We start from the raw sequence: 72089 nt of genomic DNA, 5'->3' as shown, positions 1-72089 counted from the left end.
AACAGTCATATACAGTCGGTCGGTTGTCTAAAGATCCTTATCCAAAGATTGGAAAGTTGCAAACATCACACCAACACTCAAGAAGGCAGTAGGAGTAAACCACAAACCTGCATACCCATATCACTAAGGTCGATATGCAGCAGCATTTTGGAACATATATTGTGTTCGAACATTATGAATTACCTCGAAGAGAGTCAACACGGCCTTAGGCAACATTCTTCTCGTGAACACAACTAGCTCTTTACACACACGAAGTTGTTGTTGTTGTGGTCTTCAGTCCTGAGACTGATTTGATGCAGCTCTCCATGCTACTCTATCCTGTGCAAGCTTCTTCATCTCCCAGTACCTACTGCAACCTACATCCTTCTGAATCTGTTTAGTGTATTCATCTCTTGGTCTCCCTCTACGATTTTTTCCCTCCACACTGCCCTCCAATACTAAATTGGTGATTCCTTGATGCCTCAGAACATGTCCTACCAACCGATCCCTTCTTCCGCTCAAGTTGTGCCACAAGATCCTCTTCTCCCCAATCCTATTCAATACTTCCTCATTAGTTATGTGATCTACCCATCTAATCTTCAGCATTCTTCGGTAGCACCACATTTCGAAAGCTTCCATTCTCTTCTTGTCCAAACTATTTATCGTCCATGATTCACTTCCATAAAAATACTTTCAGAGATGACTTCCTGACACTTAAATCTCTTTTTCAGAAAGGCTTTCCTTGCCATTGCCAGTCTACATTTTATATCCTCTCTACTTCGACCATCATCAGTTATTTTGCTCCCCAAATAACAAAACTCCTTTACTACTTTAAGTGTCTCATTTCCTAATCTAATTCCCTCAGCATCACCCGACTTAATTCGACTACATTCCATTATCCTCGTTTCGCTTTTGTTGATGTTCATCTTATATCCTCTTTTCAAGACACTATCCATGCCATTCAACTGCTCTTGCAAGTCCTTTGCTGTCTCTGACAGAATTACGATGTCATCGGCGAACCTCAAAGTTTTTATTTCTTCTCCATGAATTTTAATACCTACTCCGAATTTTTCTTTTGTTTCCTTTACTGCTTGCTCAATATACAGATTGAATAACATCGGGGAGAGGCTACAACCCTGTCTTACTCCCTTCCCAACAACTGCTTCCCTTTCATGTCCCTCGACTCTTATAACTGCCATCTGGTTTCTGTACAAATTGGAAATAGCCTTTCGCTCCCTGTATTTTACCCCTGCCAGCTTCAGAATTTGAAAGAGAGTATTCCAGTCAACATTTACAAAAGCTTTCTCTAAGTCTACAAATGCTAGAAACGTAGGTTTGCCCTTCCTTAATCTAGCTTCTAAGATAAGTCGTAGGGTCAGTATTGCCTCACGTGTTCCAACATTTCTACGGAATCCAAACTGATCTTCCCCGAGGTCGGCTTCTACTAGTTTTTCCATTCGTCTGTAAAGAATTCGCGTTAGTATTTTGCAGCTGTGACTTATGAAACTGAATTGAGTGCTAATGACAAAGGAATTGAAATTGATTCCTTATTTCTAGTTTTCCAGAAGGCTTTCGACACTGTGCCACACAAGCGACTTGTAATGCAATTGTATGCTTATGGAGTATCGTTTCTGTTACGTGATTGGATTCGTGAGTTCCTATCAGAAAGGCCACAGTTCGAAGTGACTGACGAAAAGTCATGGAGTAAAACAAAATGATTTCTGACGTTCCCCGAGGAGGTGTTATAGACCCTCTGCTGTTCCTTATCTATATAGATGATTTAGGAGGCAATCTGAGCAGCCGTCTTAGTCTGTTTGCAGATGAAGCTATCGTTTGTCGTCTAGTAAAGCCATCAGAAGACCAAAACGAATTGCAAAACGGTTTAGAAAAGATGTTGTGCGGTGCGATGATTGGCAATTGACCCTAAATAATGAAAAGTGAGGTCATCCACATGAGTGCTAAAAGGAGTCCGTTTGGTTACACGATAAATCAGACAAATCTAAAGGTCGTAAATTCAACTAAGTACCTAAGAATTACCAGCAGCTTAAACTGGGAGAAACACATAAAAAATGTTGTGGGAAAGGCAAACCAAAATTGCGTTATATTGGAAAAACACTTAGAAAACGTAAGAGATCAACTAAAGACACTGCCTACGCAACGTTTGTCCTCCACGTTTTGAGTACTGCTGCGCGGTCTGGTTTCTTACCAGATGGGATTAACGGAGTACATCGAGAAAGTTCAAAGAAGAGCAGCATGTTCTATATAATCGCAAAATAGGGGAAAGAATGTCACTGATATGATACAGGATTTGAGGCGGACGTCCTTAAAACAAAGACGCTTTTCGTTGCGGCGGTATCTTCTCACGAAATTTCAATCACTAACTTTCCCCTATGAATGCGAAAATAATTGCTGACGCCTACTTACATGGAGAGAAACGATCATCATAATAAAATAAGGGAAATCACAGCTCGCATGAAAAGATCCAGGGTTGGTTTTCTCCTCGCACTGTTTGAGATTGGAGTAATAGAGAATTACTGTGAAGGGGGTTCGACAAAGCCTCTGCCAGACACTTAAGTGAGATTTGCGGAGTATCCATGTAGATGTAGATGTAGATGACTGTGCTGTATCTCTCCCTGCCATTCTAGTACAGTCAGCAAGTACCCTTCAAGAGAAGTATGAGTCCCATGCTAGGTCTTTGTCCGACACAGTCTCTTCAGGGATTAGTGGTTCAACATGTTGTGTCTTTTAGCCTCTAGTGGTTCGCTTTGGAATATTAAATATGGTCCAGTTTCGTCACTCTCACCACATACTTTGCACGTAGGAGCTTCTTTCTTTATTTGCATTCTGTATAGATGTTTCCTGAAGTCCGCTTGGCCAGTAATTAAGCTTACCATAAGATTAATTTGTCTCCTGTCATGGCCAGGGCTGCAGAACTTCTCATTAAACATGTCTTCGACATCATTAGCTTGCATTGTTTCTGTTTTTGGATCTTAGTCCAAAATCTACATGTTATCTTCAAATCACATCAAACGATCACTTAAAAATCAAACAAAGAAAAAGACGTAGACACCAAATCTACATCTTTAAATTTTTAAGGCTTTTTATCTGTTAATGTGCTGTTTTTTTTTTCAGCATACGAATCAGGCCCTGCCATTTTGCTCACAGACCTACTTCCGAAGAACCTACCTGGGAGATAATTTTCCAAAAAGCGGTGCCATGTACCAAGTTTGTTTCTGTGAAAGGGATTCTCCAGGAGGAATACACATAATCGTCATTATATCCTTATTAGTGCTTTTTAGAGGAAACAAAAACAAAAGGTAGGAAGAACCTGTCAGACAGTTTATTTCTGAAGAAAAAGAAACTGAAAAAGTCTTTCCTGTTCCTGCTAATGCTTCCCGTAGTTTTGTGGCATCCAATCAGGGCTAGTTTCTTATGCCAAGAGAAAGAATGATTAAGTGAAACCACAGTAAAAGTAAACTAGTGGTCAAAAGATACGTGAAGGTTTGTCCCATTTGAAGGTGAGCCGCGTGTGACTCAACGAATGTTGTAGCTACATACATAGATAGGCGTGTACGATGCCAGTGTAGACACAATGTTGGAGCAGACAGTTACAGACAAGTGTGTAATTCACATGTCACTAAATCGCAGATTAACCGGTTTCTAACATTGGGTGACAACTGGTGTGTGACGTATGTTTCAAAACACATCGGAGATTATACAAGAATTCGGGTGAAACGAAATCATCGTATGGCATTTTTGGCCGGGAGATTCCATCTGCGGTTGTTCAGCCACCTAGTGCAAGCCATTTTTTTTATTTGACGCCACTTCGGCGGCTTGGGCGTGGATGATGATGATGATGATGATGACGAAATGATGGTGAGGACAACACAATACCCTGTCCGAGTTGAACCCGGCTCCTTTCCAAGACAGGCAGCCGCGCACACTATTCAGCTACAGAGGCGGACAAGACTTCGGATTACCGAGGTCAGCAGTGTCGCAGAGGCAATGTGTCCACAAGCGTAAACAGCCGCGCAAGACGACCACGAAAGTGTTTCAAGAACGGACGTCACATCCAGTCCGCAGCGCCAAACAGGGCGATCGACGATCTCTTGTGCGTCAGACCGCCGCCTACTTGAATGTGGGGTGTTTGGATCCCACATCTAACAGTACTGTAAGGAGACGAATGCGTAGGCTTGAGCAGCGGGCGCTCGACACCACACCTAGTTCCCTTTCTCGATTTGGGCCACCCAGTGTAAATCACACACAATCGACTTACTTGTCTCAAATGACTGCTCGGGCCAAGTGAGTCTACTGCAGCGTCCCTGGTGCTTTATTTCTGTTCTGACCCTAGTCTGTTTCGATTGGTCTTTTCATTTACACGTCAATGCCAAAATTGAACGTGTTGTGAGAGCTGAATTTTGTGCAGTTTGGCATCTGAATGCTGAAAGCGAGGTTAAGGCAGTAGTTTCAAAACGTAGGGAAAAGTAATGATAGTACACTTTGTTAATGAGCACAGCAAAATTCGTAGTCGATGTTCCTCTCAGAGGTCGTCTGTTAAATTCTTTAAATATCTGAGAAGCGGAAGAATAGGGAAAGTATCATCCAACCATTTCAGGATATAAACAGTTATTTCCATCGAGAAAATATATGCTTGCAAACACGTCTAACAAAGTATATAACGCAGTAAAAAGTGCATTTTTCTTTATTCTTTTTATCTTGTTTTTTTCTTTTTTGCTAAGTGCCAATTAACATCTAAAATAATTTTTCTCGTCAAATAACTCTTTTTCACTGTTAAAATAATTTACATTAAAACACGTTTATCTGTTTACGTTCTTATTTATGCACAGTGTAGGCTTGCTCTCTGTAAAATGTAAATAATTGTCTGCAGCTCGTGGTCGTGCGGTAGCGTTCTCGCTTCCCACGCCCGGGTGCCCGGGTTCGATTCCGGGTGGGGTCAGGGATTTTCTCTGCCTCGTGATGACTGGGTGTTGTGTGATGTCCTAAAGTTAATTAGGTTTAAGTACTTCTAAGTTCTAGGGGACTGATGACCATACATGTTAAGTCCCATAGTGCTCAGAGCCATTTTTGTAAATAATTTTTGGTTTCAAATATTTCGTCTCTCTTGTAGGATAACATTACCAAGAAAAACACTTTTCAGTGTTTCACAAACAACTCTATAAAAATTAAGAAGACACGAAAGTGCAAAATCCGTTTTTAGAATAGGACTGAGCTCGACCAGAATGGGTTAATTACCGATGTTAGCAGGCGCCGCCATAGTCTCTTGTTTCTGCACATGCGTAGTAGCTAGCATACTCGAGAATTTAGAACTCTGCACTTGGCATAATCAGTAAACCATTGACGTACAAGGCACAAAATGGTTCAAATGGTTCTGAGCACTATGGGACTTAACATTTGAGGTCATCAGTCGCCTAGAACTTAGAACTACTTAAACCTAACCAACCTAAGGACATTACATACATCCATGTCCGAGGCAGGATTCGAACCTGCGACCGTAGCGGTCACACGGGTCCAGACTGAAGCGCCTAGAACCGCTCGGTCACACTGGACAGCTACAAGGCACATTTGCCTCGTATTGGTTGCTGATTTGCAAATAGCCACGAAAGGCCCACGGATTCCAGTAGTTGATTTTCACCAGAAATTCGTTCGCATAAAAGGGGCGTAAGGCTGATAGGAAACTTGATCATTCCGAAAGAGTCTCTGTATGTCCATCTTTTCAGAGATGACTGTGGGACTGGGCCAAACAGTACAGAATGTCAAATCAAACATCTTTCAGCCGTCTAATTTCCTAACTCTTATTTTATTTCGCTACTGGTTTCGGCGATTTACTACGCCATCTTCAGGCCCTGATGATTATCGCTGAAGTGATTGCCTTATAAGGCAGAAACGTATAGATACCAATCTTTGAATGCTGGCCCCCATTTTGACCGGGACCGAAGTTGAAATCTTCCTACATGTCGATCAAGAGGCCTGAAGATGGTGTAGTAAATCGCCGAAACTGGCAGCCAAATAAAATAACGGTTTTGAAATTAGACGGCTAAAAGGTGTTTGATCTGACATTGTCCAAAATACGCGTCCAGTGTCTCGATCACTGCGCTATCTCGCTCACTTGAAATCACCCCGAGTAAGAAGCCACTCAGACCAGCAGAATCTAAGTGGGTTATTTGCATCTACAACTGTTCCCTGTAGTGATTGTACGGTGCGTGGTAGAGTGATAAACAAAGTATCAGGACCATTTCCCCCTCTCATCTTCATTGTCGGATAGTGGACGAGGAATAAGATTTTTGGGGTCCATTTGCGTAACACCGACTCTCTCTACTTTACCATTGTGGAAGATACACAAGATATAAGTTAAGTTAGAGGGGGGAAGGCGGCAGTCGGGGATCTAGGATACAGACTTCTTATTCGTTGCAGAATTCTTGCGCATTTTTAGAAATGGTTGTTGATGTTGCTACTACACCGTAATGTACGAGGACGTGCTGAAATGTAATGCCTCCGATTTTTTCTCTTTAAACTTTTTCTACAAAGAAAAGTTTATTCCTCGACATAGTCACTCCGGCGACGAATACATTTCTCCCAACGAGAGAACAGTTTGTTGATAAGAGTCACTGTAGAATGTTTGACTTGTTGATGTAGCCACATCTGCTTGCACCGCTTCATCACAATCAAAATGGAGTCCTCTAAAGTGTTCTTTAAAGTTTGTGAACAGAGGAAAATCGGATGGGGCCAAGTCAGGACTGTATGGAGGATGGTCTTTTACACGGCACCCTCTGAATAACATGGCCATGATATCCTGCAGACGTGTTCATCTATACTTCATCTATGGACCCAAATGTGTGAGCCCTAAAGAAGGAACACCATTTTCTACTCTAGAAGAAAGAGGAAAAGGATATAATTCAAGATTGGTAATATGTCATTTCCAAAAGGAAGGACTTTTTCACACTGTATGGGGTGCAACACATCGCAACATCCAGTCACAGAGTCACGCACTTGGCATGGTTGTACTGCAGCGTTTCAAACAGAGACTGTGAGGACCACCTTCGTCCTAGGTTTTCAGGAAAGTTCCTTATATTCGTCTCGTCAGAGAGTAACTCTGGGTTACACTTTACCCAAAGGACCACCCCCTCCGCTCCCCCCCAAAAAGGTGACTCTCAAATTACATTTTGTTCACCTTATTATACCAGTCAAATTAAAAAAAACATAAAATATAAGAAATGCATTAAATCTATTAATAAACCATTTTTATAAGCAAGAAAGTGTTATAGAAGGCGTGAAAATGGAATAACATTATTTTATAGTTCATTTCAAATGTTTCCACTTTGAGGAGTATTAGTCAATTGAAATTATTGCTAGTTATTTTTATTGACATCCAACATAATTTCTTCATTGGATCTGATTCTTTTTTTACTATTTCAAAATTTTAATATTCTGTTTCCAACTAACATTATTGGACTATGAATAAAAATGTCTTTTGTGAATATTTTTCCTAACTAGTTGCGAACGCTAGATTTTACTATATGAAGACGAAGTTTCAGATAACTGAATAAAAAGATGGCGTCTTTATTCATACTGATAATACCAAAAAATATATGTGCATATACTAATGGAATATCCTAAAATCATAAGTATCAAACGTTTGAGGTACAATTAGTTATAATGCCATATGTTCTGAAGCTCATCGAATCAGTTACATAAAAGATATCAGCTATAGAATCTTGCCCCTCTTGGATCAGTTACTACGGACGTCCTTGAGAAGTAGGCTTAGTATGTTTCTTGAGTCATGTCTGAACTTCAGCGCTCGCAGAAATGATTTTGGCTGAGCACCAGACTTCTCCTTGTAACATCTTCCACTGCTGTTTGTTAAGCATTTACATTCCCCCCTCGACGAGGTAATCCATGACGAACAGCGCAGCTCTTCTTTGAATTTTCTAGATCTTTTCCATTAACTCATGATATCACCGACGAATAGTGTTCAAAGACTGTTCGAACAACGGTTTTATATGCAACCTCTTTCCTGAGTGAATTACATTGACATAGAATTCTTCCAATAAATGTAACATCTGCTTTCCTAACAGCTAGATTTAGGCAGGTTAATCGTTTCACTTTATAGCACCTGATAGATGTTCCCAGATACCTGACGTTCCAATAAGTGATCGGCGACATGAAAGTCAGACGGTACCAGGTCGTCTCCTCTATTTTCGTACGTTTCAGTTCCTTTATGCTGAGGGCCCGCTGACAGCCTGTAGCGCAATCGTTCATCATTTCCAAATATTTCTGCATTTAGCAACAACTCTGTAGCAACATGACCTCCCTGCAAATAAACTGCATTGTCTGTTAACAACGTAAGGAAGCTATAAACGCTGTTTGCCAGGAAGGTTTCCGTAACTAATGAAGCTCTGCTGTGCTATGTGTATGACATGTTGCTTTCTAATTTATAAATTTACATATCATACTGCTTGCGTTCTTAGGACCGAGGACAGATGGAATGCTTTCAAGATCTTGCGCCGAAACTGAATGCTACTATTTTCACTGTAAGAATAATCTGCACTGTCTCTTATACTGAAACACGTAGGCTTGTTTACTTTACTTACTTTTACTCTGTTGTCACGTACGTCGTAAAGTTTTAGGGCAACTCGCTGTCTTCACCACGGGGCGGTAAGACTGATGGGTGCTGTGAGTTCGTCAGCCTCGAAATTCCAACTCTTACATCCCTGTATATAAGTATATTCCATTACGGAATTTGTAGCTGACAATATTGACACGTTCAGAAGAAACTGCAACATTCATTTAATGAACACTAGACAGAAAACAGCATACTTTTGCGTAAACTTTCTTAACCATTGAAAAGGAAGTTCTGTTATTCATAAACTTTCACTTCCAATAGCTGAAAAAATTGAGGGATAAACCCCAACATTCAACTCTTAAGTTGAAACGTTTTACTTGAATCACACTGTTTCTGTTCCGTACAGGAGTTGAGTACTTTTCTCTGTAGTGAATTATTTCTTCTTTTTCTCTCATGGTCCCACGGCACTTTATAAATAAACAAATACCGTATAAAAAGATATTACATTCGCTCAGTGAGGACTTCCCACAATTCATCTGTTTGAAAACAGAATGACGTTTCCTGAAGTATTTGAAGTCAACATCTTAGTTAAATCACCCAGTATATAAGAACACGTTGCTGATGCATGTTTGCTAATGTCAGCTTCCCATCTTCCATTATGGCGTTGCCAAGATATTTTCTTATCTCCTGCATTGAGTCAAATTCTAGCTGCACGTTCTACCAATCTCCATTTCATTTTCATTATTGTCTCTTCACTCTAAAACTACACCTATACTATGCAAGACACTGTGAAGTGCATGGCAAATGGTACCTCCCATTGTACCAGTTATTAGGGTTTTTCCCGTTCCATTCACATACGGAGTGCGGGAAGAATGATTGTTTAAACGCCACTGTGCGTTCAGTAATTGACCTAATCTTGTCCCCACGAACCTTACGGAAGGGATACGTAGGGGATCCTAGTACATTTCTAGACTCATAATTTAAAGTCGGTTCTTGAACTTTGTAAGCAGCCTTTTGTCGGGATAGCCTACGTCCGAGCAAACCAGTAAACATTTGTGCTTGTCTTCTCTGTATACATTCGATATTCCTTGTTAGTCCTGTTTGGCCCGGGTCCCACACACTTGAGAAAATTCTAGCATGGGTCGCGCGATTGATTTATAACGAATATGTAGACTGATTGCCTTCCTCAGTATTCTACTGATAAACCAAAGTCTACCACCTGCTTTACCCACGATTGAACCTATATGATAATTCCATTTCAAGTTTGGCATGTCTGTATAAAGTGTAGCACACAAGTATTTGTATGAGTTGGCCGATTACAACTGTGACTCATTGATGTTGTAGTCATAGGTTACTAAGTTTTTTCATTTAGTATAGTGCTCAACTTTACGTTTCTGAACATTTAAAGCAAATTGCCAGTCTTTGCACCACTTTGAAATCTTATCAACTTATGACTGCTTATTTACTCATTTTGTGTCAGACAGTACTTCATTACAGGTAACTGCATCATCTGTGAAAAGTCCAAAATTACTATTACTGTCGTCCACAAAGTTATCAATATTCAATATGAACAGCAAGAGTCCCAACACATTTCTTTGGGGCACACCCGAAGTTACTTCTACATGTCTCGATGACTCCCCATCCAAAATAACTTTATTCTGTTCGCCTGATTCATTTGTTTATTATTCTGTCTTTCCTTGTAATTCCTGTCTTGACTTATCCTGTCATGTCTTGTTTTATGTTTATCGTATAGGTGAGTGTAAATATTATCCGTCTTTTTCAACTGAAAGTTACATCTCGTAACAGAATATTTATACTAAAAAAATTATCTTTTTGTTAGAATGCCGATGACGTCTACTGCTTTTCAAATTTGCACTTCTATTTTTTACCACTAGTCAAACCTATATAACTGTAATTTTGTTAAATGAATACATGGTTCGAGACTGTGGCTTTGTGCGAAATAGATTGTACTTTATTCAAAAATTATCGTTTACTTCATTCAAAAAGTGTCGTTACCGGTTTCAAATTTATACAATCCGTTATCAGACAGCTTTCACGCTTTCGTGAAAGTATACGATGCATTGGTTTAGAAGTGAGTTGCCCTAGGACAAGTAATTATTCACAGTTACAAGCGTATAATAAAGGTAGCTGCACTACTGACTTGTGTTAGAATGGAACTTTCATGAAATCTCATCTGGAGCATTTGTTGTCACAGAGTTCCTTCCCCGAATTATAATCGTAACGCTGGTCATAATGATGCAGACCGACGTGTGTGATTGTGCAAATACAACCATCATTACGAATACGATTCGTTGGAGGTAAACTGTGACAGTATATGTTCCAGAAGGATATTTCCATTGAGTTGCATTCTGACACACGTAGGTCGTGCAACTACCTTTACATGCTTGGAACTGTGAATTATTATTTGTCGCGGTGCAAGCCACCAGAAAACCTATGCATCACATCTTTTGACGAACGCACGAAAGTTGTTTGATGATGAACTGTATAAATTCGAAACCGATAACGGTACTTTTTGAATGAAGTAATCTAAAACCAGTTTGTGGCTAGTTGCTGTGCACCATCAATAAAACATACATAAATATGCTGGAAGTGACTAGCGCCTCCCATAGCGATTTGAGTCTTACAACCCATAAGTCCCCCGCATGTTTTCTTAGCTGTAGACGTGCTTCGCGAATTTCGTCGTGGCTATTCACGGCTGTTCCGCAACCCGTATTGACTCAGCGCCCGGCGAGTACTGCGCAGTTGCCGCCACGCGCACATCGCACTGCATTCTTCTGGTTTCTTCGAGAGCAGTACTTTGATCGTGCATCCGGAAAAGCGATAGAATACGTACACGGCCTGTCACATCTGTAGAGTGTTCCCACAATATTCACAAACTTCTGTTTCGTCTGTGTCTTAGCGAGGTCGTGAATTCTCTGGAAAACGAGGGTGTGGAGAAGATTTCTTTGTTGGTAGGCGCGTTAGGCTGACCTTCGAGCAACCAAAGATTTATTGTTGATGGCTGTTAGAGCATCGTACTAAGTGCACTATAAAGCTCTGCAACGTGAAGCTCTAAGTGCGTAAATAAATAAAAAATTCGCTGGCTACTTTGAAAAACGTTTGCGTTATTCTTTTGATTTTGATTTATCAGTACCCCCTAAACGAACCGGAAGAGTTAGCTACGACAGGTGAGACAAATACTGAACAGATTCCCGCATGGACCACATGGTAATAAGCACCCGTGGCGCAGAAAAACAACTGAAAGAAATGGCTCTGAGCACTATGGGACCTAACTGCTAAGGTCATCAGTCTCCTAGAACGTAGAACTACTTAAACCTAACTAACCTAAGGACATCACACACAGCCATGCCCGAGGCAGGATTCGAACCTGCGACCGTAGTGGTCACACGGTTCTCGACTGTAGCGCCTAGAACCGCACGGCCACCCCGGCCGGCCAACTGAAAGAGGTGAAAACAAGTAAGTTACCAGGTCCGGATGAAATCCCAGTTCGGTGTTTCAAAGAGTACTCTACAGCGTTGGCCCCTTACCTAGCTCTTCATCTATCGCGAATCTCTCGCCTAGCGCAAAGGCCCTAACGACTGGAAAAAGGCGCAGGTGACTCCGATACATAACAAGGGTAAACGAACGGACCCGCAAAATTACAGACCAATGTCCCTAACTTCGGTTTGCTGCGGAATCCTTGAACACATTCTCAGTTCGAATAAAATAAACTTTCTTGAGAACGACAATCTTATATCAACGAATCAGCATGTTTTTAGAAAACATCGCTAATCTGAAACACAGCTTGCCCTTTTCTTACCTGATATACTGCAAACTGTGGGCGAAGGGCAACAGGCAAATTCCATATTTCTAGATTTTCGGAAAGCGTTTGTCACGGTGCCCCACTGCAGGCCGTTGAAGAAGGTACGAGCATATGAAAGAGGTTCACAGATAAGTGAGTGGCTCGAAGACTCCTTAAGTAAAAGGACACAGTATGCTGTCCTCGACGGCGAGTGTTCATCTGAGACAAAGTTATAGTCACGAGTGCACCAGGGAAGTGTTATAGGACCTCTGTTATTCTCTGAATACGTAAATGATTTGACGGTCAGGATGGGCAGCAATATGCGGTTGTCTGCTAATGATGCTGTGGTGTGCGGTAAGGTGTCGAAGTTGAGTGACTGTAGGAGGATATAAGATGACTTACACAAAATTGAAACTTCTTGGCAGGTTCAAACTGTGTGCCGGACCGAGACTCGAACTTGGGACCTTTGTCTTCCACGGGCAAGTGCTCTACCAACTTAGCTGAGTGACTGTAGGAGGATATAAGATGACTTACACAAAATTGAAACTTCTTGGCAGGTTAAAACTGTGTGCCGGACCGAGACTCGAACTTGGGACCTTTGTCTTCCACGGGCAAGTGCTCTACCAACTTAGCTACCCAAGCACGACTCACGCCCCGCACTCACAGCTTTACTTCTGCCAGTATCTCGTCTCCTACCTTCCAAACTTTACAGAAGCTCTCCTGCGAACCTTGCAGAACTAGCACTCCTGAAAGAAAGGATATTGCGGAGACATGGCTTAGCCACAGCTCCGAGTTCGAATCTCGGTCCGGAACACAGTTTTATTCTGCAAGGAAGTTTCATATCAGCGCACACTCCGCTGCAGAGTGAAAATGTCATTCTGTTAAACAAAATTTCTAGATGGTGTGATGAACGGCAGCTAGCTCTAAATGTAGAAAAACGTAAGTTTATTCGGATGAGTAGGAAAAACGAACCCGTAATGTTCGGATGCAGCATTAATAGCGTCCTACTTGACACAGACATGTTGTTTAAATATCTGGGCGTAATGATGAAAAGCGATATGAAATGGAACGAACACGTGAGGATTGTGGTGAGTTTATTGGTGAGTTTTGGAAAAGTGTGGTTCATCTGTAAAGGAGACGGCAAATAGGACGCTAGTACGATCTATTTTTGATTATTGCTCCAGTGTTTGGGATCCGTACCAGGTTGGATTAAAGGAAGACATCGAAGCAGTTCAGACCTGGGCTTTTAGTTTTGTTACTAGAATCTCTTCACGAATTTATTACCAATATGGTTTTATTCCGTTCTTCTGGCCGCTTCTTGACAGTTTTCTTTCTAATCTTCTCTTCTCTCGTTACTAAAGCTCCAAAGGATAGACGATTTGTTATTAGTTCTGCCGTTGTGTCCATGCCTTGCAAATTTTCCTTAGTTTCTCCTAACCAACTGATTTTGACCTTCTTTGAATCAATAATGTTGAGGTGCCTATTGCTGAGTCTGTTGTTGCCAATTCCTTGAATATGGCGGCGAATTTCAAGGGTTTCTAGCGCAAGGTGTTACATGTGTTATCTATTTGCGTGTAGAAGGCAGATTCCTCATCTTCATCCAAATTTCATTTCCTTGTGCGGAGCCACATATTTTTCTAACTATTTCTCGCTTCTGTCTGCTGCAAAACAGTACTTTTCTTTTGCTAGAAAGCATTCGTTGTTAATTTATTAACTCCTCATCAAATCTTCGCAAGTGGTCGTGAATAAAGCACTTAGTAAAACAAAGATTAAGAGAAAAAATATCAAAAGCTGTACCAACACACGTTGACCGCGCTATTAACCACTTTTTATCCAGTGGCTCTACAGTTGTGTGTAGACTACTTGACGTCAGAACATTCTCACAAAGAATTCTTGACGTGGCAGGAAGCTGACATTCTCTACCATTTTGTTTACTTGATGTGAATTCATTTGAAATACATATGCCATATAGAATGTTTTGGCATGTCACCACGCTACTCAAAGTCCGTTGTGGAAGAACCTTACATAATTTTTTTTAAATTAGACGTTTAGAAATTAATAGAGGATTCTGGTGTGCAGTTTGTGCCATTATAAAACTCCAACTAAAATTTGTTCCACCAGCAACATTTCAGCCACTAACTTCTGCTTACAGTGCGATAGTGCTATTAGTGTTTCCACTATTATAAAGAACTCGATTGATATGGATAGCTTCCACCACATAAACATCGCAGCCTGCTTTGCAGAAATTGCGAATGAAATCATTGTTGTCGTCGGCTGATGTGAAGCAGATCTCCTTGCTGGTTGATCCCGCCTATTTATTGCATCCCACATCCACTTAAACCTGTTTATTGGTATCAAGTCTTGGTCTCCCTCTACTTTTTCCCCCGCACTTCGCGCTATTACCACATCAACTGTTCTTTGATACTTCCGGATGAGTCCATCTTTTACTAAAGATGTGCCATAAATTTCGTTTCTTGTTAATACTATACAGAACTTCTATATTCGTTACCTGAGTCGAATCCTGACAGTTCTGTAGAGTGACTGATTCAGTAGTCTGTTGTTTGTAACCACAGGCAACTACTGAAGAATTGTATTAGAATTCAACGTTTTCCCACAGGCCTATTTTGCTTAGACAGGCATGCCAGCATAAATTCGTTTACTTGTTGCAGCTCTCTTAAATGGAAATAGATATTGGGCTACGATTATTTCGAAATTGCTGAACGTTATTCATGCACCGGACCTAGCTGTTTCAAATGGTGTACGTAACTAATTTACAGTCGCACCAGAGTGACACAGCCAGGAACAGTAAACCAGCTGCCTCTGTGTGCATAATCCACCGGTACAAACAGGTATGACATTCATACGTAACCTTCAAGTAGGCATTCCAATGAAGTCACGAGTGTCGTCGTTTATGAAGTTCCTCAAGGCTGCACAGTGATCACATCCCTCTTTCATTTGCGCTGCTTCGTTGTATAGCAGTCCTTCGTACCCAACACATCAAAAGTAGATTTGACATCCGCCCTAAGGACTGTAAGAAAATATAGCGTAAAGAGTAACTAGTCAGATGACCGTTTTGTAGAAGTTTAGTTGGTACTTGTCATCTTGTGTGAAGGTTGATAGCAATAGTTGCAGAAGAAAATACCGACGTAAATGCAGTTACCCCAGTCTCCCCAAATGTCCTATTTTATGTTATGCAGATCAGTAAAGTGTGTTTATTAAATTGTGTGGCATTATCGGTACTTAAGTTAACACTTTGTTCTCCAGGGTATGCTCACTATCTGCGTTCAGTTCTAAAAATGTATTCACTTCCAACTACAGTTTGTATCACGTCAAAGAACTTCAGTGACAAGCAGAGCGTAGAATTTTCCAAATTTGCTTGTAAAGGACGGTCAGAAAGGTTGAGAAGCTTGTAAATGTGTTGCAGAATGGGTTGTGCTGAGGTAGTGTGTCCAAAAGTGTGCTTCGTTTGCTTTCCCAAAACTGAACAAGAGAGCGATACAAAAACATGGGACGGTAGTAAGAATCTACCCCTAGCCAAAGGCTAAGCAGTCTCGTGTGCTATCATTTAGGCTGTGAAAACAACCGACACTAATAAACGGCATCCGACAAGCAGCTTGAATTTGAGCACGCAACGGTCTGGTTGACTATTTCAGTTCTAATCAACTCGATGTGACGCATCGAATATTTTTCCTTGAGATCTTTTTCACAGCAGAGCCTTCCCTGCAAAATCCGAAAACGAAGGAAGTAGGTTACAATACACTTGTTCGCCCACTGCTTGAATATTGTTCACCAGTGTGGGATCCGTACCAGATAGGGTTGATAGAAGAGATAAAGAAGATCCAACGGAGAGCAGCGCACTTCGTCACAGGATCATTTAGTAATCGCGAAAGCGTTACGGGGATGATAGATAAACTCCAGTGGAAGACTCTGCAGGAGAGACGCTCAGTAGCTCGGAACGGGCTTTTGTTGAAGTTTCGAGAACATACCTTCACCGAGGAGTCAAACAGTGTATTGTTCGCTCCTACGTATATCTCGCGAAGATACCATGAGGATAAAATCAGAGAGATTAGAGTCCACACAGAGGCATACTGACGATCCTTCTTTCCAGGAACAATACGAGACTGGTATAGAAGGGAGAACCGATAGAGGTACTCAAGGTAACCTCCGCCACACACTGTCAGGTGGCTTGCGGAGTATGGATGTAGATGTAGATCTTTACAATCTTTCCAGACACTTCTGACCCCCGTGTATTCTATATATTAGTTAGCTATAGATTTTAGTGTTTTTTTTATTTCTTTTGTATGTATATATGATGCTGAAACGTAGGGAATGAGGAAAAAAATAGAGCAAGGGTGGAAGCACTTATGATGTGGGTGAGGCAAAGTATCGAAAGAATAAGTTGGATCTTCAGGGTGAAACATGAGGAGATAGTAAGAAGTGTAGGAGAGTAGAGACAATTGCGGTGTCTATGTTGACAGATGTGAAAATTACCGAACCATCAGCTTAATAAGTCACAGCTGCAAAATACTAACGCGAATTCTTTACAGACGAATGGAAAAACTGATAGAAGCCGACCTCAGGGAAGATCAGTTTGGATTCCGCAGAAATGTTGGAACATGTGAGGCAATACTGGACTCTACGACTTATCTTCGAAATTAGATTAAGGAAAGGCAACCTTACGTTTCTAGCATTTGTAGACTTAGAGAAAGCTTTTGTAAATGTTGACTGTAATACTCTCTTTCAAATTCTAAAGGTAGCAGGGGTCAAATACAGGGAGCGAAAGGCTATTTCCAATTTGTACAGAAAGCAGATGGCAGTTATAAGAGTCGAGGGCCATGAAAGGGAAGCAGCGGTTGGGAAGGGAGTGAGACAGGGTTGTAGCCTGTCCCCAATGTTATTCAATCTGCATATTGCGCAAGCAGTAAAGGAAACAAAAGAAAAGTTCGGAATAGGTATTAAAATCCATGGAGAAGAAATAAAAACGTTGAGGTTCACCGATGACATTTTAATTCTGTCAGAGACAACAAACGACTTGGAAGAGCAGTTGAACGGAATGGATAGTGTCTTGAAAGGAGGATATAAGATGAACATCAACAAAAGCAAAACGAGGATAATGGAATGTAGTCCAATTAAGTCGAGCGATGCTGAGGCAATTAGATTAGGAAATGAGACATTTAAAGTGGTAAAGAAGTTTTGTTATTTGGGGAGCAAAATAACTGATGATGGTCGAAGTAGAGAGGATATAAAATGTAGAATGGCAATGGCAAGGAAAGCTTTTCAGAAGAAGAGAAATTTGTTAACATCGAGTATAGATTAAAGTGTCAGGAAGTCATTTCTGAAAGTATTTGTATGGAGTGTACCCATGTATGGAAGTGAAACATGGACGATAAATAGTTTGGACAAGAAGAGAATAGAAGCTTTCGAAATGTGGTGCTACAGAAGAATGCTGAACATTAGATGGGTAGATCACATAACTAATGAGGAAGTATTGAATAGGATTGGGGAGAAGAGGAGCTTGTGGCACAACTTGAGCAGAAGAAGGGATCGGTTGGTAGGACATGTTCTGAGGCATCAAGGAATCACCAATTTAGTATTGGAGGGCAGTGTGGAGGGAAAAAATCGTAGAGGGAGACCAAGAGATGAGTACACTAAGCAGATTCAGAAGGATGTGGGTTGCAGTGGTTACTGGGAGATGAAGAAGCTTGCACAGGATAGAGTAGCATGGAGAACCGCATCAAACCAGTCTCAGGACTGAAGACAACAACACACACACAACGTAAATAGCAAGAAGGAAGAGACACTCGATAGGACATTTATTAAGAAAGACTATGGTCTTACGAAACAGAAAAGTATGGACCGCCTGAAATGAAAAGGTAACAAAGCAAAAAAACTGTCAATACTGATAACAATTCATATTCTCTTCTCTCGCGGACCAGAAAGCGGACATCGTTCACGAAATGAAAATACATACACTATACTGATACTCTTAACTTGATAAGATATTTACTTCTTGAAAACGAGTGAAATCTCACCTTCTATAGTTCTTCGACTGTAACATTTTTAAATAAACCTCCTGCATAGCTGAACTGAACACTGAAAGTGGCAGGCGACAGAAATCGGACACAGTTGGGCTGAACTGTGTACCAAAATGTGACTGACGTAATTTTGTGGTATTTGTGGACAAAACGTCTCTGTTGTATTACAGCGTGGTCTAGCGGATTTCCAGGATTAACCTCGTTTACGTAGGAGCACTGTAATTGACTGCAGATGGGATAGAAAACCGTTCTTATTTTTTTCCAAGGGAAATCAAGAAATGCGGCAGTTTTCTTGCGGTAATTCAATCCAAACACTTTCTTTGTGCACAGTTGACAGATACGAAAGGCGAAAGTGATACGATTTTCGAGAATATTCGTTTGTAGATTTTTGCATTTTTTACGGAGACGAATTTGTCTGGGATTGAAAAATGATTTCCTTTCATTTTGATTTTGAGTTGAATTGTTTCAGTGAAGAAGGGCAGTACGGCACGCCCATCAAGACGATTACTATGTCTTGCTGTAACAACGGTTCTTAACACTGTAAATGCACATAGAAATCATATGGAGGTGTAGTTCGTAAGAGGAGACTGCAGCAACAGTAGAATAATCTTATAAAAGTTGCGGACGGAAATAAAATCTCGTGGTTAAATAATAAAACACTATAATCGCCAAATGTTGCAATATTTTTTTCGTCAAATGATAACAAAAAATGGAATCACATAAACACGAATTATGAGAAGCTGCTGTCCACAAACAGATCTCTCTCTCTCTCTCTCTCTCTCTCTCTCTCTCTGTCTCTCTGTGCTACAGTATGACGTCAATAGCGCAACCGCTTGGCCCACGCACCCAGTGTGCCTGCGCCGGGGAATCTTCTAGCGAAAAGCGGAAATCCATTTTTCGGTTCAATAAAGTGCTATTGTTACAAATTATTGAGTAAAATTTAGGTGGTGTCGGTTGGAAGACCCTAAGAGAGTTTCACTGTTTGCTGAAAGCAAGTGATTGTACGTTAAAATAGGGAACTACTTTGTATGCGCCACGCGGAGGAGTACAGTAGCGAACTACAGTAGCGCGAGATAAAAGACTCGAACAAGGGCGTAGGCAATGGGAGTTGCGAGACGATGGAGGACTGCGGATGTGCGGGCGTGAACTGTGCGGCGATGAAGGTAAGTGGATTCTACGATTCTAGCACCCAAATCTAACCGTAGTCCGACCATCGCCAATGAGAACTTTAAATCCGTTCTTAGGCGAATTCTTCATTTAACATTGCTTCTTGCCTTCCTTTGTTTTAGTGAGAGTTTTCACCGGAAGTGCATATGAAGTCATATAACAGTGCGTTATAAATTTCAGAGTGCAGATTATTCTATAAAAAGTATCAATTGCCTTAGAAGGTCATCAATCTTTTTTGGGTATCGCGTAATTTTGTCAAGAGAAATTTTAAAGAAGAGAGACAATGAATGGATCGTACTTTGCATGCAGAGATGTGTGTCGCACGATAGGTACTTTCACTAAGAAAATGAAACAAGAAATTCATAATGACGAACTGGTGATTGGCCCTATTGAGTTTCTATTGCTACGTTTTGTACACTGTAATTTATTCTTTTCGATCTTTAATACTTGCATTGGGAATACATCGCGACTTCCTCGCTGTGTTTTATCGTCTTGAGCCACACTCACAGATGTGAAATCGGCGGATGTAAAGACAAAAATTACGACAAGCCCTTAAAGAACTGGAGTGTCTACGGAACTCCCTCGAATGGGGGCCTCCCGGCCAACAATGCCATACCATTATTTCATTTCTTTGTGTGTGTGTGTGTGTGTGTGTGTGTGCAATAACACTGGAGACTTAACTTCCTCCGAAAGAGGACGTAGTGGGTGGATATAAAATATAGAAAATACACTCATACACTGACGGTGCCGTAAAAATAGCATGCATAAGCTGTACTGTACCTTCATTCACATTCGTTTTGGCTGTAGTAAGTAGGAGATAATGCGTGGGGAGTGGAAGAAGCAAGCCTACTCCCGATATAAACTGTTGCAAGCAGAAGATCTACAGACAGATGCTAATGCAAAACCTGTTTTTGTGCTTTGTATCAAGCTCTTACGAATGGTCAGTAGCAATATCAATATATCAATAGTTTGTCTATCTCCATGCACGCTGTGCAAACATTGAAGTATATGGCATTGGGTACTTACCAATATACAATTTACTAGGGCTGCTTCCTATCCCATTCGTATAGGGACTTTGGGAAGAATGATTACTGAAATACCCCTGTGGACGTTGCAATTACTCTTTTAACTCTTGTGCTCTTGGTTCCTATGGGAATGATGTATAGGAGCTATAGTATATACCTAGATTCACTTGATTCACGTTGTGAAACGGGTTTTATGGATAGTTTGTGAATATTTTCAAGCATCTACGAATTCAGGTTTTTCAGCAATTTCATTGTACTCCTCCATGAATCAACCATACGTGTGACAATTTATGCTATCATTTGTTCAGTATCCATTGTTAGCCCTGGTTCTTGTGCCTCCGCCCCGTTACGAAGACATGCATCGCACACCCAAACTCACCTGATGAATATTTTAAGGTGTGACACTAAACTGTTTTGTAAGGAGTCTACTTTGTAGACGTAGATTCTCAGAATTCTGCCAGTGAACAGAAATCCGCCTCATGCTTTACTTTTTAGTGTGTGTTCTGTTTGAATGCCAGGAAAACCTCCAGTTAAGTAAATTTGTGCTGTTAAAGAGATACTTCACCATCTACAGTCTGTACCAAATGGCAGCTAGTATCCCATGCATCCGCCATCTTACTTTTTTTCCGGCCATCTCGTGTACTCTTGCTTTGACCATATTGCGTGCTCTTCTTTCTAGTTTTTACCAGTATTTTCTTTCCAATTTTTCCATGGTTTATTATTTTGCTGCACTCAATCTTCATAGCTTTAGTGTTTGTCTTGTTTGTTCTCAATTCAACAATTTTGTTCTCGTCTCTTATTGAAAAGTTCTGTCATTTTTGGAGTTTGTCATTTATGCTGGTCCTTCTTGATTGTATTATGATATTTTCTTCCCGCATTATAGACATTTCCAACAACTATAACTGTTCAAGTACATCTTTCTCTCCCACCTCCTCCCCCCCCTCCCCTCCCCCCTGTTCACTGCCACCAAGCTCACTGCTCAGGGTTGTTGCAATAAATACATGTGGTGTCCTTCAAACAGTTAGAATTCTGATACCTCAATGATAATTATTTCCATAGTCCTGTGTGTTTTTCATGTACTTTTCAATCCTATAGGGCTTAATAATTTTTTTTATTACTTACAAGCTATAGTTGATTTTACTTTCATGTTTTTTTTCCGTGGATTAATTGTTCACTGATACGTAATATAGTTTAGTAGTTATGCTTGATACATAGTCTAAAATTTTTGGGGATGTAAAGTTGCCTCTGCCCATCATTAAACCTGATTTTGTTTTGTCAACTTTGAGCTGGTTGTCTTTGCAGTCTGCTGCAATCAGCCTAAATTTTCAACAATGTTAACTTGGCCGTATTCCATGTGTCCACATGGAATGAGTTTTGAGGGTATTGTGAAATAGGCTAGCTCACATTTTCTTACTTAACATAGATCTATGCTTTTTTCCCTCTTTCGGTCACATTATCCAAATTATTGTGAGCCAGACAGACAGAAATAATGATCTCACATTAGTGCATTCTGAAATTCTGGATGTTCTTGAAAACTTGAGAATGGAGGCTTCTTTATACTAAAGATATCTACCCCTTCCTACACTATACAGAACATTCCAGTATCACAGTGTTAAGGCATTTCTGTTCTACTAAAAAATAATAACTGGAAGTGTCTTATTTAGAAAGACTTGGCATATAACAAAGAGATATAATATTCTGTGTTGTATTTTACAGTGTGGAGAACTGAGATGGCAGAAGGATGGTGTTGGTTGAAGGTTCAGATGGTTTCTCAAGTCAGGTCTGTATTAACTAGAGTAAGGTAAATTAACCTTAACTTGTGATGAAACTCAGTTGTTTTGTAAAAGAAAACTGATTAAAACATAGTACTAGATCATATGTAAGACAACTGTATTCGGGAAATAAACAAGAAAACTTGGATCAATCTGTTTACTTTGATTTCAATGCTGTTCATTTACTTTCCTATCCTGATCCTCCACATTGAGGCCTAATTTTCAATGTTTATTATAATATTGTCTTGTCACTTCGTCACCAGGTTTCCCTTCTAACTACATCGTGTCAGCCCTGTTACCATGATAACTCTTCAAATTTTCTGATGGCGGTATCCAGCCTTCTCAAGACTTTTGAGCTAGAACATCAGCTTTTATTCTCATTTACTTGACATCTGAGTTAAAAGGTACATATGCGAAATAAGTATTGTACACTTGTTCAAGCTAGTTTTTAGTAAAAACTATCCATTTGTAGTGCCAGTTTTAATATATTTGTTCTATTGGATGTTCTCATGTGCAGCTTGAGCAATACATAAATTTTGCTTACATCAGATTGACAGATATGTCACAGAACTGAAATTGTGTGTCTCACAATTTTATGTTGAGTGTGTGAAAAGGCAACCGTTAAGATTTAATCACATTTATGGTGCCATATTGTACCATGATGATGGTGGAAAATGAAGGGATTTTATTGAAATTAAAATTGGATATGGGCTAGGCCATTATGCTGCTGTGATTTACTTATTTAATAATGTTCGTAATGATTGTATTTTGTTCTGTTCCATTGGAATATTAACTCTTGTTGAGAGGACTATCAGTCAGCTTGTTAAGATTTTAGTCTGAATCTTGATTTATATTTCGAATCTAATAGGTTAGTATCTGTGGATGCAAACTGTGAAGTTTAGAACTATTTCACTAACATACCTTCCTGTTGATATTAATGAGTGGGTGACTGTTGTGACAGCTATGTTTAGGAGTTGTTCAAAACTGGTAGTCCAGCAACCAGTAGACTACATGTCTCCGACTGAGATGGCTCTTATTTTGTCAAAGCATGTATAACACCGAGTTTAATTCTTTTTGCATGTAATGTATAGATGTATCATTGAAAGCAGTAGTTCAGTTTGAATAGAGATGCAGAACACATCAGCTTTGAACCAATGTTAGATGGTTGCCTTTAAAAATTGATTTCCATTTATATGACTGCTGCATATCACTTGCAAATTCACTTTTGCTCAAATAAAAAAAAAACATTTTTTGAGAATTTCATTTGCAGTATCTTGGTTTTAAGGTTAACACTCGTAGACATTGGGTGAAAACTGGTTTCTTACAGCATTGTCATTAGCAGTGTTCTCATAAAGTACTGGTAGCTGTGCTTCTAGGCACAGCTGATATTTGGGCATAATATCAGTACAAGTTGTGAAAGCTTTCTGTTTTCTACCAGATAATAATACCTATGCATCTACCCCAAGGGAGAGGCAGATAGAATCAGCATAGCTGAGGCTTAGGCTTTCTCTTTTTTGTGCATGTTAATAATCGCCAATTACATATACTAAAGCACAGGCAGATATTGTTTTTTATTCTATTGAAAGAGTAGTAAGTTGTCTGCAGACCATAGTAAATGCTGTTGTCAAACTTTATTGGGTTGTGTGCTGTTCCTTTACAGGACTACGTGGTGTGTATAGAATTCGTACATGAAATATTGTAGATCTGTTAGTGAAGTTGGCAAAACTCTGGGTTTATGGCACATTGTTAGAGAAGCTAAGATATGTTGGTTGCAGCAGACCATTGGTTGGCTTCAATATTAATTCTTAGCATGCAGTTACAAAAAGGTTCTGTATGTTAGCTGCTGCAGTTTGTCACTACTTGGTAGTATAGAATTGGAAGGCAAGCATGATATTGCATTTAAGTGCATTTATGGGTTTGTCCTCTATGTAATGTCTTTCCACTTACGGTGGTGTGTGTATTGGCAGCCTGCTAGTAGGTACTGGAAATTGCCTCTTGATAAGTACAACATGCATATCATTCATTACATCTCCTACACTTTTTGATTGGTTGATGTACTTTTATTAATGGAACAATGTTGCTCCTTAAAATGAGCTATTCATATGGTTCACTTGTCGTACATCTGCTGTAATATTGTTTTTAGATTTCCGTGTTAACTTTTTTTGGTTTATTAATAGTGGAGTTAACTGTTGTCAGTTAATGTGAATCTTGTGCGTCATCAACTGTTTGTTTGGTGCAGTGGACTGGTGGCATATCGAGTGCTGCTATTAGCCCGTGGCTGCTTATGGAGTGCAGTCTGCCTATTGGATGTCGAGTGGTCAGAAAGGATACGCCAGTACATCTCTTCTGGGGATGCAGTAGTGCTTGCAGCTACCTATGAGGCGCTGTCAGTGGACAGCAGACCAGTTCGAGGGACCCACCTGAACGGTCTGTCATTCCGATTTGGGGTACAGCAAGGACAACGGAAGCCCTGTGCCACACTTGGGGTTAAATCCATCCAGCAGCTGCTCTTCAAACAGAACTTGGTGACACTGCCAACTCCTCTGCAACCAGGGCCTTTAAAATACCCTGACAGCCTATTTGCGGGATGCCTTCGCACCCGTGATAACTTTTCCGTAAGGGTGCATTCAGTGTGCAGGTGCTCTGGCCTCAGTATATGTCCAGGCTGTAGATAGCCTGAGAGCCTTCTTAACAGGACATACAAAAGCCAATATGGGTGTTGTCAGATTGGCAACTATTCAAATCATGGGACTCTGATTATGCCAGATTACCAGAGTAATTTACATTTTATGGAATGTAGTATACTGAGTACAGAGCATCAGTTCATTTGGTAATGAACCCAGCCATCATTCTGGGCAAATAACTTTTCAGAGTCACATTTTTTTGAGAGTACTATTCTCATACTTAATACTCTTTACTAAGTAAATGTAAAGTGGGCCGTACTTGATTTAAAGAAACTTGACATCTCTGCAGGGATAGTTTAAATATCTATTACTGTTCTGCAGTACAGAATGGTATATTTTTTTACCACTTATTCTCTACTCTTACAGTTTTTACTGTTTGCCTTTAAAATTTGTTCCTGGCAAGTTGAGGATACATCATTTTAAGTGTTATTAAAAGGGCTCTTTTATCATTGGGGTGCACTTTACCAATGACTGTTCAACAAGTAATGTGCTGTTGTCCCAGCAGTAGTTTTATAATGAAATCACAGGGCAAAGGCAGCTGCCCTGCGTATGGGTCACAGATGGATGGAGGCTCTTTATGTCCAGGTAGTACTGTCGACATGGCAGCGTTATGGTGATTCGTTAGCCCCAGCTGCTGTTCAGCGCGTGGTGCAAGATATGCCGGGGGGGGCTGATGGCTGTTATTCTTGTGGGTGGCAGCAACCTGGATCGTTCAGTGCTATCAGCCCATAAACAGCACATCTCGTGAGTGGTGACCATCCTGGTGGCTGTTCTGTACATCTGATACCTTCGGTTTTCCGGACAAACTTCTGCCATGTCGGTCTGCTCGCAGGTTGTAAGCAATTGAACTGCATGATGTTAGAACACTGTCAGACTATAACTATTCTACGTTCCAGTACAATATTTTTTTGTACCTATTCTTCAACCTATCATTTTTAAAGCTCATGTTGAAAGATAAAATTTTTAATTTTTTGTGAGGAAGTTGAATGTTATTAGAAAGTCACTGATCACTATGTTCTTGAGTATACTTAAAATTAAAATTTACTCATTTTTCTATTATTGAGTACATTTAAGCTGACTACCACTTCAGTGGAGAGGCACTACTGTACCTAATATCTTTATTTACACTGCAATGTTGGGCTACCTGCAGTCCTGCTCACAGGTCACAGGCATATCTTGTTCCTGGGGCACAGAGAGGAAGAGCAACCCAGCAGCAGCTGTGCTCGTGCTGCAGGATTGGGTTGGTGGCCTCTTTACTAATATGGTGCTGGAGGCTGCTCAGTGTACAGCACACCAGAGGGTAGGCACTTCTTTTTGTGATAAGTGCTTGGTTTTTGGGGAGCAAGTAAGCTGCTAATAGGAAGCTGTTTGAAAACTGAGTGTAAGATATCAGTACTTTTGGCTGATAATCTATAATTCCATTTTACGCATTTAACTTTTCAATGGATTCAGTGAGATAACGTATGGTGTAACTAGTCTCTCTGTACTGATATATTTCATAACCTTTGAAAAAGTAATACATTCCACTGAGTTTTTAGATATCTTGAACTTTACATTCAGTATAATGTAGTTCTGTACCACTTTCTCTTCAATCCGTTATTTTTATTGCTTTTCTCTAAGAGTTTTCCATTTTCACAACAGAGACATAAAACATTCCTTTTATATCCTGAGAAAGTATGACATTGAGGCAATTAAATTAGAACCATATTCATTTTTATATAATTGGGGCTCAGCTAAACATTTTGACTGTTTAAATACTGTGATTGAGAAGCCCAGTGACCTCTACTTGTGGGACAAGGTGGTCCAAGAAAGAGTGCAATCAATGAATTGACAGTTCTGCAGCAGGACTGTCATGTTGGTAGCGTGTCTCATCTAGGGATGCACCCATTCCAGAGGCTGCATTCCAGTGGCAGTGAATAGCAAGACAACTACTCTGTTCATGGGCCGCAGAGAGGGATATTGCAGCTTTCCGACCAGCACCTGCTCTACATCTGAGAACAGGCAGCCAGGCTCCAATCCTGATCGTGTGGTACTGTTTGCTGTTAAATGCTGTTCCCGTCTTGGTTGCTGCTCTGAACCTGAGGCCTGTTGGGTTTAGTAGAAGTTCGTCGGACCAACATCTGCTCTGCTCAGAGGGTGGCAGTGGCTACTCATTGGGCACAAGCAACTGATCTGCTCAATATGGGATTGTGCTAATCCGGTATTGTAGCTGTATAACTGACTGCCTATTTATTGCTCTGGAAGTAGATATGACTATGCGAGATTTAGTTATTTTATTTTTATTCTGTTCTCAGCTCATAGGGACCAGTTTTGTAGCATGCTGAAATCAGTAGGCAACATTTAATGGAATGCAGTGCATGTCCTTGGTATAGAGCATCAGTCTCATGTTGTGAGGGACTTGTGTTGTACATTTCTTAGTAATGTGTATGCAAGCCCTATTGTAGAACTTTTAAAAAATTGTGGCTACAGTGCTTGGATAGCTTAGATACTTGTTAACTACATTATATCCCAGTACAGAGTATTTTGATAGCAAATACCCTTCAGTTGATTGTTTTTGCTATTTTCCTTTAGGACATTCTGATTTTAGACACAGCCATTTTCAATATCATTAAGTATTGTCATAATTTCTCAGATTATTATGCCACTGAAAGCATTAAAATTAAAAATATGTGCACACTTTTATTATTTGGTGTTCAGTTAAGCCAGTAGCAATTACACTATTGAGGCTGTTGTGCAACCAGCATTGTTTGCAATGCAATATTGGGTTACCTGTATTCCTGCTTGTGGGAGACAGGTGGCTGCATACTGGATGAAATTCTTATGCTCGTTTCAATTTGGTGCCAGCTAAATTCTGGTTGTATGGTTCTGTCTACTGCATGGTAGCTTGCCTCAGGGAATCGGATCATTGTAGCTGCTCTTAATGTGAGGCACAGTCAGGAGCTCTTTAGGATAACATCTGCCCTGCTCAGGGGGTACATTTTGCTGCTAAGGTTGTGGGATACCATAAGCTGATTGGCATACCCAAGAGATGCTGTGAGACTGGTAGTGCATTTGCATGGCTGTTTCCCTATTATCTGCTCAGGATTTAATGAAATGCTGTTTATTATAAATTTAGGTTATTAATCACCTTGTATATTTAAATTTAAGGATTATTACCAATGGTATTAGTGTTAGCAGTTATTCACAATTTTTGAGAGAACCGAAATTGTACCTAAACTATAAGGAGAGGCCAACATTTGTCTTTCACAGCAGGGCAAAAAGAAATTGACAACATTGTGTAGACTATTACAATATCTTTAACTATTCTACTTGCCGATGAGATTTATTTTTACGTCTCTTTTCTTCAGCCTCATCATTTTTACTGACTTCTGTAGGCATATATTTTTTGGTTTTGCAGATATTTTACACACAGTGCAAGGTATTCATTCACCATATCGTTAGTGAATACAAATGAAAATCTATTCATCCATTTGTCGTTGTAACTCATTCACTATGATGACCTGTTAATGAGGTAGAGGCAGTATCATTATTTGCAGTGTGGTTTTGGGCTGCCTGTAATCCTACATGTAGGACTTGTATCAGTGTCCTACTTGTAGGACACACATGTTTGGAAGTTCCTGTGTCCAGGTCATGTGGTGGCAGACCTATTTGTGGTGACATGCTGTACAAGGCCATGTGGGTGACATCTTAGCTAATGTGGTGTGGTGCAGTGGTGTGTGGCAGCTCACTTCGGGGCCCGATCACCGATTTTGGATGTGAGGTGTGGTGGGTTTGGTAGCAGCTCAATGGCCACCATCATCGGATCGGTTCACTCGTGGAATGGTGTCGTCTAGAATTGTATTTGTGTACACTATCATAGTACCAGAGTACTTTCTGTGGTGAGTTCTCAGCTTTTGGAGCTTGGCAGGTAACCCCCATTATTTTAGGCAATTATCTTGTTAATGGTGAACATCTAAACATTTTATAAGGGATACAGTGTTGTACCTTATTTCTTAGTAAGATGTATATATAGTAGGATTTTTCTAAATCATGGCTACATTGCACAGATTGTGTATATATTTTTTAAGTGTACTACATTTCGTTATAGTTCATTTTAATGGCACTTATCCTCTGATCAATCTGAATTTTCTTAGTTTCCTAGACACCCATTTCAATCTTTTGTTGTGATTTTGTGGATTGCTGTTTCGTTGAGTACATTAAAACTAAAAAGTACCCCATCCTCTTGTCATTTGGGTTCTATTGAGCCATGCAATGGTCTGACCACAGTCATGCTTGAAGGCCATCTGGAAGCCCAGCTCCTGGGATAGAGATGTATGGAGGTTCTTATGTCCAGGCCAACACGGCTACTCATGTTGAGCGATCACCCTCAGTGACCAGTCTGCCTGTCACGGAGTTTGGCTAAATAGCTACATAGCTAACTAGGTGCTGTTAAGCACAGTGGCAGTTCTTCACGTGATGCACTGTCATCACTATGGCATCTCTCCATGTGGCGGGCCATTCCAGAGGTTGCCCTTCCTGTTAAGTTTGAATACCAACACAGCAGTTCTGCTTGGGGTCACAACAACCTCTGTGGAAATTCTGCTGCAGCAGCACTTGGCCAATGACTGCTCCCCTTGTGACAGGTGCAATGCTGGCGACCGCTTGACCCACACATGTGCTGTTTGTGGGTTTAGTAGGAGCTCATAAGGCCAACATCTGCACAGCTCAGAAGATTGTGGCTGCTCAGCTGATTCGCCACCATCAGCTTATCTGCTCACTCTTGTGAGGGCGCCATCTGGCATTTTAGCTGACCTGCATACAACTGTGGTGGATCCATGTACTTTTTGGTGGTGAGTTGTTCGTTTGTAGCATGTGGCAGGTAAAAATGTACCTTCTGTTTTAAGCAGTGACTTCCTTAATGGTAGATCCTATTTCCAATTGATGAGAGTCCAAGTGTTGTAACTTATTTCAGAATTTTTATGAATTGTGACTTCATTAAGGTTTTTTTAACTTATCCTTGAAACAGTCTGGTTTTTTTGATTTTCCTTAAAAATATTTTTTTGTTTTAGACAACTGTTTCAAAATGTATTGAAAGTAAGTGTGTTATTAGGTGTATAAAATTAAAAGTGTATCCATTTTGTTATTGGGGATCAGTTAGGCAATGCAAAGTTAAGATACCTTCAGTCATGTTTGAAGGGCGCAGCACGAAGCCTAGGTCATGGGATGCAGATGTATATAGGTTCCTATGTCCAGCTCAACATGGTGACATCTACTTAAGGTGAATGATTGGCCTCAGTGATCGGTCTGCTGCTGGTAGAGGTTAGCTGTGGAGCTGCATAGCTAGTGGGATGCTGTTATCGTAGTGCCAGTGCTTCATCGGATGCACTGTCATCGCGATGGCATCCCGTCTGATGGGATGGTCCATTCCAGAGGCTGCCCTTCGTGTGGTGTTCGAAATCCAAGCTTGCGGGCCACTGTGTGTCTCACGGGCACTGCTGTGCTGATTGCTCATCCCTTGGGTGACGGTGACTGCTCGGTTTGCGGGCTCTGCCGTGCTGGTGACTGCTCAGTTCGTGGGCTCTGCTGCGCTGGCGACTACTCCTCTCGCGCACCCTGCTGTGCTGGCGGCTGCTCCGCTCGCGGGCACTGCCATGCTGGCGACTGCTCGTCTCGCGGGCGCTGTCGTGCTGGCTGCTGCTCGCCTCGAGGGTGCTGCCGTGCTGGTGACTGCTCAGCTTGCAGTTTGCGAGTTAGTGGCAGTTGCCCTGCGCTTTGGCCGCCGTCAACTGATCCACTCAGTTGTGGGATGGAGCCATTTGGTATTTTAGCTGCCCTGAATACAACTATGCTAGTTATTGTGTTCTTTTTTGCTGTAAGTCGTTAGTTTGTAGAGCATCATAGCTAACACACCTTGATTGTGGGCAATGACTTCTTTAATGGTATACACCTATTGGCATTTTGTGAGAGACGCATTTGTTAGGCTTAATCTTTTGATGAGATGTAAATATGGTAGTGTTGTTCTAAATTGTGGCTGCAGTAGTGGTTTGTTACCATTAAGGAGCCTTCAATCAATCCGAATTTTTTGAATTTCCTTAAAAAATAGTTCTTATTTGAAAGAACTGTTTGTAATTGTATTGAAACATATTGGAATATTGTGCCATTAAGGGCATTAAGTTAAAATCATGCGTATTCTTCTATCATTGGGTGGAGGGGTTTTGTTGAGCAATGCGATGTTGGGGAACAGGCAGTCATTCATGAGGGGCTCAGCATGAAGCCCAGGTTGTGGGATGCAGATGCATGTAGGTTCCTGTGTTTAGGTTGACAAGGTGACAGCTTCACCGAGCAGTCTGCTTCTAGTGGATGCTGACTAAGCAGCTGCATAGCCAGTTCACTGCTGTTACCACAGTGGCGTTTCTTCACCCGGCACACTGTCGCTGCGGCACCATTCATGTTAGGTTGTCACATTCTGGAGGCTACTCTGTTTGATTTCAAAGATAGTGTCTCTGCTTGAGGATCTTGATGACTACGGGACAGCAATTTTGCTGCAAGAGCCCTCGGGACACTGCTGTTGCTGGCGATTGTGCAGCTCGTGGGTGCTGCCGTGCTGGCGACTGCGCAGATTGTGATGCGCTGCCATCCTGGACACTGCTCCATTTCTGGGTGCTGCCGTTCTGGCCAGTGCTTCGTTTACGCCACGCTGGTGACTGCTCCGCTCGTGGACCGTGCTGTGCTGGCGACTGCCCGGCTCGCGGGTGCTGCTGTGCTGCCACATTTATTTTAGGTAGCAGTCTTATTAATGGTTGACGCCTATTAACATTAAGTGACCCAGTGTTGTTCCTTACCTTATAGAAGTGCACGAATTTTTCTTTAAAAGTGTTTGTTTTTTGGGAGGGCAGTTTATATTTTTATTGGAACTTAATTTTAAAATTGTACCCGTTCTTCTATCATTCAATTAAGTTATGTGATGTTGGAATACATGAAGTTTCTCTTGAGAGCCCAAGTTGGAAACCCAACTCGTAGGTAGCAGACATGTGGAGCAATAGTATGAATGTTACACTCCAGTTATTTAAAATGAGTGGTAATATTTATTCACAACATGTGGGCTGTTGGCTGTTGTACCCAGTACAGGGTGTCACATTGGCATCTGCTCTGCTCCTTGGCAGCTGTATGCTGTGTTGGCCCTGTTTACGGTTCAGCTGTCCCACTTGGGTGTAAAGGGGGGAGGGTTGTGCTGTCTTGCAGGCAACTTTCATCGAGGCAACTGCTCCTCTCCATGGGTGCACTCGTGCTGTCGTCGACTCCACTCGTGGTTCTTGAGTTTGGTTGGTGCCTGTCAGGCGAACATCAGCTGTGTTGAGAGGCTGGGCAGCTGCTCAACTTAGTAACCATATCAACTGATCTGCTCACCCTTGGGAGCCGTCTGGTATTGTAGCTGCCCTGCAAGCAGAGTAGAGTCCTGCCTTTCTTACCTTGTACAGTGTAATTTGTAACCCACTTTTATTTTAGACAGTAACCCTCATTCTTATTTAATAATAGGTCCCAGTATTGTTGAATTTTTTTCTATATGTATTGTAGGATTGCGTGGTTTGTTGATTTTCAGAGTACAAGCTATTCAGAGTTTTTAAAATGTACCTTAAGAAATAGAATTCCTCTCTCTTAGGCAGCTAAAACATCTCTTGTAAGCATTCGTTTGAAATTTTATTGTAATGTATTGGACTACTGTGATAGAGTATATTAAAATGAAAAATGGGTCCGCGCTTATATCATTGGGGATCAGTTAAGCCATTCAATATTGACTACTCACTATTGAGTCAGTCAATATTGAGTGGAGCTGTCAATATTGCACGGTTTGCACACGGGCACTGACGAACTGGCGACTGCTCCGATCGCGGGCGCTGCCGTGCTGGCGACTGCTCCGCTCGCGGGCGCTGCCGTGCTGGCGACTGCTCCGCACGCGGGCGCTGCCGTGCTGTCGACTGCTCCGCTCGCGGGCGCTGCCGTGCTGGCGACTGCTCCGCTCGCGGGCGCTGCCGTGCTGGCGACTGCTCCGCTCGCGGGCGCTGCCGTGCTGGCGACTGCTCCGCTCGCGGGCGCTGCCGTGCTGGCGACTGCTCCGCTCGCGGGCGCTGCCGTGCTGGCGACTGCTCCGCTCGCGGGCGCTGCCGTGCTGGCGACTGCTCCGCTCACGGGCGCTGCCGTGCTGGCGACTACTCCACCTGCGGGTGCCACCATGCTGTTGCCTACTCTGCCTGCGGATACCGTCGTGCAGTCGGCTTCTCCTCTTTTGGACGATGCCGTGCTGCCGACTTCTCCTCTTTTGGACGATGCCGTGCTGCCGACTGCTCTGGTCGTGGCCCCTGCTGTGCTGCCGACTGCTCCAGTCGCGGCCTCTGCTTCGCATCCAACTGATCCACTCGCGTTCGGTGCCGACTGATCAGCTCGCGGACACCGCCATGCTGACGACTTATCCTCTCGTAAACACCACCGCGCTGCTGACATGCGCTCGCGGACGCAGCCGAACTTGCATCTACTCCTGTCACATGGCCTTAAGACAGCTCCACTCGCGGGGAGCTGTCATGCTTCTGTCTGCTCAACTTCGTGTGGTCTACTGTGCGTGTCTGGTCAGCTCCTTGGGGGCCATTGTCGTCGTGTCTGCTTATCTCCACAGGAAGCTGTTTGGCTGGCACCGGCTCAGTCCACGGTTGTTTGGGTTCGGTAGGTGCTTGTCAGGCCAACAACTACTCTGCTCAGAGAGTGGTTGCTGGACAACTCGGTCGCCATATCATCAGATCAGCTTGCTGTTGGAATGTTGCCGTCAGATATTGTATCTGCCCTGCAAGCAGGTTAATGACCTGGTAAGTCACTTTATTTTGGGAAATGATCAGTATAATGGTTAATCTGTATTCACATTTCATAAGAGACCCATTAGTGACATTATCTTTTAGTATTGTGTGATTTTCCTAGGTCTTGGCTTCATTGCGTAGTTTGTTGATTTTAATGGCACCAGTCAATTAGTCCAACAATTTTTTAAATTTTCCTTAAAAATAATTTTTTCAGTCGTGGGCAGTAGTTAGAGATTTTAATGTAATGATGTAGATTACTATAAAGAGCATTGAAATTAAAGATTCTTCTATCACTGGGATTCATTTAAGCCATGCAGTGTTGGGCTACCTAATGTCATGCTTGAGGGCCCCAGATGGAGTCCAAACTCACGGGATTCAGGCATATGAAGCAGTTGCTCAAGTTGTCAAAAATGAATGATATATTTACCACAACATGTTTTGGGAGTGCATTATCAGATGATCAAATGGTTAAAGCTATGTCTTTAGGAACTATCAAAACTAAAAATTCATCAACAAACATGCCTTGTCAAACATTTAAAACTCTTCTGTGAATATTTCATTGTTTCGCATCACCTCGTGAAGGTCAGTTTCAAGCAGAGCTTTGTGAGATGGTTATGTGAGAAAATGAGATATTCAAAGAAGAGCTTTATTTGTTTAATATGGCATGTTTGCTTGTAGTGTGTTGGTTTGATGGTGTCTATGGGATAGCAATGTTAAACTCTTGATAGGATTTGAAACATATTGTGGTAAATATAACTTGTAAGATGTGTGGAAGTTTCTATGTCCAGGTCAACACGGTGACGCCTGATTGTGGAGAGCGATTGCCCTTAGCGACCAGTCTCCTGACTGGTGGTTGTCTTAAGTTGCTGCATTGCTGGTTTGGTGCTGTTAGCACAATGGCAGTTCTTCATGTGAGCGGCTACTGTCGCTGGGGCAACCCCCTTATGGGAAGGAGTGTTCCTACAGCTGTGCTTCTTGTGGTTTTCCGACTCCAAGCCAGCCGCTCCGCTCATGTGATACAGCTGTGATGGGTGGCAATCCTGCTAGGAGAGCACTCATGAATCACTGCTCCACTCCCGGTATTTACGGTACTACTGACTGCTCTTCTCTGGGGAGCCATGGTGCTGTCGACTGCTTCACTCATGGGAGACATGGCGCAGTCGATGGTTCCGCTCGTGGGGGCTGTGTTGCTGTCGGCCAGCTCCGCTCCAGGCTGCCGCTGTGCTGCCAACCACTCCGGTCGCGGCCCCTGCCGCGTATCCAACTGATCTATTCGCGTCCACCGCCTCGGTGCCGGCTGATCAGCTCGTGGACACAGCCGCGCCGGCTAGTGATCAGGTCGCGGACACTGCCGCGCTGACGACTTATCCTCATAGACACCGCCGCGCTGCCGGCTGATCTTCTCGTAGTCACCGCCGTGCTGCTGACTGATCTGCTCGCAGTCACCTCCGCGCTGCTGACTAATCTGCTCGCAGTCACCGCCGCGCTGCTGACTGATCCGCTCGCAGTCACCGCCGCGCTGCTGACAGATCCGGTTGCAGGCACTGCCGAACTTGCGTCTACTCCCGTCACATGGCCTGCCAACAGCTCCACTCGCGGGGAGCTGTCATGCTTCTGTCTGCTCAACTTCGTGTGGTCTACTGTGCGTGTCTGGTCAGCTCCTTGGGGGCCATTGTCGTCGTGTCTGCTTATATCCACAGGAAGCTGTATGGCTGGCACCGGCTCAGTCCACGGTTTTTTGGGTTCGGTAGGTGCTTGTCAGGCCAACAACTACTCTGCTCAGAGAGTGGTTGCTGGACAACTCGGTCGCCATATCAACAGATCAGCTTGCTGTTGGAATGTTACTGTCAGATATTGTATCTGCCCCAGATTAATGACCTGGTAAGTCACTTTATTTCTGGCAATGATCAGTTTAATGGTTAATCTATATTTACATTTAATAAGAGACCCATTAGTGACATTATCTTTTAGTATTGTGTGATTTTCCTAGGTCTTGGCTTCATTGCATAGTTTGTTGATTTTAATGGCACCAGTCAATTAGTCCAACAGTTTTTTAAATTTTCCTTAAAAATAATTTTTCAGTCTTGGGCAGTAGTAAGAAATTTTAATGTAATGATGTAGATTATTATAAAGAGCATTGAAATTAAAGATTCTTCTATCACTGGGATTCATTTAAGCCATGCAGTGTTGGGCTACCTAATGTCATGCTTGAGGGCCCCAGATGGAATCCAAACTCACGGGATTCAGACATATGGAGCAGTTGCTCAAGTTGTCAAAAATGAATGATATATTTACCACAACATGTTTTGGGAGTGCATTATCAGATGATCAAATGGTTAAAGCTATGTCATTAGGAACTATCAAAACTAAAAATTCATCAACAAACATGCCTTGTCAAACATTTAAAACTCTTCTGTGAATATTTCATTGTTTCGCATCACCTCGTGAAGGTCAGTTTCAAGCAGAGCTTTGTGAGATGGTTATGTGAGAAAATGAGATATTCAAAGAAGAGCTTTATTTGTTTAATATGGCATGTTTGCTTGTAGTGTGTTGGTTTGATGGTGTCTATGGGATAGCAATGTTAAACTCTTGATAGGATTTGAAACATATTGTGGTAAATATAACTTGTAAGATGTGTGGAAGTTTCTTTGTCCAGGTCAACACGGTGACACCTAATTGTGGATAGCGATTGCCCTTAGCGACCAGTCTCCTGACTGGTGGTTGTCTTAAGTTGCTGCATTGCTGGTTTGGTGCTGTTAGCACAATGGCAGTTCTTCACGTGAGTGGCTACTGTCGCTGGGGCAACCCCCTTATGGGAAGGAGTGTTCCTAAAGCTGTGCTTCTTGTGGTTTTCCGACTCCAAGCCAGCCGCTCCGCTCATGTGATACAGCTGTGACGGGTGGCAATCTTGCTAGGAGATCACTCATGAATCACTGCTCCACTCCCGGTATTTACGGTACTACTGACTGCTCTTCTCTGGGGAGCCATGGTGCTGTCGACTGCTTCACTCATGGGAGACATGGCGCAGTCGATGGTTCCGCTCGTGGGGGCTGTGTTGCTGTCGGCCAGCTCCGCTCCAGGCTGCCGCTGTGCAGCCAACCACTCCGGTCGCGGCCCCTGCCGCCTATCCAACTGATCTACTCGCGTCCACCGCCTCGGTGCCGGCTGATCAGCTCGTGGACACAGCCGCGCCGGCTAGTGATCAGGTCTCGGACACTGCCGCGCTGTAGACTGATCAGCTCGTGGACACCGCCACGCTGACGACTTATCCTCATAGACACCGCCGCGCTGCCGGCTGATCTTCTCGTAGTCACCGCCGCGCTGCTGACTGATCTGCTCGCAGTCACCGCCGCGCTGCTGACTGATCTGCTCGCAGTCACCGCCGCGCTGCTGACTGATCTGCTCACAGTCACCGCCGCGCTGCTGACTGATCTGCTCACAGTCACCGCCGCGCTGCTGACAGATCCGCTCGCAGTCACCGCCCCACTGCTGACAGATCCGCTCGCAGACACTGCCGAACTTGCGTCTACTCCCGTCACATGGCCTGCCAACAGCTACACTTGCGGGGAGCTGTCATGCTTCTGTCTGCTCAACTTCGTGTGGTCTACTGTGCGTGTCTGGTCAGCTCCTTGGGGGCCATTGTCGTCGTGTCTGCTTATATCCACAGGAAGCTGTATGGCTGGCACCGGCTCAGTCCACGGTTTTTTGGGTTCGGTAGGTGCTTGTCAGGCCAACAACTACTCTGCTCAGAGAGTGGTTGCTGGACAACTCGGTCGCCATATCAACAGATCAGCTTGCTGTTGGAATGTTACTGTCAGATATTGTATCTGCCCCAGATTAATGACCTGGTAAGTCACTTTATTTCTGGCAATGATCAGTTTAATGGTTACTCTGTATTTACATTTAATAAGAGACCCATTAGTGACATTATCTTTTAGTATTGTGTGATTTTCCTAGGTCTTGGCTTCATTGCATAGTTTGTTGATTTTAATGGCACCAGTCAATTAGTCCAACAGTTTTTTAAATTTTCCTTAAAAATAATTTTTCAGTCATGGGCAGTAGTAAGAAATTTTAATGTAATGATGTAGATTATTATAAAGAGCATTGAAATTAAAGATTCTTCTATCACTGGGATTCATTTAAGCCATGCAGTGTTGGGCTACCTAATGTCATGCTTGAGGGCCCCAGATGGAATCCAAACTCACGGGATTCAGACATATGGAGCAGTTGCTCAAGTTGTCAAAAATGAATGATATATTTACCACAACATGTTTTGGGAGTGCATTATCAGATGATCAAATGGTTAAAGCTATGTCATTAGGAACTATCAAAACTAAAAATTCATCAACAAACATGCCTTGTCAAACATTTAAAACTCTTCTGTGAATATTTCATTGTTTCGCATCACCTCGTGAAGGTCAGTTTCAAGCAGAGCTTTGTGAGATGGTTATGTGAGAAAATGAGATATTCAAAGAAGAGCTTTATTTGTTTAATATGGCATGTTTGCTTGTAGTGTGTTGGTTTGATGGTGTCTATGGGATAGCAATGTTAAACTCTTGATAGGATTTGAAACATATTGTGGTAAATATAACTTGTAAGATGTGTGGAAGTTTCTTTGTCCAGGTCAACACGGTGACACCTAATTGTGGATAGCGATTGCCCTTAGCGACCAGTCTCCTGACTGGTGGTTGTCTTAAGTTGCTGCATTGCTGGTTTGGTGCTGTTAGCACAATGGCAGTTCTTCACGTGAGTGGCTACTGTCGCTGGGGCAACCCCCTTATGGGAAGGAGTGTTCCTAAAGCTGTGCTTCTTGTGGTTTTCCGACTCCAAGCCAGCCGCTCCGCTCATGTGATACAGCTGTGACGGGTGGCAATCTTGCTAGGAGAGCACTCATGAATCACTGCTCCACTCCCGGTATTTACAGTACTACTGACTGCTCTTCTCTGGGGAGTCATGGTGCTGTCGACTGCTCCACTCATGGGAGCCATGGTGCTGTCGACTGCTCCACTCATGGGAGACATGGTGCTGTCGACTGCTCCACTCATGGGAGACATGGTGCAGTTGATGGCTCCGCTCGTGGGGGCTGTGTTGCTGTCGGCCAGCTCAGCTCGAGGCCGCAGCTGTGCTGCCGACTGCTCCGGTTGCGGCCTCTGCCGCGTATCCAACTGATCTGTTCGCGTTCACCGCCTCGGTGCCGACTAATCAGCTCGTGGACACTGCCGCGCTGGCTACTGATCAGGTCGCGGACACTGCCGCGCTGTAGACTGATCAGCTCGCGGACACCGCCACACTGGCGACTTTTCCTCATAGACACCGCCGCGCTGCCGGCTGATCTTCTCGCAGTCACCGCCGCGCTGCCGACTGATCTGCTCGTAGTCACCGCCGCGCTGCCGACTGATCTGCTCGTAGTCACCGCCGCGCTGCCGACTGATCTGCTCGCAGTCACCGCCGCACTGCTGACAGATCCGCTCGCAGACACTGCCGAACTTGCGTCTACTCCCGTCACATGGCCTGCCAACAGCTCCACTCGCGGGGAGCTGTCATGCTTCTGTCTGCTCAACTTCGTGTGGTCTACTGTGCGTGTCTGGTCAGCTCCTTGGGGGCCATTGTCGTCGTGTCTGCTTATATCCACAGGAAGCTGTATGGCTGGCACCGGCTCAGTCCACGGTTTTTTGGGTTCGGTAGGTGCTTGTCAGGCCAACAACTACTCTGCTCAGAGAGTGGTTGCTGGACAACTCGGTCGCCATATCAACATATCAGCTTGCTGTTGGAATGTTGCCTTCAGATATTGTATCTGCCCTGCAAGCAGGTTAATGACCTGGTAAGTCACTTTATTTTGGGCAATGATCATTTTAATGGTTAGTCTGTATTCACATTTAATAAGAGACCCATTAGTGACATTATCTTTTAGTATTGTGTGATTTTCCTAGGTCTTGGCTTCATTGCGTAGTTTGTTGATGGCACCAGTCAATTAGTCCAACAATTTTTTAAATTTTCCTTAAAAAAATAATTTTTTCAGTCGTGGGCAGTACTTAGAGATTTTAATGTAATGATGTAGATTATTATAAAGAGCATTGAAATTAAAGATTCTTCTATCACTGGGATTCATTTAAGCCATGCAGTGTTGGGCTACCTAATGTCATGCTTGAGGGCCCGAGATGGAGTCCAAACTCACGGGATTCAGACATATGAAGCAGTTACTCAAGTTGTCAAAAATGAATGATATATTTACCACAACATGTTTTGGGACTGTATTATCAGATAATCAAATGGTTAAAGCTATGTCATTAGGAACTATCAAAACTAAAAATTCAGCAACAAACATGCCTTGTCAAACATTTAAAACTCTTCTGTGAATATTTCATTGTTTCGCATCACCTCGTGAAGGTCAGTTTCAAGCAGAGCTTTGTGAGATGGTTATGTGAGAAAATGAGATATTCAAAGAAGAGCTTTATTTGTTTAATATGGCATGTTTGCTTGTAGTGTGTTGGTTTGATGGTGTCTATGGGATAGCAATGTTAAACTCTTGATAGGATTTGAAACATATTGTGGTAAATATAACTTGTAAGATGTGTGGAAGTTTCTATGTCCAGGTCAACACGGTGACACCTAATTGTGGAGAGCGATTGCCCTTAGCGACCAGTCTCCTGACTGGTGGTTGTCTAAGTTGCTGCATTGCTGGTTGGGTGCTGTTATTGCAATGGCAGTTCTTCACCTGATCGGCTTCTGTCACTGGGGCATCCCCCTTATGGGAAGGAGTGTCCTAAAGCTGTGCTTCTTGTGGTTTTCCGACTCCAAGCCAGCATCTCCGCTCATGTGATACAGCTGTGATGGGTGGCAATCCTGCTAGGAGAGCACTCATGAATCACTGCTCCACTCCCGGTATTTACGGTACTACTGACTGCTCCTCTGGGGAGCCATGGTGCTGTCGACTGCTCTGCTCATGGGAGTCATGGTGCTGTCGACCGCTCCAGTTGTAGGAGCCATGATACTGCTGACGGCTCCGCTCGTGGGAGTTGTGTTGCTGTCGGCCGCTTCGCTCGTGGGAACCGTAGTGCTGTCGACTGCTCCACTCGTGGGAGCCGTGGTGATGTCGACAGCTCTGCTCGTGGGAACTGTGTTGCTGTTGGCCGCTCCGTTCGTGGAAGCCGTAGTGCTGTTGGCCGCTCCGCTCGTGGGAGCACTGTTGCTGTTGGCCGCTCCGCTCGTAGGAGCTGCGGTGCTGTCGACTGCTCCGCTCGTGGGAGCTGCGGTGCTGTCGACTGCTCCGCTCGTGGGAGCTGCGGTGCTGTCGACTGCTCTGCTCGTGGGAGCTGTGGTGCTGTCAACAGCTTCACTCGTTGGAGCCGCGGTGCTGTCAACTGCTCCACTCGTGGGAGCCGTACTGCTGTCGACTGCTTCGATCATGGGAGTCGTGGTGCTGTCTACCGCTCCGCTCGTGGGAGCTGTGGTGCTGTCGGCCGCTCCGCTCGTGGGAGCCGTGGTGCTGGCTACTGCTCTGCCCGTCAGAGCTGTGACGCTATCAACTGCTCTGCTCAGGGAATCCATCTTTCTGGTTGATGCTCCACTCATGGGGGCTATTGACTGTTTCATTTGTGAGGGCTATTTTACAGGTGACTTCGCTACACACCAGTACTGTTGTCCAAGCAATGATCTTGTGGTAGTTGTCATTCTGGTTACAGTTCTACTTGTGGTGGCAGTTTGCTGGTGACTATTCTACTCATGGCCCATTTCTGATGGTGATTGCTGCTCAAGGATACTGACAACATTGCAATGATTAACAACTTCCTTTCAGATATGGGGACCAATATTGAACTGTAGATCTTGTTGACTGCATTTTCCATAGTTGCACTACTTGATCTTTCCAAAACATGAAATGCTTCTGAGTGTTAAGAATGCTGTGTCTGACACCGTATAGTGTTTTAAAAGCATAGAATATTTTTAAAGCATACTTGTTTGATGCCATAAGATATTGAAAACATTAAATTTGTTGTTACCTTAGTTGTGGAACTTTGGACATCATTATGTGTTAAGGAGTTTGAGTGTGAGGCCAGTATTGCATTCCACTGTGGATTTTATGATGTGAATTTCTTGTTGTGCAATGCACTGAAGAACTTGATTGTAGGAGATTTACTGTGTTGTGTAATGTGTGGTACAGTTCAGACCTTAGTTGTAATGTCTGGCAGACCATTGGCATTTTCTGCCTTGTACACAGTGTTTCAGCACGTTATGATGTCCTTTGCAACTTTGCCTATCAACTTGGGTTCTGACATTGTGCAAAGTGGAATGCAGCTGATTCTCCACTAGCCTCCAATCATTGGTCTGTTGGACCACTGCTAATTCAGTGCTTGGTTGTAGCAGCTGTAGCCACTCGCAACCACATGCCTCAGTCTCTCTGCTCTGCAGGGGTTTTTAGTGTACTGAAGTTTAGGCCCCTTGCTGCAGTTTAATATGCTTTTCAGTTTTGGCTGCTGTGGGTCTCTTATCAGATGCTGTGTGTGCAGGGAGCTTTTAGTCATCTATGGCGTTGTCTCTTAATCTGTGTGCTAGGCTGGGGCTGTTATCACCACAGTCTGATTGATGCAACAACTGCTCGTACCATCCCGTGTCCCAGTGTTATATTTGTTAATAAATTGTTAAAGTCATTCCAGAATTTGTTAAAGTCATTGTTTTTTAAATGTTTGTGTAGTGTTGTGGTGTTTCCTACAGTTACAGGTGCTTCAGTTTCCTGTGGTGAAATTTGCATTGGTTGTCAAACGTACTCGTGTTTTTTTTAGATAACAGTTTCTTTTGTGCATTTATCCAAGAGGTCATAGGTTTGCATGTGCAGTAATTCAGCAACTGTGGGACGAGGATACTGACCAGTTAATACAAATTTAGTTCCAGGAAACAAAAACAGTTGTAATTGGTTCTTTGGATAATCATATAGAAATGTTAAACAGGGGATGTCAAACCATTTATCAAAAATTCACCATGAGTGTGACTGACCACTCAGCTAGACCAATCCGTTCGATTGGTCCATCTCTGAACGGGTTCCTTATATGGTCATATCTATTTGCTGTGTTCAAGTTTCAGGACCACAACCAAGACCACAGACAAGTATGTTTTGTAAGCTATGTGCATGCTCTATAGAATATTTACCTTGTTAATATTTTGGTTGTACCGTGATTAGCTGGCCTATCTCCATATCGTTCAATGCAGAAGTGCCCAGCTTTTTTTTTTCCCTGGAAGTATCCAGGATTTGTCAAATTTGTCATGGAGGTGTCCAAGGTACATCCAGGGATCATCGCACTATATGTCGCCGAGGTGGCTGGATTTCACTGCCACATTCATAACAGAGGTGTCAGGATTTGTCACAGAGGTATCTGTTGTTTGTCGTGGAAGCGTCCAGGATTCATTGCGCCATTCATCACAGATGGGTCCTGTTCATTGTGGAGATGTCCAGGATTTGTCCTGGAGCTGTCCTGTTTTTGTAGCAGACGTGTCCTGGATTCATCGTGGTGGTGTCTGAGATGCGTTGCATTGTTTATTGGGGAGGCAGCTGGGATTTATTGCATTGCTCATTGTGGAGGTGTCTGGGATTTGTCGTGGAGGTGTTCTCCAGGACTCGATGCGAAGATGTCCGGGATTCGTCGCGGGACTCGATGCGGAGGTGTCCGGGATTCGTTGCGGAGACATCCAGGATTCGTCACGGAGATGTCTGGCATTCGTCGTGGAGGTATCCAGGAGTCATGATTCGTCATGGAACTGTTCGAACCGTGATTCATCGTGGAGTGTCCAGCGGAATTCATCGCAGAGGTGTCACGGTTTTACTGGCAGAGGTACCCCGGTTCCATCTCAGCGTTCATTGTGGAGGTGTGCGGGTTTCGTCTCATCGTTCTTCGTGGAGGTGTCCAGGTTTCGTCTCTATATTCTACGCGGAGGTGACCGGATTTCGTTCCATCGTTCGTCGTGGAGGTGTCCGGGTTTTGTCACGGAGGTGTCCGGGTGTCGTCGCGGAAGTGTCCGGGTTTCGTCGCGGAGGTGTCCGGGTTTCGTCTCATCGTTCGTCGCGGAGGTGTCCGGGTTTCGTCTCATCGTTCGTCGCGGAGGTGTCCGGTTTTCGTCTCATCGTTCGTCGCGGAGGTGTCCGGTTTTCGTCTCATCGTTCGTCGCGGAGGTGTCCGGGTTTCGTCTCATCGTTCGTCGCGGAGGTGTCCGGGTTTCGTCTCATCGTTCGTCGCGGAGGTGTCCGGGTTTCGTCTCATCGTTCGTCGCGGAGGTGTCCGGGTTTCGTCTCATCGTTCGTCGCGGAGGTGTCCGGGTTTCGTCTCATCGTTCGTCGCGGAGGTGTCCGGGTTTCGTCTCATCGTTCGTCGCGGAGGTGTCTGGGTTTCATCTCATCGTTTGTTATAACGGTGTCTGGGTTTCGTCATGGGGGTATCGGGGCTTTGTCTCATCATTTGTTGCGGAGGGGGGGGTGGGTCTGTTTGCTTTCGTCTCATCGTTCATCGTGAAAGTGGCCTTGGTTTTTCTAATTACATATCATTGTGGTGTCCTAAGATTTTCTTAACATGCATGACAGAGGCGTTGTAAGATTTTTTTGGAATGCATCAGATGTGTCACAAGTCATAGCATATCTCTGGTGCACGACGAGCTGAAAGGACACCACACGGAACTTCCTATGGTATTATTTTTGCATCATGGAGATAGCGATTAGGTGCATATGGTACCAAATAGATGCCTGGCAGTTGACACATTACAGAGTGTCCAGTTCAGCTCGTACAATAAATTTGTCCATAGTTCGTATTACCATGCACCATGTTCACTTTTATGGCTGGCTGCCTAAGTTACAGATCAGTATGATTTATTGTCTTATTGTTTATGGAGATGTTCATTGACTGTCTCCACATTAATTGTGAATTTTTTGTGATTCTAGTCTGTCTTATGCATATATGTAACTGGTGTCTCCTGCTTTAGAGACATAATTGAGACCTTGCCTTTCAATAATTAAAACTTAATCCATGTGAAGGTACAACATTGACAACAAAGGTTAGCTTGTGTGCCATAGTGATGTCCCAGTTCTTTTTAGCATTTTCTGTTGTGCATAATGTGAATAGTGAAATATTTGGTTTTGTGTAATTGGCTCAAAACAGGTAAGACTACGTATGGTAGTTAATGACGTGTATTTAACATTTAGTGTTGCCTTTTTTGTACTGGTTGATTTAGTCTCCTGTTGTATACAAATTACATTTACTGGCAGAAATATCCCAGTAAAGTTGTGACTTTAAGTCTTGATATTGGACTGCCCTTAAGAGGTTGAATGGCACAAAATTGCAGCATTATCTAAGTATTATTTCTTTTCATTATGGCCTATCTACTTCTTCATTAGAGCAGATGTATCCTAAGAAATCCAGAGGCTGTATCACTGAAATCAAAGAGATGTGTGAGTGATGAGAGCTATAGGTAGTAATCGTTCATACTGGCACACAAGTGCAGTTGGATTTTTTAAAAAAATTATTTATTGATGTTAGCAAATTCATCACACACATTTTTTACGCCAAAGACATAAACTTTTTTTCAAATGTTTTTATGTACACACACTGCATTACTTTGAAGCAGGTCTCAATTATGCAGCACATACTTTTTTGTTAACATGACTGCAGGAACAAGGTGTGTGTGACATGCCCCCCCCCCCCCCCCCCCTAAAATAATTTCAATCATGCATTCCTTTCTGGGTCTTCCAATTTGTATGCAGTCTTTTATTGTGATCGTCAGTCTAAAATTTTCACTGAGTACTGCATTAGCTTTATTATTTTTCACTTTGGATTGATGCAGTTCTCTCACCAGGTTCTCATAAAGAAAACTCCACTTCAGAGAGAGATGGGGGCAGTCACCCACATGTAATGAAATGACCTAATTAAATTCCACAATTGACTGTGCAATTAGTACTGGATTTCCATCATTTCATTAAATTTCGCAGTTCATGAGAAAGGTCTTCCTGGATAACAAGTCATCACTCAATAACAGTCAAATTCTAGAAATGTTTTACAAAGAATGCAGTTGTGAATGATTAATCAAAACCTAACATACTGAAACATAGTTGATACCAAAATATTAATTTGCTGTCACATTGTTTTTAGGCAGCAATTGGCAAGTATATATAGAGCAGTACTTGCTATGGTCCTGTATGTCGTCTTACATTCGTGTGTGTTTATACCGACATTGTAATACATACTTATTTCACAGTTAATGTAATCTTCATTAGTGATAATATTTCCTTGTTCGTCTCAGTAATTCATATAGATTTGGAAATGGTGATAAATCAGATCCTTATTTTTTGAAGAATAATTTAAGCACTGCTCTGTAATCAGGAAACTTATTACTTTAAATCAGTATAGATCAATGTTCTAGCAAGATTTTTTAAAGTAGGATCAATGTTTTAGAGCACCTAATACTATGAAGTTTTATGTACCAAATTCTTTTGTAAAATAAATGTTCCTCAACAAAACTAACTATACTACATCTGTCAGTACATTATAGAAAAATTGCCTGAATAATTGAAAACTGAATTAATTGTAATATTTACTAGGTAATTGATATCCAAAAGTAAACTAAAAAATTGAAAACAAAGCATTTATTTACTTTAGGAATGATACCAGAGCAAATGGAGGTCCTACACTTTTCATGCATTCTTTGTTCTTATGATTGGTGACAACTATTATCAGTGATGTTATTGCTCTAATGTGGTTGAAAAATTGCATTGCTCCATGCCATAAACTTACTAGTGTTGCTTGTGAACCTTTCATTGCAGTCCCTTGTGTGAGCGTCCCTTTAAAAATTCCTTCAGGTGGTTGTTAATGTTTGCATTTTCCTTTCTATTATTCCTCTGTCACTTCCACCATCCAAATAGAGAAACACTTCCATTACAGTTCTCATTTCAGCTTATATAAGTTACTTAAACTTTGTGTGTGTGTGTGTGTGAGTGAGAGAGAGAGAGAGAGAGAGAGAGAGAGAGAGAGAGAGAGAGACTTGTGGGCACTCAACACTGAAGTTATCAGCGTACCAAAGTGGAAATTTGTATTCATGTCTTATCTTTTGATTCACATGTAATGAAAATTAACGTAAACTCTCAACTACTAAATTCTTTTTATTTTATTTCTTTATTTTGAGAGAGGGTGTCTTTCTTGAGTATCTGAAGTTGAACACCAGGATGGATTCATAATTGCCTCGCTCAAACATGAATTTGGTTTAGTTTATGAAATTCTTCTCATTTAACATTGGATGAGTTGTGTAAATAAGTCACATTTAAGTACATAACTAATTGCTTTGGTGTCTTTACCATTTGTTAATATTCAGTGCAGAGTATGAACACCATTATAGCATAGAATCATAGTTTTTTTTTTTTATAACATTGGTTGGTTACATCAGAGATGGTAATGATAGTTCTGTTTCTATACTACTTTGTAAGACAACGCAATATCTTGAATTTCTGTATGGATAATACATTAAACTGAACATCTTCAATGGAATTTGTGCTTAGATATTAATAAAACTATTGTAATCAAAGTCAGTCTTTGCATAAGTGAAATAAAGATTATATACCAGTGCTCTGGTTGAAATCCAGTCTGCAGTTTCTTCCTCATTTTAGATACTTCTTGCTTAAATTAGAACGTCTTGTGAAATCTTTTGTGTTCAATTCTTATCAGCCCTTCAGTATTATAACCACAACTCTATTTCATGTCTGTGATTGTTTTATGTTTCAATTGAAGATCACACTGCACAACAGTAATTTGTTGTGTATTGGCACTGTGGGAAACATATTTCTCCATTATGGGAAACCCATTGCTCCATAAATCTAATGAATTGTCAATAACTGGCAAGTGTCAGCAGTATCATGGCAATATTTTTAATCAATTTTTACTTGATGTTTAGTATATGATGGATGTAAATATATCGATTATTTCCTTTGTTGAGAAAACAAGATAATGAGGGTTGAAGTATTTCCAGTGTTTTCTATTTATCAAAAACATAAGTAATGTATGAATAAAAATAAATGCTAATAAAGGAATAACATTTTCTAAATCTGTCTACTGTTGTATTCCATGCATTCTTTATCAAGTTCCTATATTTCCTGTCCACCTGAAAACGTTTACACAGCTTTATGGGAATTGAAACGTAGTGAGGACTTCTAGAAAATTGAAACATACCAGAGAAATTGAATTTACTGGAATAGTTGAGGGATTCTGAGATGGGGGAAAATTGAACTGTCTCGTAATGGAAAGATGTGCACTGAGTAATTTTGTTGCAACTTTCTTGGGATACTGCTTCGGAAATGGTTGTGGAGATGCGTGAGGAAGTGTATTGAATTGTTGCATTGTTTGGTGTTTGATTGTGGTCATCCACAGAGCTTAGGAGTGTTTGTTGTTATACATGGGTTCTCCTAATGCAGGTCAATTTCCTATTGTGTAATATTGTCATGTGCATAAGAATTTGTCAGGTAGCAGTGAATTTGCCATTCAAATTAGAGCAAAGTTTGATTTTTTATTTTAAAAAATATGTACAAGTACTGATATCTATTTGAACATCATGTTTTGCAGATCAGTGTTGAATATTGAGGCTTGGTTCAGGAAAAAAATCAGTCTTCCGTATCAAAGGGTAAAAAAGCAATGATTAGTTATTACATTTTGAAGAATAAATAAATAAAAAAGAATCTTCAGTGATGTTGAGTTTACGCTGTGATGAAATTTTAAATTGCACATATAACTGTGTCCACAATGAAAAGTTGATAACGGCGGTACCCATGGGGTTGTTGGAAGCAAGTGCTTACCCACAAGAGCATTTTTTAGATATTGTGTGTTATATGTTTATTTAAATTCAAGTACAAGACTATATATTATAAACTAAGACAGAACAGTTTACATAGTAGACAGTGCATTCAAATATTACATACATTTGGTGTATTTGAAAACACAACGGATAAAATGAAGTGTAATCTTCACAGTCTTAAAAAGGTTAACACTTATTGACACGATTATATCTCCATAACTGTATTGGACTGTTTACACCAAATTTTGTAAGGAATTTGCTTTATTTTCAATATCTATTTCCTCTTACATCACCTAAAACACGGCCATGGATAAACATTCCATATCCCTTCGATTATAAAACCAGAAGAAAGACACTTGGGTCATATAATGAAACCTACCTGTTGTGGAAGAAATCTTGGTAGCTACGCAGTTTTGCAGGATCACCACCTGAAACTTTCTGCTGTAGGACTTATCCTTAAAATGAATAGCCAGAAGCTTCTTTTTAAGTTCACAATTGGAAGTTAATGAATCTTTAATTGTGTCTTCAAGATGCTACCAATGATGACCGGTTTTTTTTTGCAGTCTCTATAATGTTTACACACAGGTACTTCATACGGATGTTAGTGGAATGTAATAATTCTTATTTCTTCAAAAAGTAAAATTTCATACAGTGTAGATGAAGTGATCCACATTGCTTCACACGTAATTAAATAGAATGGTTACTGTAGCTGCAAATATTACTCCGTGAACCAAAACACAATTTGATATCCGTTGTTCATAGCTATAAAACATGTTCACTCGTCCTGAATTAAACGAATGGAGAGTCAACATAAGTGATTCCTGAGGGTGGGTTAATAATGCTTCCGGATTCAGATTCTTTATTGGTCATTCAGCATTATTACATGCAATAGACTTTGTCAGTTCACTTAACCTAATATTTTTATTAAATATATTTAACACATTTAACTTAAGTTGATAATGGGTATTTCTAAAAATTCTTCTGTTGAATAGAATGGGTTCATTAACAAGAAGCTGTGTAGCTTTTCCTTAAATAATTTGATTGGCATGCTTGTGGCATATTTGTACAATTTGTTATATATTTTAATTGACATGTACTTATGGCTATTGTTTGTTTTTGCTAATCTATTCTGTGGCAAGATCAGAGAAGTACAGTTTCTTGTATTGTAGTCATGTCTTTGATTCATTACACTTAAATTAGGTAGTTCCGCAAGTATGAAGTTAACACTATCAAGAATATATAGATTAATAACTGTTAAAATTCTATATTTAATGAACAATGGTTTACAATGTGTCCTATTATCTACCTTTGCTGTTACTCTGATTGCTTTCTTCTGGATCACCAAAATTTCATTTATTTTTTTTTTTTTGCTATTTCCCCAGAGCGTTAGCCCATACCTTAAAACAGACTGAAAAAAAGAAAAGTACGCTGTCCTTACATATTCCGATGTCACACAGAACATCAGCCTCTTCAACAGGTATATAACTCTTGACAGCCTAACTGCTATGTGTTCTGCATGAGAGTCCCATGTTAGTTTGTTGTCCAGGATTATACCTAAAAATTTTGCACTTTGTTCTTCTATTTTTGTAGTCTTTGATAGACTGAACCACATGTTCTGGGTCTTTGTCTCATTTAATAGTAGCCCATTTGCATTAAACCATGATGCTGCATTTTCTTTTGCCAAATTCATACTGCTTACAAGTTTATCAAAATCATGGTTTACCGACAGCAGAGTTTTATCATCTGCATACACATATGTCTTTACATTAATATTTGCCGGTAGGTCATTTATATGTATGAGGTGTAGAAGTGGTCCTAATTTAGATCCCTGTGGCACTCCGTGTTGAACCTCAAGTGTGTTTGACACATTACTTCCTGAGCTTACCACTTGCTTCCTATTATTAAGATATGATTTGACGAGTTTTAAACTTTTGCCACATATTCCATAATATTCGAGTTTAGAGAGTAAAACAGAGTGGTCAACACAGTCAAAGGCCTTGCTCAGGTCACATAAGGTTACCTGTATGTGAGCCTGGTCCTCAAATGCTGCTAAAATGTCACTCACTAAGAGTTCTATGGCATGTATGGTTGACCTTTCTTTCCTGTAACCAAATTGTGATGTACTCAGCATATCGTTTAGTTCTAGGTACTCATAGATCTGCTGATACATTATGCCTTCAAAGACTTTGGCTAGTGTTGGAATTAGTGAAATTGGCCTGTAGTTAGCAGGCTCAGCTTTGCTTCCCTTCTTAAAGATTGGAGTCACCTTGGATAGTTTGAGAGAATCAGGAAAGACCCCTTCTCTAAGACACAAGTTTATAGAATATGTTAATGGTGCTGCAATGTAAGGTATTACTTCTTTCAGTAAATTGTTTGACATATCATAAATATCTGTACTATGTGAATTTTTCATTTCTTTGACAATTTTGATAACTTCGTCTTGACATACCTCTTTAAGGTGTTTCAATGAAGGTCTGGCCTGATTATGATTTCGGTTTGCAGTCTTAAGATAATCTATATGCGTCACATTGGGTTTACTGATCAAGTTTTTTATTTCATCTGCACAGCCTACAAAATATTTGTTGAATGTATCTACTGGTATTGGGACTGTCTCATCAAAGTTTCTTATTTGACCTTTAACAGTCTTAATTATTGTCCAGGCAGTTTTGCACTGGTTTCTACTACTTTTTATGAGATTAGTGTTGTATCTTTGTTTAGCCAATTGTAGCTCTTTCTTATACAATTTTTTTGCGTTGATTTCAAGATCCTTAATTTCTTTAGAATTAATTACTTTGCCTAGGCGCTTTAACAGCATTAACTTATTTTTTAGATTCTCCAACTCTTTCGTGTACCACATTTTACCCTTTCTTGTTTTGTGATATTTCTTTGGTACAAGATGAGCTTTTAAAACCCCTATTAAGTAATTGTGGAATGTTTCATACACTAACTGCACATTAGAACCACATGTTTGAAATAATTTGTCCCAGTTAGTTATGTTTAGTTGGTGTGTTAGTATAAAGGTATTGCATTTTGATATTTTTTGTGTGGCCTTGTTCCCATTCCTTTTCATAATATGTCTTAATTCTACTGTTAGGATAGAGTGGTCAGAGAAAGCAAATTCCACTACATTGGTGGAGTAAATATCACGAGTACAGTTGACAAAAGCATTGTCCAGGCATGCTTTTAGTCTTGTCGGTTCAGAATTTACATGATGGAAGTTGTGCTGCCTTAGCATGTTTAGTAACTTATTTACACTTGGTTTGTTACATGTTACATCAAAGCCTGAATTAAAGTCTCCCCCAATTATAGTTACATATTGTTTCCACTTTGTTATGTGGCAGAGTATACTGTCTAACTTATCTAAGAAAGTTTTTTCATCTGAGTCAGGGGTATGGTATATACATACTAAGATAAGTTTCATTACATCACATACGATTCCAGCAATTTCAAAGTGTTTCTCTTCACATGCCCAACTAAGATCTAGTGGTCTAAACTCTATTTCCTTTGAAACGAAGATAACAGTACCTCCTTTGCGGTACTGAGATCTGCAAAAACTGTTTCCATGTTTATAGCCTTCTGGTACATAGTATTCAATTTGTCCTGGTTTAAGCCAATGTTCAGATAAACATAGGAAGGAGTACTTATTATGTGGCATTGCTTCCTCCAGTATTTCAACTTTACTTTCAAGACCCTGAATGTTTAAGAATATGATACTACTGTTACTTATCTGTGAGTTTGCAGGCAGTTTTTTCACATTTTTGTCTTCTTTTTGGCTTGAAACCATAAAAAATTATCACTAAGTGGCACAGATGTATTTTTCCTTTGGCTCCTCCTTAAGCTGCACTGTACTGCTACTGTTGCTTCCTTTTCCGCCGCTGTACTTGGTGATGTGGTTACTGCTGCTGGTGAAACTTCTGCTGGTACTGCCTTTTCCACTACTGTTACTGGTGATGTGGTTACTGTTGCTGGTGAAACTTCTGCTACTGGTGATGTGGTTACTGTTGCTGGTGAAACTTCTGCTGCTACTGCTACAGTTACTTCCTTTTCCCTTGCTGTTACTGATGATGCCACTGGTGACTGTGATACTTCACATGTTGGCACAGATGTAATTTTTTCATCACAGAGTGTATCTGCAGATGTTTCTTCCTCATATGTTGTAGGTGCACTTTTCATTTCTGTTGTCATTGGCAGAGAACCTGTTGCAGGTAGTGCTATTTTCACATGGGTGTCCACTCCTGCAGTTTTTATCACCTGGAGAATTTCTTTGGCCAGCACTTTCTTGCCTAGGTTGTTTCTGTGTAGTCCATGTCTAGTAAAATGCTCTCTTACTGAAGTCGTCGCTTCAATGAAAGTTGTGTGCACAAAACTGCTACAAATCTTCCTGAATTTTCGATTTGTTGCGATGATTTCTCTGTTTACACATGAGTTTTCTGTTAAGTCGTGCCTATGGGGAATGTTTACAACAAATACTTTCGCCTGTGAAATTTTTCTTAGCGATTCTTACAGCAAGGCTGCTTTCATTTTTATAGACATCGTTTGCTCCTCCGATGATGACACAGTTGACGTCGCTTTTTACGGAACTTTCACAGTTTTTCAGCACTTCCCGTAGAGGAGCACCAGGTTTCGAAATTCCAGTCACTTTGTATTCCGATTGCATGTCAGACATGATTGTGGCCAGTCCCTTACCATGACTCGTTGATAATATGTATATTTCTTCTTTCTTCTTCACTGTTTCCTTTTTTAGTCTCATATTCTGCTTTATTAAAAGTTGCTGTAACACGATTTTTTCGTTTAAGAGTACTTGTTGGTAACGAGTTCCCGCTGGCACTTTTTCGTTCAATAGATCCTTGTGAGCAGTTACCAGCTACACTGAGATTTTGTGTCCGCGATTCTGAACTGTCTGCATTTAGTACATTGTATTTATTCATTAACGGAACACAAAAAATGTTAGTATTTGACACAGGGCGAGAGAATTTCTTAGGCCTAATATATATACACTCTCGTTTGTCTGTTTGCGAGTCTGTGGGAACGTCCATATAGTCAATCAAACTTTTCAGCATTTCTGCGTATTGTCTGGCTTTACTTAAGTCACTTTCCAGTTCTTCCCTCACGCTTATTTCGAGTCCAGCATTGCACATTTCAAATGCAGTTTCAAGACCGTTGCACTCTGTTCCGCAGTTGCATGTATGTTTACTGAGATTTGCTTCCACGAAACAACATGAATGATACCACTTATGTGCCACTACACATATTTTAACACCTTTTATCACTTTTTTTGCACATAGTAGACATTTTACTGAGGGTAATTTTCCGATATTTACGGAGCGATTTGCCACTACATCCATATACGCCGCCATCTTAACTCTAGATGCTAATATAATAATAATAATAATAATAATGATAAAAAAAAACAGACCAGCTAGTCTGAAGTTACATCAGATGAAGACTTAAGAGCAGGCAGAACAGAATGAGCAAGAGTGCAGTCTGACTGAAAATGGCACAAGCCTTGTTTCACTCACTCCAGGATATCACTGAACTTTGTTGATTTATAATAATTTGCATCTTTTATTGGCCATTATTTTGTCGTCATATTTTGTTTGTATATTATTGCTCATGAGCAACATCTATAAAGTATGCAGTACTAATTTATGCAATGGGAATCACAGGTTTATGACCATGGCATCCATCAGGTATGCTAAAATTTAGTAATTCTTAATTAAGGACGATTGCACTAATTGATATAGATGTCAATGTAATAATAAAAATCAGGTGATTAAAAGCATGTTGAGAGATCATGGAAGTTTAAAGTAGTTTAGCTATAATTGGCACAGACACTTTGGTTGAGCTTATTATAAATACCTTGCTGAAAAGACGAAAAATAGCTGTTTAATTTGGATTCGAAAATTACCTATTAACTTAAAGATTTTCCATATTGCTAGATAACTGCAATAACTTTTGATTCCCAGCATTTCTGACAAATTTATGTAGCTCATTGCAACTAGGATAACAAAATGAATATCTGAATAATAAAGTTTTGTGGGGAGAATTTGTTTTTACCATTCTGATTATATGCACAACTTGTGCGTAATGTATTATCATAATACTGGAATTTTGAAAAGAATATTTGTGGAAATTTAAATAGGAGGGTGAGTGTCAACCTGCTTTGTCACAACTCTGCAAAGACTAAATAATGCTTCTACCAAAACCTTTGATCAGTTGCCATGTACAAAATGCCCAATAGTTAACCTGCTCACTACACATAATTAAGAAGTATTATAACAGTTATTCTGTGAACATATAACTAACTACATCACGTGTGTGGGTGTACCACTTGTGTTACATCATTCATTTGTGCCCCACAGTTACAGAAATTTTTTATCATCCATGTAACCAGATTCTACAGGAAAAAGAAAATAACTGTAAGTTTACTAAATGAACTCACAGAAATTGATACATTTACTCATAGTTATTACATCAAGGTACTTTTTGATAATTTAGATGATCCACATTATGTGAAAGCATTATCACTTTAAAACAAGTTTATAATATGTGATAGTTCTTTCATTCCAAAAGAACTGTTTGTAACTTCACTGTCACAGCTCGTGAAATAACCAGATGAAGTTCTAAGTTACATCTGATTACTATCCATGCATTCATTTGATACTCATTTCCTTAAACGTACAAGAGTTGTTGTGATTATCACCCCTGCTGTTTTGTAATTGCTAGGTTTGGCCTTTCATCTAATGTCTCATTCACATTAAATCATTCTGAATATTAAATACTGCTCAACTGTGTACCCTTTACAACCTAGATGTTTGCTGTGCCTAGACACTTAGGGAATGTTTGCCATAACATTTTCTTTTTACAGTTCCATTTTCAGCAATTGATGGTGCTCAAAAATGCAAAAAGAGAGTGATCTCTACTACTTCACATTGCCGTATTGACAGAAGTTGTGAGTTTCTGAAACTGAATACAAAAGACTAACCTTGGTACCAATCAAGTAGTGTTAGATACATACTGAGTGGGTGTAAGATGCAATAAAATTATTTTTTCTAAATGAAAAAACTTTTTCCCATATACTGGATTTCAGCTTCTGATCATTTTTCCCATCTATCAGAAAAAAATTTTAGATCATAGAAATGACAGCACTGTGCAAATGGTTTTACTGTGGAAAGACATGCAATCTCATGGCTTATGATTGGAGAAACAAATACAAGAATGGATGAGTACAATAATATATATATATATATATATATATATATATATATATATATATATATATATATATATATATATATATATATATAGAAAGAAACTTCCACATGGGAAACAAAAAATAATACATGCTCCAAGGGTTGCCTGCAGCATGAATATTCCTTCAACAAATGAACAGGAAGTAATTAGAGTGATTAGAAGCTTAAAACCAAAAATGGCAGCAGGTGTTGAGCAAGTACCAGTTTCAATCATAATGACTGCAGTGCAGATTGTAATACCTTTAGCACAAATTTATCCTTTAGTGAAGGTGTGTTTCCTCAGCAACTGAAGATCTCAAAAGTGAGGTCACTATTTAAAAATGGAGAAAGACATAAAATAGAAAACTACTGTTCCATATCACTTCTTCCTGCTTTCTCCAAAATATTAGAGAAACTGGCGAAGTTGAGTGTCACTAGTTACCTAGACAATAATAAACTTTGGAATAGTAATCAACATGGTTTTCGTGCAAAGCAAAGCACAGAAACTAAAGTCATAGACTACACTCCAGAAATAATTAAAAATTTGGAGAAAAACAAAAAGTGTAGTGGGAATCAATTAAGATCTATCTAAAGCTTTCGGTAGGTCTACCATGAAATCCTCCTTGATAAGCTGGAAGCAGTAGGTATTAGAGGAAGAGTTAAAATGTGGTTTGAGTCATATCTTAAAAACAGATCTCAGATTGTAGAACTCACCACTGTGAATTCAAATCAAAAAATAAGGTTAGTTTCAGAAGCAAAAGAAGTTCCTTTAGGAGTACCCCAGGGCAGCATCTTAGGGCCACTACTCTTTCTCATATATGTCAATGATTCACAGTTACAATGTGATACAGCCAAAATTGTACTATATGCAGATGACACAAGTCTTATAATGAGCAACTTTAAAACTTGTTATAGTCAACTACTGACAAAATCCTAAGTATTGAGACTCGGTTCAGTGCAAATAAACTTACACTCAATGCAAAGAAAACAAATTACATACAGTTTGGTAAAATGATTCAGGATGAAGACATTAATCTAGAACTGGATGACAGACTAATAGAGAGAGTGAATTTTGCAAAAGTGTTAGGAATGCATATAGATGAAGCTATGAATTGGAAACACCATGTAAAATTTCTTACACACAGACTTAACTCAGCCTGCTTTGCACTGAGAGTTATTGCAAATGTTTGCACTCTAGAAGGCATCAGAATGGCATACTTTGGATATTTTCAATCTGTTGCCTCATTTGGAATAGTGTTCTGGGCCAGCTCAAAATCTAATTTGTAAGACATTTTTATTTTACAAAAATGGGCTGTTCAAATAATTACCCACAGTCCGACACAAGCTCACTGCAGACCTCGTTTCAAAAAGTTGGGAATACTTACTCTGCCATCAAGCTATGTACCTATATGTGTACTCTTAACCAAAGCTAATCTAAGCAATCTCCACACAAATGCAGACTGTCACAACTATAACACAAGGAATGTGAATGATCTCCACATAGAACAAGTAAGAAGAACATGAACTCAGAAGCATGGGCATTAATCTCTATACTGCACTGCCTCAGTACATTAAAGATTTAAAGGACAATACAAATATTAAATTGGAACTTAGAAAATTTTTAATTGAGAAATGTTGTTACTCAATAAGTGAATAACTTGAAGACCAAGAAAAAGTGTATGACAAATCCAATTGTAGACAATTTCATTTTGTATATTCTATATTGTTAATTTCTAAAATCTATAAAGGGAAATGGATAGGTTAAAGTTAAGATATAGTGGGAATAAGTGAAGTTCGGTGGCAGGAGGAACAAGACTTATGGTCAGGTAAATACAGGGTTATAAATACAAAATCAAATAGGGGTAATGCAGGAGTAGGTTTAATAATGAATAAAAAAAATAGGAGTACGGGTAAGCTACTACAAACAGCATAGTGAACACATTATTGTGGCCAAGATAGACACGAAGCCCACACCTACTACAGTAGTACAAGTTTATATACCAACTAGCTCTGCAGATGATGTAGAAATTGGTGAAATGTATGATGAGATGAAAGAAATTATTCAGGTAGTGAAGGGAGACGAAAATTTAATAGTCATGGGTGACTGTAATTCGAGAGTAGGAAAAGGGAGAGAAGGAAACATAGTAGGTGAATATGGATTGGGGGAGAGAAATGAAAGAGGAAGCCGCCTGGTAGAATTTTGTGCAGAGCATAACTTAATCATAGCTAACACTTGGTTCAAGAATCATGAATGAAGGTTGTATACATGAAGAACCCTGGAGATACTAAAAGGTATCAGATAGATTATATAATGGTAAGACAGAGATTTAGGAACCAGGTTTTAAATTGTAAGACACTTCCAGGGGCAGATGTGGACTCTGACCACAATCTATTGGTTATGAACTGTAGATTAAAAATGAAGAAACTACAAAAAGGTGGGAATTTAAGGAGATGGGACGTGGATAAACTGAAAGAACCAGAGGTTGTACAGAGTTTCAGGGAGAGCATAAGGGAACAATTGACAGGAATGGGGGAAAGAAATACGGTAGAAGAGGAATGGGTAGCTTTGAGGGATGAAATAGTGAAGGCAGCAGAGCATCAAATAGGTAAAGATATGAGGGCTGGTAGGAACCCTTGGGTAACAGAGGAAATATTAAATTTAATTGATGAAAGGAGAAAATATAAAACTGCAGTAAATGAAGCAGGGAAAAAGGAATACAAACGTGTCAAAAATGAGATCGACAGGAAGTGCAAAATGGCTACACCTGTCCTTTTTTTCCCCTAAGGGAAGTCTTTCCGCTCCCCTATTATATATATATATATATATATATATATATATATATATATATATATATATATATATATGTGTGTGTGTGTGTGTGTGTGTGTGCGAGTGTACACCTGTGCATTTTTTCCCCTAAGGGAAGTCTTTCCGCTCCCGGGATTGGAATGACTCCTTACCCTCTCCCTTAAAACCCACATCACTACTGAATGTGATTATAGAAGATCACTCAATATCTAGCAGATGAGAATACAGAATCACTGCACAAAATACATATAAGAAATGTAGGTAACAATAGGTAACAACAAAAATATTGCATTCTTAGAATATATACTCAAGATCTAGTTGCTAATGCAACATGGTGTTTTATGTTTAGATGCTAATGAAGATGGCGCTCAAAGTCATGATTCAATAAGCATCTAGTATAAGACAAGAAATTAAATAATGAATAAGTATATACAAATAATTTGCAAAATAGTGTTATAAATGCATGATCAAAGTGACTGTGGTTGCTACACAGCCATAATAGATCGTGGTAGCTCATGGTATAGGTGTACAATAATATTAGCATAATTGATAAATATAATTGCATATTAAATAGAAATGTCATGTTAAAATTATGAATGCAAGTGTACCCAGGTTACATTCACAGGTCAGAACACATAAGCCTAATAAAACAGTAAGCCTGATTATTGTTAATAGATTATTACCATGGTTCATGGTGTGGGTTCCTGTAGTCATGTCCTAGTTTATGAACCACGGGCAACGAATGAGTGGCCAAGTAAGTGGTCCCGACAGTTGGGATACCAGTTACTTTGGAATAAGGCTGGGCATCTCGGACATATTCTGAGTCGTGGTCACCTTTGTGCTCATACGGCAAAGACTACCAAATCCACCGGTTAGTCCCTCAACCGTTAGGGGTAAAACCCAATGGGACTCGGGGAAAGTAAGGCTAGCAACCTGCTTCCCTGGTTCTTTAAATACGATGCTGGCAACAATCAGAGCAAAATGCCTTGGACCTTTGGAGATGACGGAGTCCCACCTCTAACTGACAAACCAAGGACTCCTAAGACACGACTTGGCAGACAAATGGTAATGAGATGGGGAGCTATTAATATCAATGGGGGCTACTCTGGGCAGAAGGTAGAGCTGGCAGAGGCTGCAAGTAAGATGGGGCTGGACGTTTTAGCTGTTAGTGACATTCGGGTAAGGGGTGAGAAAGAAGAGGAAGTGGGAGAATACGAGGTCTACCTGTCAGGAGTCAAAGCAAGAATAGCACAATGGGGTGTAGGGCTTTACATCAGGAAAGAAATGGAACCCAGCATAGTTGCAATAAGGTATGCAAACGAACGACTGATGTGGATAGATTTGACACTGTCTAGCAAGAAAATTAGGATTGTGTCAGTATATTTGCATTGTGAAGGGACAGATCAAGATAAGATGGATAGTTTTTATGAGGCACTCAGTGATGTAGTTGTTAGAGTGAAGGACAAGGACAGTGTTCTGCTCATGGGTGATTTTAACGCCAGGATTGGAAATCGAACATAAGGGTATGAAAAGGTTATGGGTAAATTTGGAGAGGATATGGAGGCCAAGAGGAACGGGAAACAACTCTTGGATTTCTGTGCCAGTATGGGCTTAGTAATCACAAACTCCTTTTTTAAACATAAGAACATTCACCGGTATACTTGGGAGGGCAGGGGAACCAGATCTGTCATTGACTATATAATAACAGATCAGGAACTCAGGAAGGCTGTGAGGGACTCACGTGTATTCAGGGGATTCTTTGATGACACTGATCATTATTTAATCTGCAGTGAAATTGGGATTGTGAGGCCGAAACTGCAGGAGGTCAGGTCCATATGTAGGAGGATAAGAGTGGAGAAACTTCAGGATAAGGAAACCAGGCACAAGTACATAACAGCTATCTCAGAAAGGTACCAGTAGTCAATTACAATCATTGGAAAAGGAAAGGATGAGATACAGGGACACAGTACTAGAAGTGGCTAAAGAATGTCTTGGAACAGTAGTGTGTAAAAGTAGGATGAAAGCTTGTTGGAATGACACAGTCAAGGCAGCCTGTAAAAGGAAAAAGGAGGCGTATCAAAAATGGCTACATACTAGAACTCAGGTAGACAGAGAAAGGTATGTTGAAGAAAGAAACAAAGCCAAACAGATAATTGCAGCATCCAAGAAGAAATCTTGGGAAGACTTTGGAAACAGGTTGGAGACTATGGGTCAAGCTGCTGGAAAACCATTCTGGAGTGTAATTAGCAGTCTTCGAAAGGGAGGTAAGAGGGAAATGACAAGTATTTTGGACACGTCAGGAAAACTGCTGGTGAATCCTGTGGATGCCTTGGGCAGATGGAGGGAATATTTTGAAGAGTTGCTCAATGTAGGTGAAAATACGATCAGTAATGTTTCAGATTTCGAGGTACAATGGGATAGGAATGATGATGGAAATAGGATCACATTTGAGGAAGTGGAGAAAATGGTCAATAGATTGCAGTGCAATAAAGCTGCTGGGGTGGATGAAATTAAGTCGGAACTCATCAAATACAGTGGTATGTCAGGTCTTAAATGACTACACAGGATAATTGAAATGGCCTGGGAGTCGGGACAGGTTCCATCAGACTGGACGAAAGCAGTAATCACACCAATCTTTAAACATGGAAACAGAAAAGATTGTAACAACTACAGAGGTATCTCTTTAATCAGCGTTGTGGGTAAAATCTTCTCAGGTATTGTTGAAAGGAAAGTGCGAGTATTAGTTGAGGACCAATTGGATGAAAACCAGTGTGGGTTTAGGCCTCTTAGAAGTTGTCAGGACCAGATCTTTAGCTTACGGCAAATAATGGAGAAGTGTTGTGAGTGGAACAGGGAATTGTATCTATGCTTTATAGATCTAGAAAAGGCATATGACCGGGTTCCTAGGAGGAAGTTATTGTCTCTTCTACGAGATTATGGAATAGGAGGCAAACTTTTGCAAGCAATTAAAGGTCTTTACATGGATAGTGAGGCAGCAGTTAGAGTTGACGGTAAATTGAGTTCATGGTTCAGAGTAGTTTCAGGGGTAAGGCAAGGCTGCAACCTGTCTCCACTGTTGTTCATATTATTTACAGATCATATGTTGAAAACAACAGACTGGCTGGGTGAGATCAAGATATGTGAACACAAGATAAGCAGTCTAGCATATGCGGATGACTTAGTTGTGATGGCAGATTCGATTGAAAGTTGCAAAGTAATATTTCAGAGCTAGATCAGAAATGTAAGGACTATGGTATGGAGATTAGCATCTCTAAAACGAAAGTAATGTCAGTGGGAAATAAATATTAACGGATTGAGTGTCAAATAGGAGAAACAAAGTTAGAACAGGTGGACGGTTTCAAGTACTTAGGCTGCATATTCTCATAGGATGGCAACATAGTGAAACACCTGGAAGCGAGGTGTAGCAAAGCTAATGCAGTGAGCGCTCAGCTACGATCTACTCTCTTCTGCAAGAAGGAAGTCAGTACCAAGACTAAGTTATCTGTGCACCGTTCAATCTTTCGACCAATTTTGTTGTATGGGAGTGAAAGCTGGGTGGATTCAGGTTACCTTATCAACAAGGTTGAGGTTACGGATATGAAAGTAGCTAGGATGATTGCAGGTACTAGTAGATGGGAACAATGGCAAGAGGGTTCCCACAATGAGGAAATCAAAGAAAAACTGGGAATGAACTCTATAGATGTAGCAGTCAGGGCAAACAGGCTTAGATGGTGGGGTCATGTTACACCCATGGGAGAAGCAAGGTTACCCAAGAGACTCATGGGTTCAGCAGTAGAGGGTAGGAGGAGTTGGGGCAGACCAAGGAGAAGGTACCTGGATTCGGTTAAGAATGATTTTGAAGTAATAGGTTTAACATCAGAAGAGGCACCTATGTTAGCACTGAATAGCGGATCGTGGAGGAATTTTATAAGGGGGCTATGCTCCAGACTGAACACTGAAAAGCATAATCAGTCTTAAATGATGATGATGATGATGATTACCAATTATGAATTAAATAGACTGTTAAGTTAGAAATTAAGAGAGATATTTGTTTTTGAGAATCCTATGTATATACCAGGTAGTGAGTAACTCGCACATTTCATGAAATATTTTGATATACTAAATTATTCAATGTCAGCTCCTTTCAGCACAACTAATCTCTAGACAAACATATCAGTTGGTGAACGTCTTGAAATTATTAAGAACAGTTTGTTAACTTGCCCAAAATTATGTCAGGGAGAAATTGTAAAATTAATTGAGCTTCTCAAATTGTCACTTTCCTACAATTACATTAATAAATTACCACAAAAGTGAAGAATTAGCAATGGGTAACAACTTTGGCTGAGGACATGGCTGGTATCGTTTTCAACAGCTTTGAAAATAAGTTTTTAAATTGAACAAGGACCTTAAAGAGCAAAATTTATTATTTAGAATGGTATATATGGATAAATAGAAATGAAAGTGATGTTCAGATGAATGTAACAACTCTGAATAAAATGCATAGCAAGATACAATTTATATTAGAAACAAAGAAAGGCAATTGCATAAATTACTTGGATATGGCCCTAAAAAGCAAATGGTGAGCATGCTTTTAACATTTTTAGGAAATCCACAAATACCAGCATGATTATTGAAAGCATCTATACAGTACAAGTTAACAATATTGGGTGCAGATTCCACACATTACATGGATTGCACGTTAACAACATGGGGAGAAAACTGCTTGTCAGAAAAATTGAAGAAATTATCATCAAAAGGCATCAAACACTCAAAAGTAAAATCACCCTGGATTGGCCCCCCAAATATTCAAAGGAAAAAACACCAGCAAGACCTCACTCTCCAACATCAACAACAAAAGAATTAACAAGGTGCCTCCAATATTCAGGTACAGCAACAACAATGAATGCAGTAACAGCTCTACCAATTGCAGACCCAGCTCTAACACCAGCAGCAATATTATCAACAGTAGGATCAGCAGCTGAACAACTACCAGGGGAGCCACACACAGAAGAAAATTCTGCTGCAGATGATAATAGAAGATTAGGTGCAGTCGGGAAAAGAAAAGCACACCTGAATGCTTTTTATTGACAAGGTAAAAGTAAGTGATCAATTAAATAAGCCAAAGTCTAACAATATGCCAAAGCCTAACAAATCCTTTAATTTCATGCTGACTTATCAAAATGTCCAATTATTGCTAAGCAAATTAAGTGAAGTTGAAATTTTATGTACTGATGAGCTAAAAAATGCTTCTGTAATGTGTATAACTGAACACTGACTGTCTAAAGATGCAATGTCAGTCACAAAACTTGCAGATTTCAATCTTTCATCATCATTTTCTAGAATTACATCCAGTCATGGAGGGTCATGTATATTTGTTAAAAGTGGCATTGATTATTGTAACATAAAATCCATTTAACTGTTAGCTGTAGAGAAAGTTTTTGAAGTATCTGCAGCTGAACTCTCTGCATTAAAATTAATAATCATCTGTGTATATAGGAGCCCTGATAGGAACTTAAATGATTTATGTTATCAACTAGAAGCAGCTTTAAATACTATAAAAAACTTCAACAAAACAGTGATCATATGTGGAGATTTTAATATTGATTTTCAAGAAATCTCAAAAGACCAGGAAAGCTTGATGATCCTACTGGAAACATATTACATAAAAGCCACCATAGGCTCTCCTACAAGAGTTACACCAACAACTAGCTCAACAATTGATCAGGTATTAATAAACACAAATGTAAATCACAATTTCTGTGCCAGAAATCTTAATACTGGCTTCAGTTATCACTATGCACAGTTTATTGCTTTGCACGCCCCAAGTGAAACAACTGAGAAAGAGGAACTTGTAAAAGAAGCATGGAAATTCACTAACATACAAATAAAGCTTTTTGTACAGAGACCAAGTGAAGAAACTTGGTATGAAGTGTATACTTGTGAAAATACTAACAAAAAGTTTGAAAAATTCATGGAAAGCTTCATGTCATACTTTGAAACTGCATTTCCATTAAAAAACAAAAATGTCAACATAACTTCAAAAAGAACAAATGGATTACAACAGGTATTAGAATCTCTTGTGCCGAGAAAAGAAGATTACACAATACAGCAAAGACACAGAAGATGTCTCCTGAATTTCATTTGTACCTGAAGAATTGCAAGAGGGTCCTCAAAAATGTTGTAAGGAAAGCTAAAACAATGACAAATGACAAATACATTGAAAATTCAAAAAACAAATCTAAAGCTATATGGGAAGTTATAAAAAATCAAACAACAAGTGAAACTAAACAATATAAAAATATGAACTTATGAAGGACAAATGATTTCTTGCCCAACAGAAATTGCAGGGAACTTCAACAAATGTTTTCCAAACATAAGTGAACAGTTGGTGAGTGGACTGGAAGAACACAACAAAATATCACATCCATCATGCGATAGTGTGAGAAATGTGTCTACATCTTTGTTCCTTTCACCCACAAATACTGAAGAAATTTTATCAGTTATAAAAACCTTGAAAACAGGGTACTCATGTGGAATTGATGGAACACCAGATACAATCATTAAAAAATGCTGTCTTGCCTTAGCTGAACCCTTGACACACTCGTGCAACAGCTCACTGGCATCAGGAACCTTCCCTTCAGGCTTAAAAACAACAAAACTGAAACCACTGTTCAAGAAAGGAAATCCATAATGTGTTTCAAATTATAGACCAATAGCCCTACTGCCTATATTTTCAAAAAATTTTAGAAAAAGTTTTTTTTATAAGAGATTGTCTGATTTCCTAAATAAAAATAAAATTCTCTCTCCTTCACAACATAGCTTCAGGAAAGGCTATTCAACTGAAAGTGCAATATTTGAATTTCTTAATGAAATCTATACTAAACCGGATGCAAGTGAGTTTGTGACAGGCATATCTCTTGATTTATCTAAAGCTTTTGACGTCATTGACCATAATGCCCTACTGCAGAAGCTTGACCAATTAGGAGTTAGAGGTATATCCAATGAGTGGCTCAAGACATACCTATGTGGTCACAAACAGGTGGTTGAAATGCAATATACTGATCATAACAAAATCAGCCACTACTATTCAGGATATGAAAATGTGAAATATGGCGTCCCTCAAGGATCAGTATTAGGATCCATTCTGTTTCTCCTCTATGTCAATGGTCTTATGTACAACAGGTACTGCCAAACTACCCTCCACTTTGCAGACGATACAAGCTTCCTTATTAGTGATAAAACAGAAGAAAAATTTAAAGACTCCGCAGCATCTCTGCATATGGAAGTTAATAGGAATATAAAAAAGGGAGGAAGGTTTATCTGTTTAGCGAGAGTAATAGAAGGCAGATTTCAGACTACCTAACAGAAAATTTCTGTTCCGACACTGACAATGTTGAGTGTTTATGGAAAAAGTTCAAGGCAATCGTAAAATGCGTTTTAGACAGGTATGTGCCGAGTAAACCTGTGAGGGATGGGAAAAACCCACTGTGGTACAACAACAAAGTTACGAAACTACTGCGAAAGCAAAGAAAGCTTCACTCCAAGTTTAAATGCAGCCAAAACCTCTCAGACAAACAGAAGCTAAACGATGTCAAAGTTAGCGTAAGGAGGGCTATGCGTGAAGCGTTCAGTGAATTCAAAAGTAAAATTCTATGTACTGACTTGACAGAAAATCCTAGGAAGTTCTGGTCTTACGTTAAATCAGTAAGTGGCTCGAAACAGCATATCCAGACACTCCGGGATGATGATGGCATTGAAGCAGAGGATGACATGCGTAAAGCTGAAATACTAAACTCCTTTTTCCAAAGCTGTTTCACAGAGAAAGACCGCACTACAGTTCCTTCTCTAAATCCTCGCGCAAACGAAAAAATGGCTGACATCGAAATAAGTGTCCAAAGAATAGAAAAGCAACTGGAATCACTCAACAGAGGAAATCCACTGGACCTGATGGGATACCAATTCTATTCTACACAGAGTACGCGAAAGAATTTGCCCCCCTTCTAACAGCCGTGTACCGCAAGTCTCTAGAGGAACAGAAGGTTCCAAATGATTGGAAAAGAGCACAGGTAGTCCCAGTCTTGAAGAAGGGTCATCGAGCAGATGCGCAAAACTATAGACTTATATCTCTGATGTCGATCTGTTGTAGAATTTTAGAACATGTTTTTTGCTCGAGTATCATGTCGTTTTTGGAAACCCGGAATCTACTCTGTACGAATCAACATGGATTCCGGAAACAGCGATCATGTGAGACCCAACTCGCTTTATTTGTTCATGAGACCCAGAAAATATTAGATACATGCTCCCAGGTAGATGCCATTTTCCTTGATTTCCCGAAGGTGTTTGATACAGTTCTGCACTGTCGCCTGATAAACAATGTAAGAGCCTATGGAATATCAGACCAGCAGTGTGGCTGGATTGAAGAGTTTTTAGCAAACTGAACACAGCATGTTGTTATCAATGGAGAGATGTCTCCAGACGTTAAAGTAACCTCTGGTGTGCCACAGGGGAGTGTTATGGGACCATTGCTTTTCACAATATATATAAATGACCTAGTAGATAGTGTCGGAAGTCCATGCGGGTGATGCTTTAGTATACAGGGAAGTTGCAGCATTAGAAAATTGTAGCGAAATGCACTAAGATCTGCAGCGAATATGCACTTGGTGCAGGGAGTGGCAACTGACCCTTAACATAGACAAATGTAATGTATTGGAATACATAGAAAGAAGGGTCCTTTATTGTATGATTATATGATAGCGGAACAAACACTGGCAGCGGTTACTTCTGTAAAATATCTGGGAGTATGTGTGCGGAACGATTTGAAGTGGAATGATCATATAAAATTAATTCTTGGTAAGGCGGGTACCAGGTTGAGATTCATTGGGAGAGACCTTAGAAAATGTAGTCCATCAACAAAGGAGGTGGCTTACAAAACACTCGTTCGACCTATACTTGAGTATTGCTCATCAGTGTGGGATTCATACCAGATTGGGTTGACGGAGGAGATAGAGAAGATCCAAAGAAGAGCAGCGCGTTTCATCACAAGGTTATTTGGTAACCGTGATAGCGTTACGGAGATGTTTAACGAACTCAAGTGTCAGACTCTGCAAGAGAGGTGCTCTGCATCGCGGTGTAGCTTGCTCGCCAGGTTTCGAGAGGGTGCGTTTCTGGATGAGGTATTGAATATATTGCATCCGCCTACTTATACCTCCCAAGGAGATCACGGATGTAAAATTAGAGAGATTAGAGCGTGCATGGAGGCTTTCAGACAGTCGTTCTTCCTGCGAACCATACGCGACTGGAACAGGAAAGGGAGGTAATGACAGTGGCACGTTAAGTGCCCTCCGCCACACACCATTGGGTGGCTTGCGGAGTACAAATGTAGATGTAAATGTATCCAAAGAATGACAGTAGCACTGAACTTCTATAATGTAAAAGGAAGACACCACCCAAACATAGAAATAGAACTTAGGGACAGAGTTCTTGAAAGTGTTGACAGAACTAGGAGGTACACATTGAATATTTGCAAAGAAAACTAAGCAAAACCTGTTACATGACATGGATCTTAAAAACTTGTTGCAGCAAAGCCAGCATGTTAAATGTATACTACTCCTATGTGCATTCGGTAATTAAATATGGCATAATCTTCTGGGGCAATACACCAAAAAATATTAAACTTTTCAGGATGCAAAAGAGAATACTAAGAATTATTGAAGGGTTACACAATACCAAATCATGCAGACCCATATTCAAAAAACTGTCAGTTCTTCCTCTTCCTTGCATTTTTATCTACAAAACATCAGTTTTCATCAAACAATATATCAATAGACACCCAGATATCTTATTAAAAATGAAGATATACATGCACACAATAAAAGGCAAAAATCTGACCTTCATATGAAGCAGGTGAGAACATCATTGTGCCAAAAAGGCACACTACATACTGGGATAAAGATTTTCAATAATCTACCTAACCATATTGAATCAATAGGTAAACTCTGTAGTTTTAAGGCTGAAGTAAAGATGTATTTAATTGATCATTTCTTTTACAGTCTGACAGAATATAGAAAGGCCAAACAACAAAAATAAAGATGCATTATTAGTATTCTAGTTTGTATGTTGTCTGTAATGTTTGTTGTATGTATGAATCTTTGCTAAATTACTTCAATATCTAGTCCTTAGGATTGCAATACAAACTGTATTCTATCTTGTAAATACTAACCATGTCCCATATCCTTGTATACATTCTATACATATAGGATTTGAAGGACTAAATAAATAAATACGAGATTCCATGTTTTAATACAATGCTGTATAGGATATTAAAGTTACAACTGGATGTTAAAAAAAGTATAGAAAGACAATGCCATAAATTACTTGGATATAGCCCTAAAAAGCAAAATGGTGAGCATGCTTTTAGTGTTTTTAGGCCTCCCACAAATACTAACATGATTATTTAAGCATCGTCTTGTCATCCAGTGTGCTGCAAGATTTCATATTTTAATAAAATGATGTATAGAATATTTTAGTTACAGCTGGATATTAAAAGTACGGTATAGAGCAGGAATTGACTACATATAATGCTGCTGTAAATGGCTGTTCCCAGGACTTAGGAGAAGACGCATGTAAAACGGAAAATGAAGCTAAATAAAAATTTCTTCAAATCAGAATAAAAACCCGAAACCAAAATTAAAACACATATCCGTGACTTACAGAGCGAAAGCGTCTGAAAAGACTGAATGACATTTTCAGAAATCAGACGTAATTCTTGCTTTTAATACCTCTAATATGCTTAAGTCTAAACCTAAAGCGGAATGACAACAAGTATAGTAAAACAGGTGTTTACAAATAAAATTGTGGTGAGTGCAGTAGTTTTTATGTGGTACAGATGGGTTATTCATTTTTTACAAGATTCAAGGAGCACACAAGAATGCATAATACAACCATTTATGGTAGTCTCCTCTGAGCCAGGAAACACAGAATTACTGATATTCACTGTAACACAAAAGTTTTACCTAAAGGTAAAAAATTAGAGTCTAGAAAATCTATGAATTTACAGCTACAACAAAATAACTTATTTATGTACACTACTTATTACTTTTGTCTGTTCTTGTACTACAAACTTATTGTATTAAAACCTAGACCACAAACACCATGTTATGTTGGCAGCTAGACCTTGTGTTGTACAATGGATCACCTGTTATGAGCCTGCATGTTTCTTTTTTTAAATTTTAAGTCAATTCAACACTGTAATATTGTCCATGTTATCAGTATACTTCACATTATTGATATTATTAATTGTTAATATAAATAACATATGTTTATTACAGCAAACATAGACTTTAGAGCTCCATGTTACACTAGCAGTGACACCTTCTGTCACATTACATATATTTGAAATTTTATTACGTATCCCCCTTTTCAAGTATTACATCAACTGAACATGGCAATGCTGTGGATGTTAGTATATTCCACATTACAGATATCCTTCCTCATGCTAGTTGATATCTAGACTTCGAACTGTGATGATCTTTTATGATTGTGTTGTACTATGTTTATATAATATAATAAAAGATACTTTGGTATCCTACATGTATCACTATACTGCAAATTATTTGTATACACTAACTCATTAAAGTCAGAAAGGAATACAAACATCTCAAAAATGATATCAACAGGCAGTGCAAAATGGCTAAGCAGTGATGGCTAGAGGACAAATGTAAGGATGTAGAGGATTATCTCACTATGGGTAAGATAGATACTGCCTACAGGAAAATTAAGAGACCTTTGGAGAAAGGAGAACCACTTGCATTAATATCAAGAGCTTTGATGGAAACCCAGTTCTAAGCAAAGAAGGGAAAGCAGAAAGGTGGAAGGAGTATATACAGGTTTTATACAAGAGTGGTGTACTTGATAACAATATTATGGAAATGGAAGAGGATGTAGATGAAGATGAAATAGGAGATATGATACTGTGTGAAGAGTTTGACAGAGCACTGAAAGACCTGAGTTGAAACAAGGCCCCAGGAGTAGACAACATTACATTAGAACTACTGACAGCCTTGGGAGAGCGAGTCCTGACAAAATTCTACCATCTTGTGAGCAAGATGTATGAGACAGGTGAAATACCCTCAGACTTCAAGAAGAATATAATGATTCCAATCCCAAAGAAAGCAGGTGTTGACAGATGTGAAAATTGAAACTTCCTGTCAGATTAAAACTGTGTGCCCGACCAAGACTCGAACTCGGGACCTTTGTCTTTCACGCACAAGTGCTCTACCATCTGAGCTACCAAAGCACGACTCATGCCCGGTACTCACAGCTTTACTTCTGCCAGTATCTCGTCTCCTACTTTCCAAACTTTACAGAAGCTCTCCTACGAACCTTGCAGAACTAACAGTTTTAATCTGCCAGGAAGTTTCATATCAGCACACACTCCACTGCAGAGTGAAAATCTCATTCTGGAAACATCCCCCACACTGTGGCTAAGCCATGTCTCTGCAACATCCTTTCTTTCAGGAGTGATAGTTCTGCAAGGTTCGCAGGAGATCTTCTGTGAAGTTTGGAAGGTAGGAGACGAGATACTGGCAGAAGTAAAGCTGTGAGTACTGATCGTGAGTCATAGCTCAGATGGTAGATCACTTGCCTGCGAAAGGCAAATGTCCCGAGTTTGAGTCTCGGTCACAGCTGCAAAGTACTAACATGAATTCTTTAGAGACGAATGGAAAAACTGATAGAAGCCGACGTCGGGGAAGATAAGTTTGGATTCTGTAGAAATATTGGAACATGTGAGGCAATACTGACCCTACGACTTATCTTAGAAGAAAGATTAAGGTAAGGCAAACCTACATTTCTAACATTTGTAGACTTGGAGAAGACTTTTGACAATGTTGATTGGAATACTCTCTTTCAAATTCTGAAGGTGGCAGGGGTAGAATACAGGGAGCGAAAGGCTATTTACAATTTGTACAGAAACCAGATGGCAGTTATAAGAGTCGAGGGACATGAAAGGGAAGCAGTTGTTGGGAAGGGAGTGAGACAGGGTTGTAGTCTCTCCCTGATGTTATTCAATCTGTATATTGAGCAGGCAATAAGGGAAACAAAAGAAAAGTTCGGAGTAGGTATTAAAAGCCACGAAGAAGAAATAAAGTCTTTGAGGTTCGCCGATGACATTGTAACTCTTTCAGAGACAGCAAAGGACTTGGAAAAGCAGTTGAATGGAATGGACAGTGTCTTGAAAGGAGGGTATAAGATGAACATCAATATAAGAAAAATGAGGATAATGAAATGTAGTCGAATTAAGTCAGGTGATGCTGAAGGAATTAGATTAGTAAATGAGACACTTAAAGTAGTAAAGGAGTTTTGCTATTTGGGGA

The 72089-nt window shown here is 40.5% G+C and overlaps 1 protein-coding gene and 1 long non-coding RNA gene across 9 annotated transcripts; both read left to right on the top strand.

Annotated features, from left to right (window-relative positions):
- Positions 1-19313: 19313 nt before the first annotated feature.
- LOC126278206 (uncharacterized) lies at positions 19314-22513 on the top strand. Its single transcript, XR_007550675.1, has 2 exons — positions 19314-19560; positions 22306-22513. It is a non-coding gene; the product is annotated as an uncharacterized LOC126278206 (long non-coding RNA).
- An 11062-nt stretch (positions 22514-33575) lies between these two features.
- Positions 33576-47935, top strand: LOC126278205 (uncharacterized). Of its 8 annotated transcripts, none has more exons than XM_049978130.1 (3): positions 33576-35205; positions 39107-43958; positions 44027-47935. In XM_049978130.1, the coding sequence occupies exons 2-3, from the start codon at positions 43380-43382 to the stop codon at positions 44417-44419; spliced, it is 972 nt and encodes a 323-aa protein (XP_049834087.1). In that variant the 5' UTR covers positions 33576-35205; positions 39107-43379; the 3' UTR covers positions 44420-47935. The 8 variants fall into 8 exon arrangements, with proteins under 8 accessions (XP_049834087.1, XP_049834093.1, XP_049834094.1 ...); XM_049978136.1 differs by lacking the exon at positions 33576-35205 and having other exon boundaries at positions 35265-43958; positions 44027-44162; positions 44231-47935; XM_049978131.1 differs by lacking the exon at positions 33576-35205 and adding an exon at positions 36985-37073.
- Positions 47936-72089: the final 24154 nt, after the last annotated feature.

This window comes from Schistocerca gregaria, chromosome 6, assembly GCF_023897955.1.
Source record: "Schistocerca gregaria isolate iqSchGreg1 chromosome 6, iqSchGreg1.2, whole genome shotgun sequence".
NCBI lineage: Eukaryota > Metazoa > Arthropoda > Insecta > Orthoptera > Acrididae > Schistocerca > Schistocerca gregaria.
The sequence above is the reverse complement of the archived record's forward strand: the minus strand, read 5'-3'. Positions and strand labels throughout refer to the sequence as shown.

Bases quoted from the DNA above. Each gene is read 5' to 3' on its own strand.
- LOC126278205 (XM_049978130.1), top strand. From the start codon at position 43,380: ATGCGTTGCATTGTTTATTGGGGAGGCAGCTGGGATTTATTGCATTGC. The intron at 43,959-44,026 runs GTGTCCGGTTTT...TTCGTCGCGGAG, and splicing joins TCTCATCGTTCGTCGCGGAG to GTGTCCGGGTTTCGTCTCAT.